This window comes from Carassius auratus, chromosome 20 (genome assembly GCF_003368295.1).
Source record: "Carassius auratus strain Wakin chromosome 20, ASM336829v1, whole genome shotgun sequence".
Classification (NCBI taxonomy): domain Eukaryota; kingdom Metazoa; phylum Chordata; class Actinopteri; order Cypriniformes; family Cyprinidae; genus Carassius; species Carassius auratus.
The window spans coordinates 9,722,266-9,783,213 of NC_039262.1; the positions used below are offsets into that span (position 1 = coordinate 9,722,266).

The window sequence follows — 60,948 nt, forward strand, 5'->3', positions numbered from 1 at the left end:
ACACTGTACTTATTGCTGCCAACATAACTGGCATTATCACACACACACACACACTGTATATACCGTATATAGGATCATTCAACAGATGCAGGTTTGCTTAAAAACACACTAGCCTATAGAAAACCATTATTTAGACAAACCACATGTACAACATCTAATCTTCATATTCCATTACTGTAATCCCTTTTTTTCTTTTCTGTGAGATGACTTCACTTTAAAAATGGTGGGTAAACAGAGTCTGCCCAGCTTTTCCATGCCTGCAGTGTGGATATTTTTATGGCAATGAATATTTAATGTAGATCAGTGTTGCCTGATATTGCAACACCTTTTCCAAGCGTTTAATACAGAAAGTGTGTGACAATACAAGAGACATGAGCTTGCATGCTCTTAGCTCCAATGTTTAGATGTATAATGTTAAACCTTTTCAAAAATCTCATATATAGTGTACCCTTTTTTATCTTTTGTATGAGATGATTTCTAATTAGCTCTAAATTTCTGCCACATTCCTTCTTTCTTTTTTATGTGCACTTCATAAGCTTGCGATGTACCTCAGTGTTTATCAAGCATGTATTAGTGTTTTTAGAATACAGTGTGACAGCATCAGTGATTTATTAAGCTCTTTAAGGCTTCTGAAGAAGTTTTGGGGTAAACTTTAGACCTCTTGCTGGTTGCGCTAAGCATTAGCTTGTTTTGTTGTTCTTGGCTAATGGAACTAAATTAGGCTGATGTGTCTTGATTATTCAATCTCAGCAGCAAATTCTTCCTTATTAACCTTTTCTAACCAGAACAGGGACATTCAAGGTGGTGAGCTGAAACAGAGACTATAGAAAAAGGAATGGGAGAAACCATATTAACTACAGGTATGGAAATCTATTATGCAAGACTATTATAACAGCAGCCTTGGGGCTGTTACCAAGATAGTCGCTGAGCTGTCTTGAAAGAAAATTTCTCCCAAAAATGAACATTTACTTACCCTCCATTCAAGATGCAGATGGATTTGTTTCTTCATGGAACAGATTCAGACAAAATAGTGTTACATTATTTGCACACTAATGTGTCGTCTGAAGTGAATGGGTGCCATCCGAATAGGAATCCAAACAGCTTATAAAAACATCAAAATAATCCACATGTAATCCATTTGACTCCAGTCCATCGAATATTTTCATGAGCTGTATATTTGTAAGAAACTATCTATCATTAAGGCATATTAACTTTCAACAGTTGCTTCTGGACAAAATACCATTATCCATAAAAACACATCCTCCAGTGTAAAAGTCCATCCCTGCTGCCTTCTCAGATCGTTTCTGCTTGCAAACAGTGCTTGATCTGTGCATATCTCTCTCCTGATTCAGATGAGATGGATAGAGGATTCATATTTTAGCTGGAAACAGTTTGAATGCAATTTGAAGTTAAAAAGGTCTTATTGATCAATTAGTTTCTTACAAACATGCAACTTTTCATTTCACAAGCCATTAATTGACGGACCGAAGGCATGTGGATTACTTGTGAATCATTGTGATGCTTTTATTTACTGTTTTGAAGAAACTCATCTACATCTTGTATGGCCTGGTAGAGAGTGGATTTCTTTAAAGGGACCTTGTCTGAAATTACTCTGTGGTGTTTCATATCATTCAGTGTCATTTTTGACAAATCAGATGCATAACCTTTATAAAATGACTATTATGTGAAATGGTACTTCAATAGCTCAGTTGGTAAAGCATGAGACTAACAAAACCAAGGAACCAGGGTTTGATTCCCAGAGAACACATGCTGACTTCTAACTGTATTATTCAGATAAAACAGTAAGATTCAGGCTCGGCTCATTCAGCACTGCTGTTCTTGTCCCACAATGCAGCTCTGTCAAGCGACAGTGAGGTTTAGCTTGAGACAATAATGAAAACCCACAGCGATTAGGGGTTTATTACTTTAATCAATTCAGCTAGCTACAAAATGTCAACCACTTCACAGACTGACAGGATACAGAGGGAGTTTTAATATTACATGCGTTGAGGACATCAATCTCACAGTTTAACCTATGTGTCATTCAGGTAAGGTATTTATTCGACTTATAATAATTATTCAACATCTTAGTGATTTGGTGTGCATAGCTCTAAGGACAGAAGCAACAAAAAAAACTTTTTTTTTTCTTTTTGTTATGGATTATTATAATTTTTTACCAATAACAAACCACACGGGGAAAGTAAACTAACAGGATACAGTCTTCTTATAAAAGTAAGGTCTCTCAGAAATATGCGCCTTTGCTTTACATTGTAAATGATTTATTTCTTTTTTCAGAGCGTCCAAAACCTATGATACAGTGAACAACCAGTCCCCAGCTTTCAGAACATCATTTTCTACACCAAACTGCAAATTCATTTTAGAAAACAAGTCATTTTTGCAGGACCACCCCACCAGCCTTGTTTCATTCCCATCACTTTTGCATTATTTTACAACAAAGGTCACAGTCTGTAAATATATATCGACTGAAATGGTGGCACTATTGCAAACTTGCAGTAATATGGAACGTTCCACTGTGTCCTAATACTGAGCATGCTTTTGTCAATTTTGCTACTGCCATGATTTTTTTTTCCCCCGTTTTTTTTTTTGTCATCTTTTTAAAACAAGTTTTATTTATAAGACGCTAAGATCTACCATTTGTCATGCATAACGCACAATTCACAACACTTGGAATGCAATGTTTTTACTACTACAGCTACAGAATCTAGTTGCACATTGTCTAAACAGTAACTGATTATGGTCGTGATGAGAGATATGAACCAAGGACATTGATTGTGAGTGCTTGATGTATTAATATCATTTGCAAAATCTTTTTTCCCATTCTTCATTGTCATGACAACATCAAAATAAGGAGCATGACAGTAGCTGAGTGGTGTGACACAGTTTAACCATGACGATACTGAGATATATTGAAAAGGAAAGACAGCTTGTATAGCATTCCTATATAATTCCTCCAGCAAAAATTTGTTTTATATATATATATACACATAGGCTATATGTATACACATAAAAGTGGATATATGTATACATACATGCATATATGTATACAGGCAATAAGGAGAATAAAAACTTCACAAGTGAGCAAGAGCCATCGAGTCAGCACTATATACAACCTTTGGAAAGAATGATACAGAGTATAAGAAATCATTTTACGAGGACAATCATTGAAAAAGCTGACAGACGATACATAGAACGACATTTACAATGAGGGCCGGGTGATATGTGCATGTGTGCAAACCTAGAAGGTAAATACCATGATAAGCGCATTGCCTTTTGACAAACTGCACGGCTGGTAAAAGCAGGCAGACCAGAGGCTTAGCCACTGCCGAGCATCTTTGTGGCCCTCTGGTTGGCTTCATCAATCCTGGTCTTGTTGGAATCAGCCTGAAATAGTTCAAACAGTGCTTTATTAGCGACACTGTTTTCATTACAATCAAGCTATTATATGGAGTTGCAATATATATATAGTTAAAAATGTATATCAGGGTTATTATAGTAAACTACAAAAATATTATATTAAACTACAAATAACAATTTGTTACTTATTGTCACTTACATATTTTATTTCAGCTAGTTAACAAGGCAACATTTCTCATTTTCATTTAGTTTAACTTGATGTACTAAACAAAAAAAATTAACAAGAACTACAATAGTATCTTGATAATATGAAAATAACATGCATGCATACAGTATGTAGTTTTATTTTTAAAGTCGACATGAATTCAAAACTGACTTTTAATTTATTAATGAACATTCTTATTATCGTTTCAAAGAATTCAAATCTTTGTCTTTTTATTCCTTTAATCAAAATAATATATTGTATAATTGATCAATTTAGTAATTACCATTTATTCATGTTTTGGAAGTGACTTCATTTTTGAAGTGACAATAAAATCAAATCAGCCCCCTGTTTAATTCATTAATGAACATTTTTATTATTGGTTCATGTTGTCTTCTTAATTAAAGTAATATATGTTTATATAAAAATGAATATTTGTATGATTTATAATATTTAGTAATATTAATAAATATCTATTCATTCCCAATGACTTATGTTATGAATTCAAATGGGTTGCAAACAGATATTCATTTCAACTCTTAATTTGTTGTTAATTGTTGTTAACAAGAGTTTCTTTCTTTCTTTTTTTTTCTTTTTTGTTTTTACAGGATTTAGGATTGTGTGATTTATCATTGGGAAATCCACCAGGGGAATCTGGCTTGAGATTCAGTCCATACCTTCTCCATGATCCTGTCGATCTGGCGGTTCTGGGTGTCAATCTCGTTGCCCATATCGAGGGCCATGTGGCGCAGGTTACCAATGATGCCTCCCACCTGCTCTAAGTTCTCATCCATCTCATTTTCCCTGGCGTCATCTGTTACCCTGCATGCCACAAGCACAGCACAACGTCAATTTCAATCCACAAACGCCAATAATTTCTCAAATCTGACTACTTACACATAGCCTATCTATACATTTGACCTCTTAAGCTTTTTATTTGAACGTATGTTTATTTAATCTTTTGGCTACACGATCAAACCTCTCTCTTATCCAGCTAACCCTCTGGACAGAGCGTCCTGGAATCCGGGGCCTCTCACCTGCGGATGAAGCCTCCGCTGATAGCCATCTGTTCGCGCTCATCCACCACACGGGCGGGCTGGCTTGCAACCACTCCGTCCTGGTTATTTCCCCAGGCCTTGCTGCCACCACTCTTCATTCTGCACAGAGTCGGGGGAAGCGTGAGTGCTAGGGTAACCGCACACTTCCATATCAGCAGCAGTGTGTTCACAGATCAACGACAAACATGGATTACCAGGCAAGCATAACAGGGATGGGCTCATTCTCAAGGGGCTTTTATAATTTAACATACATTTTGTAATATAACATACATGTACTTGATGCTGAGACACATAGCTTTCTAAAAATGGGGGATGTAAATACAGCCATTTCCAAGGCAAGAAAAATGGGACTCCGAGGTCACCTCTGGCCGCCCCATGGAACATGAGCTGTCACCCCTCTCAAATGATGACAAATAACAAAGAGCACAGGCCTTGGCAACAGACAACACAGAGTAACAGGACTGCCACATCAGTGGAGACAAGTGTAAATAACTTCAACAGAAAAGAAACTAGAGGAAGAGAACCACATCCTATCTTGCCCTTTCATTGGCCACCTCTCACCTTGTTTATGACTCTCAAATATGAATATTATCATGTAGGAAAGACAATGACAGACCTGTAATGCTCTGAGATTATTAACCCAGAACCACAAATGAATTAAACTATCAATTATTTGGTAATTATAGCCTCTTTTACACTGTAATTATCCAAAACATATGCAATCTTATCAAACATGGAAACAACCTATTATAGATTATTACTATTTATTGTTGTAGACATATCAGTGGGGTACTGTGATCATTTAGAGGCCAGGAGTGAGGTACAGAATAACACTAATGAAATGTAAGATTGAAAGCAACATTGTAATTGCCACTGCAAACAATTTTATTTAATAGTCTGTCAATATGCCAGCCTTGAATTCATTCTAATTGTGTCAGGAAAATCTTAAACCTAATTTATAAATGATAAAGACTGAATATTTAGCATGAGCAAGGCAGTTATTCATCAGCTGTTGTTCTGGCTGTGGGTTGCTGATATAGATTTTAGTTCTAATATTTCTTGATTTATCTAAAGAGAGATGGCCAAGCTTCCCACTGCAGTATTATTTATAGATGCGGACTAAAGCTACAATTCCCCCGGCTGCCTTGCCTCCATTCTCTCTCTAAACAGCATGTTGAGCTTTATCTAATGTGAAGGAGCAGTTAATACTCAAACTGGCAAACAATTCCTAAAATATTGAAAATTAGAACCTAGAATAGTTAAATTACTTTCCCTTTTCTTTCAGATAGTCAATAATCTACTGAAAATTACATTGATTTTAAAATAATAACTTTATATAAAAAAGTGACTGTAATTTTGTTAAAACTATTAACTAAGTTTAATGTGAAAACCTGACTGACCCAAAATTCAACCTCCCTAAGTGCATAGGTTAATTTGCGCCTCTGCATCAGTCTTGGATTTTATAACAGGCTGTAACACAAAAAACTGAATATCTGCACTCTATCTTTCTCTGTCTGACCTAGATCTCGTCTGCTCCCCTTGGGGAACCAGCAAAAGCATTGGCTCTCTCTACTGTACTGCGGCTATAGACTTGACTGTGTGTCCTGTTCTTTGCCAAACTATACCTGTCAACATGAATGAGACTATGTTAGAAAAATGTTAGATCATCTTGAAGGACTTTCAGTAGGAGTCGGTCATCAGTATTGTACTTTAACAAATAACAGCAATTAGCAAAAGATGCATGAGCATGCACTTGGCATTCAGGGACATGCTATTGCAGTCATACAGGCAGCATTGATGGATGTGCTTTCAAAGTTGTAAAAAATTTAAAAAAGCTAGCATAGGCCTATGCATGTACATTTTCAAGCAGATACATTTAAATATACATATATATATATATATATATATATATATATATATATATATATATATATATACATATATATATATATATATATATATATATATATATATATATATATATATATATATACACATATATATATATATATATATATATATATATATATATATATATATATATATATATATATATATATATATATATATATATATATATATTATCTTGTGTGTGTGAGTTGCTCTGTCATTTTGAGTCGTTTTGACCAAGAAACATTTTTTTGAGTTTTATGCGCTGAATTAAGCGTTTGATATAAATTGTTGACGATTTGTAATCATTCAAATGGTGGCTGTCATTACAAAAATTTCCTCTAGCTATTACAAAAAAATAAAAATGTTTTATTTAATTTAATTTTAATTATAAGATTTATACATCAAACACAAATTAAATTAAACACTTTTCGTTATTTTTTCTAGATATTAATCTAAAATCGTCTGAATTGTTTTTCTAAGGTAACGTCACGTGACATGTTTTTTGTTTTATTTATGTCTCTTCGTAGTTAAAACACAGATAGCATGACAGGTGGTGCATTTCAGTAAGCTTAACTATATCTTTTTATTGTATCCTATGATGTTCATTCATGTTTTCATCTTATAATTAGTATAATTCGTCTTATAATTAATGTTAGAATAAGAAGCTAAGCGTTTGCTCGTGCTGAGGCAGTTGCGATCTCACACGTTAATTAGCACCAAAACACCATTTATTATGTAAATTCGTTATAAAATTGGCATAATTTAAAGTCTTAATTTTAAAATTATGAGTCCGTCACGTATGAGTTATGTTCACTAATCTATTAAGTTATGGCTGGATAGTAACAATAATTTATCAAATAAAATACTTAAGTTGGTCAAAAATACATGTAGGCTATAACTGACTTTTCTTTAAGTTTTTTTAATGAACATGTATTGGACTACATTTAGTGACTTATCTCAACTTTGGCACATCCATGCAGTTTAAGTTGGTTTAACATTTATTAATAACTTGATTTTAAAAGAAGGGTGACGTTGGGTTGTGCAGCATGCCTTATATTCATATATTTCATAGATAAACTGTCTATCAAAAGCAATTTGGCTGCTGTACTTCTGTGAGCATGTCTTATGCTCACTTTCTGTGTTAAGGATCATGGGTAACGTTTGTGAACATGGCAAGCCACCCTGTGCATGCCTGACTATAGGGATACAGGCCCCTCAGTAAGATTTATTTTTAGACAGGCAGGCAGGAAGGCAGGCAGGCAAGCAGCACCTACTTGTTACATGGACAGGAACAAAGACCACAGAATTTTCCTAGATCGTTCAAATTCTTTTCTGCATCCTTCATGTCCTTATTGATTTGGTCCATTCCCTCCTCGATGCGTTCCAGTTGCTCTGATTAAACAACAAGTAATTTATCCCCCACAGAACGAGAGCAGGTGTCAGGAAAATAAAGGAGGGAGGAAAGAAAGAGGAAAGAGAGGACAAAGAAGAGAAGACAAAACTTCAGACAGTCACTGTGACAAAAGGAAACTTAAAAATAAGGGGGAAAAAAAAACGGACGCCACCACATACGTAAGAACCTTCTGCCACATGGTCAGTACCTACTTGTTACACGGACATATGAAAAGGCCACAGCATTTCCCTAAATCTTTTAAATTTTTCTCGGCCTCCTTCATGTCTTGGTTGATATGGTTCATGCCATCTTCAACACGATCGAGTTGTTCTGGTCAGGACAAAGGGATGACAGCAGTGGAATGAATTCACTGGCTCTTGTTTTACAGGAAAATATGAAAAATGAGCACTGATGAACTGGATGCGATATTGCTCAATGCATCTAGAGGGGACGCATGCATTAGAGTGAACCTACATACTGTATGCAAAAAAGAAAAAAGAGTTCAAATGGCAAGACTTCCTCCTTTATTTATTTAGAGATGCATCAAAGTCAACATGAAATCAAATTGGAACCGATTCACGTAATGCTTGTTTCTGGTCTCACTGTGAACGATTCACCTGTCCATGAATTAAAAAAAAAAAAAAAAAAAAAGTGTATTTTTAATAACTTTTAACTTCTGCTGACATCACTGAGGCCGCACAGGCTATTGAATAATGTTAACCAGTAATTTTGACGTTTTTAAATTGACATTTTTCAAATAATTTCTGGTATGTAGCGCCAATAAATAAAATCAAGCCCTGTGCAACATTTTTTCTCATTAATATCCTTTGTCAGTTAAAATCAATCACATCTTGCAAGTAAAATGAATTGCAAATAGCAATTCACATTGACTTTCACATTTAACACTTGGAAAACTTCATCAGGTGGATGAAGTCACAGTGGACACAGGCAGTTCTAGCTTGATTTTGGTCCTGGCGGCCAACAGCAGACAGATTCTCCCATAAGGGCCACTGCAGGAGTGCAACAGTGTCTCTTTAATTAGACCTTGGGGCAAAATAAAACACTGCCCTGATCTCTCTCAAGGCTTTGTGGCTGTAGTTCACCGACTCATTTGCTGGAAGCTGACAGCCTCTTTTTCCCCTCGGTACAATGGGAGAGGGTGCGGCTTATGGTTTGTTTGTCTCTGTGTGGTTCGAGGATGATATGACTGAGGTGCTGGGTGACCCGTTGTGATGCAGTCTGGCGTGTTTATTGTGCAGACAGGGTGTGTTCCATATTGTTAAGAGGTTTAGTGAAGGTATAAGTCAAGGGAAAGAGAGGCAAACAGGGAATGGTTCAAGAGGGAAACAAGCCTACCACATCAGTTACTTTTGTTTAATCCCTGGCTTTTCAAGGTCCTTCCATTTAGGCAAAGCAAATTAACCTAAAGACGATTAATGAAAATTCTATAAATTTTCATTTAAAACAAGGAATTGAACTTTTGGTATACCTCATTCCTTGATAACAGCCTAGCTTAGTGTCACCTCTGGGCTGAGAGATTCGTTTAAATAAGCTTTAGGCCTCAGTTTGAGGGGATGAGGGAGTGAGATCTCATTCCTCTTATGAAAAGACTAATTACTGGCTGCAGACAGGGGGGCCCTCACACACAAGAGCCAATCAGAGGGCTTATAAGAAGTTAATACTTAAAGCAAGGCCAATTATGTCATTTTTTTAATTACACTAAGCCAAACAAGCTAACGTGTGCTTTTAAAGTGGGAGCAAGCTGTTTAGAGCCTCGTCGATTTATATTTGATGGCCCACTTTAACTTTTTTATGTATTGAAATATATATTTTTTAATGATATTAGGATTGTGCCAGGGATTATACAAAAGAGTATTAGTGCAGTTTATGGGAAACAGTATCATTTGTCATTACCAGCTAAATCGATCGTTGCTTTATTTGTTTTCTTGAAAGTTTATTGTTACAAGCTGCTTACCTAAACAACGAATGTGATGGCAACTACTTTTTAAACTGAACAGTAAACTTGTTTTAAAAGCAAGCATTTAATGGACAGTTACAGTGGCCAGTCCTGTTTTTAGTAATACAGTAAATCGAGAGAGAGAAAAATTATAAAAGAGGAAACGTGTTAGTAAAAGGTGAAAGATTTAGAGTTACTTCAGAAACAGCAGAGGAAATCATAATGACATAACATGACTTTAATTGCTTTATGCATTAATCAGTGGAATTAACTGAAGAAGAAAAAAATCAGAGATGAAGCTAAAAATCAATTTATGATATGTACTATAGTTGCTTATTAATACAAAATTATTTTAAAACATTTTAATTTTACATGTAAAGCTAACAGACATATACAATATTATATTTTTTTATGTGCCAAGAATGCATGAAAATTCTCATCTAAAATACATCCACACTTACCTCCCTGCTCATCCAGCATAACCAAAGTCCTGATTCCAGCATCTTTACTCTATGCATCGAGAGCCATGGAGAAGAAGCGTGGAAAATAGGATGAAACACATGGAAAACAAAGTGGAGAATAAAGGACATAAAAAAAGAGGTGAGGTTCAGCACACAAAATACAAGGCTCATTCCAGAAGCAGTCTACAGGGAAACCTTCAGGCTGTACTGGTGACATTTTAAATTGCATAATGTTCTCCTCCTTTATCTTAGACTAAATAAGCAGACTCTAATTACTGTGGAGCATACAGCTCTGATCAATATCGTTTGTAAATGCACTCTCTGTGCTAATGTGAGACAGAATCTATCGAGAGCCTTTTCTGAACTTTCGTGGGTTGAGAATTCACATTTAAACAATAATAAAATCAATCAATGAAATTCTGCTGAAAAATGGCAACAATGAATTGAACCCACTTTTTTTGTTTAGAAGAATAAATGGGTGTTGGAGTACAGCCAAATATTTAGGCAATGCAACAAATATAGTGGGATCTCATTGAAGGTGCTATACAGAACAAGCGATGCGTTTTCATTTCTCAGATATTGAGAAATGATTTGGTTTGCCCATTAACATCACAACAAATCATCTCTCACCTCATTAAAGCTTGTGAAATGAATTACACTCATACAGAGGACATTTACTCCTCCCAAACCTCTGTAAAAAATTATTAGGGGACATTAGCACAAGGACGTAAAGGCCAGTACCGATGTGCTCCGAGATTCCAATTCATATTCTACTATAGATGTCATCCATGACGTGTTTATTATTTAATAGCGCCCTGAAAAGGTCTGCATTATAAATCAGCTCTCACTGTTCTAGTCTTCAGTAAGAAACGTCTTTGAGCAACGAATGTCTATTACAATTATTTGGTCACTGGCATCCTAGATCTCATCCACTTCTTACAAAACATGACTTTTCATAAACCTAATGATGAGCGAAGTAAATTTGCTGTGCTGTTTTCCTAGAGTTTGAAACATAACAGGCAGCAGTGACATATTTCAGGAAGTGCAGCTTCAGCACTTTGAGGGGAACGGGATATTGATATTTGGGATAATCGTAAGGCTCGGTGGTGCATAAATCAGCAGGACATGAAGCAGTACCCCGCTCATTCCGGATGGGATCACAATGTGCCCTAAATGGATCCGTGGGGATTAATTTGTTTGTGCCATAAACTGCTGAATTTTCACGCAGCAATAAAAGCCTGGAACAAACTCAATGCTTCTGTTATAAATAATGAATGTGATATACCTCCCTTTTGGCCTAACGCAGGAATACTGCTGATCGTCTATAAGTGCCGAGAACATTGGATTAGTCTAGCTACAACATGAAAAGGCTGGTATGGGCTGACATAAGTAGTATCTTAGATCGATTGTGTCAGCAGTGACAAATTACTCTTGATCTATGTTTACCCTCCCTTTCTAGTTTTCTTCTGTCCATCAGTCTGTCAGCCTTAGCCTCAGGCGACTTGTCTATTTTTTCAGCTCAGAGGCGACTATCACTTCCCTGATCTGCCAGTAATGGTCATGGGGAGGTGCTCTTTGCAGAGATATGGGCTGCGATTATCGATATGACCTTGAGATATTTTGAGACTTCATCACAGTTCTTCCACGCAGATATACACACCTCTCTTCTCTTTTTCTCTTTAACACCCGCAACCCGTCTAGCCTAGATTAGCCAGAAGTCCAGTTTGTGCTGTGCTCTGTCTGCAGACCAAAGCTCTCGAGATAGAATAAAATACAAGTATTGATATGTTGATTTATTGATCTATTTTTCTAGGGCTGTCAATTCAACATTAATTTAGTGAATTACATTTTTTGCTTTATATATATATATTTTTTTATTCTCATTGATGATACATTTATTTGATCAACTGTAATATTGTGAAATATTATTAGTATTTAAACTGTTTTCTATTTTATTATATTTTAAAATGTAATTTATTCCCTGTAATTGCAAAGCTGAATTTTCAGCAGCCATTTCTTCAGTCTTCAGTGTCACATAATGCTTCAGAAATCGGCAGAATTCAAATATGCTGATTCTGCACTCAATAAACATTTCTTATATTATCATTATTAAAAAATAATAATAGCTGCTTAATATTTATTCACTAATCTGATTAAATATATAATTAGCTTAATATTGAATACAATTTAAACCATGGTACTTTTTTTAGGATTCTTTGATGAAAATAAAGTTCAAAAGAACAACATTGATTTGAAATAGAAATATTTTATAATAATGTAAAAGTCTTTAATGTCAGGTTTTATCAATGTATTGCTTCCTCGCTGAATAAGCATGTTTATTTCTTTCAAAAAATATCTTATGACAGGCCATATATTAAACATTTGTGATCAGAAAGAAAGAACATATGCATACACTGAGAAATAATTTTAACACAAATATAATAAAGTGTCTCTTTACCTCTTCCACAAGCTGCAGCATGCGGCGGGTGCTCTCCAGTGACTGTTGGTGGGGGGGAGGAAAAAGATGTTAAAACCAGAATTCATTAGGAACTGACAGAGAGAAAAACCTCCACAAGCTGTGTAGTGTGTGGGAGGATTTTTAACACACTTTAATAGATAAATAATCAATGGATGTTCTTTACAGCACGAACATACCAAAATATTTAAGCCTCTACAGAAAAATGTACAAAAACAAACTGCATTAGGCATCAGAACATCATTCATTTCTCCTTTCAAACTTTAGATCTCAGGCCAGTATGACCACTTCATTTGTCTCTCACTGATGTGAAATGCCAAAAACGTTGGAGTTGAATAATGTCCTTCTTTCTTAACATTATGAATACCGAACACATTTCAACAGTATGCCATTTATATAAGTAGATCTACAGCTTTTTTTCACACAAATATCATAGAGTCATGAGAGTCTAGTTATTATAAATTCATATCTCTGTGGATCAGAAGGCTGGAGGCCATTTTTGCTATGTGGTGTGCTGTTTATGTTTTAATATTCTGCTCAGCTGTGAGAGTCATGAGGAGCTCCATCAGGCCGCAAACTCACAGACGCTCTCACACACACACAGCAAATGCTGCACCGTTATGTAAGGCAGAATGCAGGTAAACCCTACTGCCACATCACACACACACACACACACACATTCACATATGGACAGAATTTACAGCAATTTATCCAAGCCTCCATCAACAGAGCATGAAAATGTGAAATAATTAACTTATATCAGTGACCTGGATGAGAGCAAAATTAATTTCAATACTGATTCAACTAAACAGATAACTTAGCAAATAAAATAATTAATTGTTAATATTACATTGTTTATGTTGTGCTAATCAACAGTGGCAATAGTGGCACTGATGCAGCTGTAACCCCTCTCTCCTGGGTCCTCACCGCCACACCTTGTACTTGCTCTGAGTGGGCCTTGAACCCGGGTCTCAGGCATAGGACGCGGACCCACTAACAAGGAGGCTAAATGACTGCAGCCACTAGCGCGTCTCTTGAGATTAAAGCAGTGAGGTTTACCTGCACAGCACCTACTCGCTGGCCTCCATTACACTCACCCCCCTTAAACCTCACTCCCATCTGGGTCACGGCACCAGCGTAATCCCTCTCTCCCGGGTTCTCACCGCCACACCTCATACTTGCTCTGAGTGGGCCTTGAACCCGCGTCTCCGGCATAGGACGCAGACCCACTAACAAGGAGGCTAAATGACTGCAGCCACTAGCGCGTCTCTTGAGATCAAAGCAGTGAGGTTTACCTGCACAGCACCTACTCGCTGGCCTCCATTACACTCACCCCCCTAAACCTCACTCCCATCCGGGTCACGGCACCAATGTAACCCATCTCTCCCAGGTTCTCACCGCCACACCTCGTACTTGCTCTGAGTGGGCCTCGAACCCAGGTCTCTGGCCACTAACAAGGAGGCTAAATGACTGCAGCCACCAGAGTCGCCTCCATTACACAGCATTATGTAAAAAGGTTTTCAGTTGTAGAAGTGCGCTATTTAGAGTCAGCCATGATTCATTCATTAATCTTAAATGATAACAATTTCAAATAATTCATCAAATATGTTAAAATTATCATCAGTAGCAATATTATAATAACAATTGATACAAGTATTAATTAGTTATAAAAATAGAAATGCACTATTCATAGTAAGTAGCCATGGTTAATTAATCTAAAATACATCCATTCTTCACAAAGCTCCATTTTGGTTCCATAGTTGGTACTACATTTGTCTTTTGATTGCAACCAGTTCAAGTTTGAAGGTTGTTGTTCTTGTAAGTGTAGCATAATGAGAGGAAGCGAATGACCTTACCTCATCGGCCAGCTGGTCTGCACGTTGCTGCATGTCAGAGAGCTCATTGCGCATATCTGCATCTTCTGCCATGGCTGTTGGGTGTGCTAGGTGGAGCTGATCTCCAACTGGGAAGAGTGGGTCTTATTAGAAGTCTGGGGGAAGCTAAAAGAATAAGACAGAGAAAAGGAAAACATTAAATGATGGCGCTCACTTGAATAGTGAATTGTGTCATCCAAATTTAAGAATGAACAAAGACAATATATCCATGCTAAACCAGTACTGTTTTCCTTAGAGAAACAGCCAGATACGTTAAATTCATAGAGTCATACAGCTAATAAAATCATTTCATTTACACATGCTAATTAAATGTCATGAAATGGACAGTAGGCGCTGTCTGCTCTTAAGGAGCCCATCGCCTCTTCTCTTGGTGCCGAGGTGCTGGCTGCTGTGTTAAGCTGATTAAATTCTTCCCTGAGGTTCTGGGTGTACCAAGAGACATTTGTCCCTGCTCTGTCATGGAAACTGAGCTTGACAGATATATTCCTGAAAAGACTGGCTTGACAGTTAGCAAGATATCCCAAGGGGTCTAGAAAGAACAGCTTGCTGAATACTTGTGAGTGTGTGTTAAACTGCACAAGCATGTGAGCGATGATGCCATCCTGATTCAAAGTTAAAAGGAAAACATGTTTTTACAAACCCTCGTGCTCATATACAAGAACAGACATTTTTTTGCAATAAATAAATATATATTTTTTAACATTTTTGTTTTTAAGCTTGCTTTAAGCAGAAAAATAACTAAATTCTGTTTAAGAACAAGGAATATAAAAATACATGGATTTATATATCTTAACTTATTCTTTAACTCAACCATACACAAGTATGTGAAATAGCCAATGAATTTCAAGCAGGTATTAAAGAGCGATACTGCCTCCATTAATTGTTTAATTGTACTCAAGCGATTAAATTTAACATGCTTGCCTGACCTTTTACTGTGAAATACTCTAGAGACTCTAAAGGCTGCAATATTACACTCCCATCTCAACCAGTAAAATGAATGTCAGCTTTTGCTTTCAGGGAGCACCAATCTAAAATTGATTAACCCATCATCCAGGCTGTGTACTCATGCAGGCTCACACAGGGTAATAGAAACATATTTGTGATGAATTTGAGTGTGGTGCCATATGCCATGGTGCCCTATCTGGTGCCAGTGAACACACCAATACAGAAATGTCTCTCATGTCCTCGCTTAACCTCTAAAGAATGAACTCGTACAGATTCTGATGAGTGCTTAAAAATGTCAGGTCAGTGAACATCATAATGAATTCTTTGTGGCAGTATTTCTAAAATGAGCTAAAAGTTGAGAACAATTTGAGAGATCAGAGAAATAATGATGGACTAAAGCAAAGAGGTGTCTTGTTGTCTTCATTTTCTCATGCAAAACAATGTTGGAAAATTGTCTTAACTAGGCCAGTGAAACCTCAGGACTCGTGTTTTACTTCCTACGCTGTTCTTTACTACTAAAAAACAGTCTTTAAATTTGCTTCTCCCTCCACATTTTTTTAACCGAGCAAACATAATGTTATTTGCTGCATTATGAATATGAATGACACCATTAGCAGGCCTTTGCATGGTCGGTTAGCTAAACCTGCAGCAATGCAAAAAGCTAACATCAGTGCAAGCCTGAGAACTGAGCAAATGGGATCCTCAATTAGTGAACTGTTAACAGATGTTCTGTAAACAAAAGGTCAAAAGGTTAGGCTTTTATTTTATTTGTATTTTCAGTTTATTAATTTTGCAGTTCACTTCTGCTTTCAGGTTAAAATGAATGTAGCTCTTGCCTATATCCCAGGATTATTAATAATGCATTAGGGAGTGGTAACTATTCATATTATTTTTTCCAGTGCACTACCAGTCATTAAATATAGAAGAAAAATGATGCAAATATGAAAATGCTCTCCTTTCTGCTTAATTGATGACTCTTATTATTTCCTGCTTGTTGAATGATGGCAGATGAAGTGAGCTAGTTCTAAGGCACTCAAATTCAGACAATGAGACCTGTGAACATCTCTATAGAACATTAATACATAAAATATATATTTGAAAAAAACATCTAGACAGGGATTACAAAAAAATGAATACTGCTAAACAGGAAAAAACGTGTGAATAAAGTTTAAATTTAAATTTAAGATAGAACAATAATTGAACTCAATTACTGTCCTGGAATAAAAGTGTTACGATAATGGCTCTAAAAGCAGTAAACATAATGAGGCAAGTTTCTTTCTGAACTAGGCTCCACAGTATTACTTATTGACCATTAGGTTACTGTGTGATACTGGAAATTGTATGCAGCTGTATGTTTGTTTACAGAGACAATGAGAAGCTCGATGGTTCAAACACATGCTCTTTTAGAATTGCACGTGTGTGTGTGTGTGTGTGTGTGCGTGCTCACTCATCCTTCGACTCTGAGCCGGCTGCCATTTTGTTTTCTCTCTTGAAACATGCAGCCTCTTCCTTCACTGCAGCACTTCAGTTACTGCACAAAAACTGGCCTCCTCAAAAACTTAAAGCTTAAATACTGCACCAGTAACCATTCTGTTGCTGCTCTCACATGGTTTGCTAAACTCTAACTTCACTTGAAATGGAATGAACTTATCATGCCTGACCTCTAAATCTCTGAGTCAGGCAAAACAGATGTGTTTTACGAGATTACCTTTGAAATCGGGTTATGGTATTTCCCATCTACAGTGTTATGTACGTTGCAACAGATTGACTCTCGTAGAGCGAGTTATCAAGCTTGACATGTTTCAAAATCAGTTTTTAGAATCCTATTGCACCAATGCAAAGACAGAAAAAATACATTTTTGCAATATGTTATTCATGCCTGGCAAATTGGTGCACATCTGAGAATGCCATCAAACCATATACCACAATAAATCAACAGCATAGTTAGCATGGTTTTCTCATACCACCAGAAAGATGTACAAAAAAATATTTATAAAAATAAAAAATAAAAATATTTCAGTATTTCTACTTCAAAATTTCACATTTAAATCAATCTGTTACTTTTTTTTTCCATTATTATTTGTAACATTTACCAGCAGTTTCTGAGTAAACATTTTCCAGTGTAATAAATACACGTCAACAGTTGCAGTTACATTTACTTGAACAATTCTAAACAATATAAACTGCAGCAGGTTATGCATTTTTTAGAGAGGTCCCTGAGTTCATTAATGTTCCCATTTGTCTCCACCTTGTCCTTGATTGAAAACCATAGAGTAACAGAGGAAGCTGGCCTCCTGTAAACTAATTGCAATGGCTTATTATTCATAAGGCAATACAACCAGATGAGGACAGGTCTAAGCGTGTGGATTGAGTGGAGAGATTCCAGAGCTCTGCTAACACATGCCACTGTTCACACTCCTTGTACAAATCATGCATATAATATATAGAAATAGAAAAGTTTGTAGCAAAATTACTGAAATTCTGTTACCCAATAGGCCCAATGTTGTAATATTACAAGATTTCACTAAAAAAGTACTAAAATATAAAAAATGTTAAAACTCATTCATTTCTGTATTAGAGGCCTTCCACAACAGCATATAAATGGTGAAATGTTATTTTTAAATGTAGGTCTTACATGGATAATCATGTAGACCATGTGGAAAATTCATTATAAGATAAAAAAGTCCCCAGAATAGTATAGTTCAAATTTGATTATACTGCAGTGAATTAGAAATACTCCACCAGATATCTAAGGATTTGGGATTCATGGCTTCCATCTCATCTACAATGCAAAAATAAAATATTTAAAGAGTTCAGATGCAAAAATGTTCTTCTAAAATTAGCATTTTTATCAGGCTCCTATATTTATGTTGAGTTATTTCACATTAATTGCAAGAGTAAAATTACTGCACTTAAACATAGGATCCTGATAAAAATGCTCCAAAATGCATTTGATGGCACTTAGAGTCTTTTGCATCTGAACTCTTCATTTATTTCTAATCCTTGGAATTAAATAAATGTAAGATAATTTAACATCTAAAAAAAGATATTAAGATAAGAACACGTCTTGAATTTTTCTTACATCTATAGAACATTATTCTTCTTGTTTAGGTATACATTTTATTAAATTATGTTATATTTATGCTCAAATAAGGTATTGATTGTTTTAATGATGCTTTGAAACAGTAAATATAGAGAAAAGTGCTATTTCAAAAAATACTAAGATTATATTACAGATATATTAGATTAGATATTTACAGCAGGACCAACTTAAGGTCCTTTTTTAATATGTACATAGTGAATGCTGCAAAATAATCAACAGACCATAAACTCTCTAACAGAAAATCATTAGGCCTGTGATCTGTGACGGTCATTAGTACTGATCTAAATGATACATTCCAGTGTGAATGCGGCTGCATACAGAATATTCTTCCTTGCAGTTTCTGCACTACGCACTCATATTGCTGTTCCATAAACTAGAACGACTGCAGCGGTCTTAGAACCTAATCTATCTCCCCCGTTTACACTGGGTTGTAGGGTCTTTGATTTAGCGGGATCCAACAAACAATGCAATTGATTTGACAGAGTCCATTTCACAAGCCCATTTATGTTCAGCTCTTCAGCAACGGCATCAGGTCCTACTGCAGAGAGCCCTCCCTCCTCCCCGTCTGTAAACCTCAGAGTCAGACTCCCTCTCATGGGAAGCCCCAGGATGGATTTATAAACAACACGGCCATTAAAGCAGACACTGTGTTCCCCACCCGACACCCTGTTCCCTTTCGCCTCCCCATCTGTCTCCAAGGTTCTTGGCGAAATGATGAGTGATGAAGTGATGAGTTTGACAGGGCAAGGATTGGAGGGCTGGCTATGCAGTCTGTTTGAGTGTGACCTTTCCGTTTTATTGCAACTTGAAATGGTGATCAGAAAGCAGCAGAGGAAGCTAGAGCGATCCTTTTTTTTCTATAGAAACAGACCCACTAAAAACAACAACATTCAGACTTTCTCACACCTGCAGAAGATCTGTTTTTAACTGCATTCCTTTGACATTCTTTTTTGATTGGCATCCTTACGTTCTCATATTGCATTTCCACAACATGTCCCTTTAACAACAGACACTGCAGAAAAGGCAAAATGCATCAAAGGCGAATTGGGTTCCAGCAAAAGTAATTTATATGAAAATCTCATAAACTGCACTGATGGTATCATGTGGTTGTGACATTTGTTTTGTTGATCAGACAGGAGGGGTGGGAGGTAGAAAGAAAGCACAGAAAAATGACACCTGAATGGTAGCATCAGCAGGTGTTAAATATTTGAGGAGTCATAAACAACAGACATTAAAAAGCAATTAGGAAGCCCAAAATCCAGGAAGCAGACAAAAGCTTTTGCTCAATAGAAACATGATAAATGGACTTATATTATAGAGGTGCATTTAGCTAAAATAAATAAAGCTGTATTAAATAAACAATTAAATTAAATGATTAATTAAAAAAAATATTCTTGAAAGCACCAGTAGCTGATTGAACAGAATAGCTCATGAGTATTCTATTCATAAATTTAAGCTATCTAATCTGTTTTTCTTACTTCATTAGCACAATTTTTCTTGTATAAGCATAAATATTGTTAAACGTGCTCAAAATAAATAAATAAAATGGATATTAAAGGACCATCTAAATGGTCCATTTTCCATTTGTAGAATATGTATAATCAAAAACAGTGAATGCCACAAAATCATTTCTTGCATATAGTGCATTCATAACACATTTTTTTTCTGAATGAGAAACATCACTGATTGACAATCAAAGAGAGAAAATACATGCGTTACTACTTCAACTATAGCAAATTTGTCTTTCTCCATCCTATTGAATGACTTAAATGAGCCAGTGTGTATTGTTATCAAATGACTGTTTGACATCTCAAACATGGGTCAGCAGTCAAATAATCCTGAAAAGAAATATGCAAACATGAAGCAAAGGCTAATATTGCATTTCCAAGTAGTGTTTACTATAGCATGCTACTTAATACTGAAATACGATTCCACTGGAATCAGACTGCTTAATCTTTACATGTAAACTGAGAAAGAATGAATCATCTACATGATCTCATCTGTCTGTGCCATGCTGTAGAAAACTTCATTACATGAACTCTCAGTACTCTGAGAGAGCTACAATTCTAAAATGGCTTCAGACTGCAGCTATGAGCAAATGAACAGATGCCATAACATTCGTCCAAATTGCTCACACTTACAGCTTGCAAAAGTAGCCAAATGCAAAAATGTCCATCTGATAAGGCACAAACATTAAGATGGATAGCAAAGACAAATGGCGCAGGTTAGAAAAGTCATTTTCATCATGCATTAAACCAGACATATTTTAAACAACTGCATTACTCGGGATAGCATATTATTTCCATATTGTAACAACCACAAAAATAAGGTCTTATATTAACATTTTCATGAACTAGATGTCAAATGCAGTACACACCACATTGCTTCAGTTCTTTCAGTATTATGTGACAAGTACAAACTACAGTAAATTACATCAGCTAGCTCTAAATCCTTTGCTTAATCTCATTTTTATTCATTAAGTTTAAGACTGCACTTATTAACCACTGTGACTTCTCAAAAATTGTGTTCTCAGAGAGAGGACAGCGTCAGTCCTTATGCTGATTTATGATGCTTCTCTTTCCGCCCTCAGAAACCTCCAGCACTATTGATATTTGCAGATTGTGGAGGGGAAACCCACCTGTGTGGGCAGAGCTTACAGGCTGAGATGTTTGCCATGAGGGGGCTTCTTTCTGCAGTCATTATGCATCATACAAGCTAATTCTTGGAGGTATCTTGTCTTTTCTCCCCTCATTCTCAGCCGCCCTCTTCTGACGTCTGTTATCTGCCTATTTTTCTTCTCTACCAACATTGCTCATCTTTTCATCCATTGCTGTCTTTGCCTTTTATGCTCTTGTGACGCATTTGACCATATTTTCAATCTGTGAGTGTTCAACCAAGTGCACTTGTGCAGGACTGTCGCAGAGATATCCGGAAGCCATTTTGTACTTCGGCCCATGTTATTGGAAGCTAGATTCAAGACTGGCCTCTCTTTTTAATTTTGCAAATCAGCTCTCATATTTGACCCAGCTGGTTCTTTAATCTAAAACAATTTTGTGTTAAAAGGCTACATGTAATTGGGAATATGAAATCAAGCACTTTACGGTGATAGTTGTATGTGTTACTGACAACAACATTGCAGTTTCCCGTAACAGGTTATTGGTAAAGCTTTGGGTTTTCTTTTTTCATTATATCTATCACAACATTTCATTGATGGAGTGATTAATTAAGACATTGAAGCAACCATAATAAAGCACTTCGCTGTCTCTGTGTCGAGATTTGATGAAACAATTTCCAGATGACACATTAATTGGTTTGCAGGATTTGTTTAAGTGAATGATCCCGACTGAGTTCAGCCATTTGTTAAAACTGGAATCTGTGAACATTTGCTGCTCAAAAATACATATAATAAACCTGAACCTATAATTTAGACTTTGGGTACAATTGTTTATCCTTGCATGAACAAGCCATGTAACAATCTACAAGTAGGCTATATTGATAAATCACTACATCTTTTATGAAAAATGTATGGACTACTAAATTGTATTTACATTACATGTTATAAATTATATAATTTATTAAGATCAGGTATGTTTATAATATTAAGTAGCAATGGGAATCAATAAATCAGGATGAATCGTGTCGTCTTGTATCGCGTGAGTCACCACTTATTCAGGGAACATCCTTGCCGCCCTGCGCTCCTGCAGTCAAGCCATAATAATCCGCATTAAACCATCAGATTCAACAACAGAAGCGTGCCAACCTGTCTCTCACAACCGCCGCGAGACAAATACAGACCGGAACAGCGAAACCCAATGCTCCGCTCATTGTAGTAAAGTATCATTTTCGTTGCTCGTATATGCTCAGGAACAGCATGCGCATTTACTAACCTTACAACAACAGAAGGATGGTCAAAAACAGTCGTGATGAGAAACAATGCCGTGGCTTTAGAGCAGGTGCAAGATGAAGGCACGTGACAGAAAAAAAGGAGCTCTTCTGCAGTATCTTAACATGCCCAAGTCACAGTGCACTAACTGGATGATTAGATGATATTTCGGGTTGTAACGGACATCCGGCTAATGTAGGGATTTTACGCGATAATACTATTGTGTAATCGGAACATTCTGTCAGCCAGAATGTGTTTTACACGTGAGGATGTGTCATAAGGCAAAAATGGTTTTGGGTTTGGGAGCGAAGTTGATTCTGCATCGCACAGGGTTTGGAACGAAAAAGCCGTTCGATTTTTATTTTCGACACATTCTGTTCCGTTAACGGCTTTTAGACGCCAGTGTGGTTATAAAACTAAAATGCTATGTTATTCAACCCTGCTGTTGAATGTAGAGCGATTACGAATGACTTTTGTGAGCCGGTTCTTTTTAGCGAATCAAAAACGTACAAGTGTAGATCGATTCCCAAACCAATACGAGTCGATTCTTTTTAGTGATTCAATTATATACAGCGCGACGAGTGTAGATCGATTCCAGATCTAACGATTCATGTGAGTCGGTTCTTTTTAGTGGCTCAACAATATACAGCGCGACATGTCTGACTCTCATGAGTCAGTTTACCAATACAATCAGTTGAAGCAGTTTCTGAACAGGAAGTTATTACTTTCGTCATGTTACTGTGTTATGTTGTTATGTTTAGTCTCGTGAGACTTAAATCAGTATAGGCCTGTTACTGACTTGTTGTTCATACGACAACGTGTAACTCAGTTTAGTTGTAGTCTGTGGTATTTTATAGCCTATGTAAAACAAATAATAATAATACAAAAATAGATGAATGAATGAAATATGTTAAGAGAAATTGTATAATTAAGGACAATTATTGTATTACCCTGCCTGTCTTTAAAAATCTAAAATGATCTAATTATTTGGCAACACACGCCTTTTTTTCCCCAAAAAAGTCTTCCTCAGTACTTAAAAAAACCTTTTATGGAACCGTGCAATTTCTCATTGTCAGTGAGGGTATCTCCAGCATTCGCCCCCGCTCTCTGCTCAAGCCCCCGCCCATCGTCCACCACCAGGAAGACACGCATTGATCATTACCGCTACCTCATCACCTACATACGCCAAGGTTGAGATGATTTGGTCCTAAAAAACATCTGCAGACAACGAATATAGCGGTTCAGTTAAATAAGTTTCAACCCATCTGACTTTCCCCACACTGATTTCTCTGCAACACACACATTAATTATTGACCACTCTGTCGCAGTTTACCATATTGACCTCCCCCACTATCAATCGCTGATCGCTTTAGGTAAATCCTCACCCGATGCCATCGAACCATTATTATTTAGCCTATATTCAGAGACATTTTTATATATATATAATAATCGGACAGGCAAAGCAACAAGAGCCGATCTGGTTATAAAATCCTGCTGCAAAATAAAACAACTAGGCGTTAGTTTTCGCTGTCATTTCAGTGATTAATGGCCTGATGCTGTAACGTCAACAGGGTCTTTTGTAAAAACCTGTCCGCGTCTCTTAAACATCTGGTCAAATCAACCATTATTTAGACGGCGCCTCTGCGTAAAACTTTGCCAGACATATAATGGTAATTCAGCTGCAGGGGCTGGATGTGAATTCAGGACAGAAACGCAGTGGAGCAAATGCAGTCTCTGTCCATGGTGCTGAAACGCGGAAACCGCCCACATCGTACCGCATCCAACACACGAGAACCACACAAGATTGTCCTTAAACCTGACATCCTCCAAAAAGCGAATCAAGGTTATATTCAAACGGACATTCAAAATGAAAGGTTAAGGATTTCTTTTAATTATCCAGTTTTCGCACTTCATTTTGACAAAAAAAATCCACTGTATCTCTTGCCCGCGCTGCGACTTCAAGGCAACCACTTTTTTGTCAAAACAAATTTAAAAGAAAGACAACAAACAATCGCATCAAATCCTTTCCTCATCTCCTTCTTGAAATAAAGCTTACCTGATCCCGTAGTCGGTGGACGACCGTCAGTAATGATGTGTCTCTCTGCGAATTTCAACAGCGAAGCACCATCTACCCCCTTCTGTAGGGACTGAACTGCTGCAACGGCAATGCGCGTGTGTTCTTCCTCAATGGAGAGCTGCTCTGCCCTCGACAAAGATGGCGTCCGCTTTGACGTCAGCGACGTTTAATAGAAATCTGTTGGGGAGGAGAGGCTCAAATCAAATTTAGCACCTGCCATGAAACATTGTTTGGCTGCAGCTTGCGAATGTTGAGATGACAAGAATAACAAAACCCGTCCAATCTAATTTGGTCTGAGTATTCCAGAACTTTTTTGTCTGTTGGGAAAAGCAAACATGAAAGTGAAACAATTGTTTGATGATGTACAGAGGGAACATACTATATCTTTTCAGTTTGTGGCATTTTCTCTCACATAGAGTAGAGAAGGTGCATTTTTATTTTAAATTAAATTTAGCTTTGTTTATTTAAGATTTATTCGTTAACTCAATCAGAATGTAAATATTATTAAAAATCCTAAATATGTTTTTTTAAGATTAAAATATTGCACATTACACTGCATGTCACCACTGCAAGCACCAGAGAATGAGGATACTCTCAGCCATTAGCCAAATGGCAGAACTTGCAAGCCAATCAGAAAAGGAATTTTCACACTTATACTCTTAAAAATAAAAGTGCTTCATGATGCCATAAATAACTTTTTCGTCTAAATGGTTCCATAAAGAAACTTTATTAACATCTGAAGAATCTGGTTCTTCAGATTATAAAAAGGTAAGAAAGAGATGGTTCTCTAAAGAACCTTTGACTGAATGGCTCTTTGTGGGACCAAAAATGGTTCTTCTATGGCATTCGCTGAGAAGAACCTTTTGAAGCACCTTTTTTGTCTAGAGTGTATCCTTATTTTACTCAGTTCAGAGAGTAACGTGCAATTTGGTAAAAACTATTTTACTTAACCTCACAATGAGGTTAACCTTACTTGTTATGTCAGGAAGCCATGTGACAATGACTAAACACGCTTATCAGAAAAACCCCTCTGGAGATCAAAATAAAATAAAAATAAAAAACCTGCAAAACCATCAGGACACACTGCTACAGCAAGGACACCTAAAAACTGGATGAATGACTTGCAAAAGCTAAACTAGTTGCTCCTGCAATAAAAGGCCGGTCACACTACACTTGTCTTTCCATTGACTGCCATTCATATGTATACTGTGGAGAGTGTAACATTATATTATGGCATTTCAATGTGCATAGAAATTTTGTTTGCAGCTTAAAAGTCAGTTTGCATATTTTTAGTGTTCATGATTCATTAAAATTACATTTTATGTGTATGCCACCATGCATGTTTCATGCACATTCCATGAGGCCTAAAGATATAAGATATATTTAGCATGTTTAATGAATAAACTCAGCTATATAACTTTAGTTTTATTTGATACACCACTTTTTTAGCCATAGATTCCATAAATATGCTATTAGTGATGGAGTGGGAAAGTATTAGTACCATAAATAATGTTTTGTGATGATTTAGTGATAAATTTGAGAAGAAAAAAATATTAGTATTATTATTCATAATTGAATCTGTGATTTTCTGTGATCTGTGAAGTAGCTCGCAACAAATCTTGAGTTATTTTCTCTTAAAATATATTTATAGTGAACATCACAGTTGCTTGTCATGAAATTTCACTTAACTTGAAACGTAGCAGTTCATGCAGATTTCTTTCCCTCTCAGTTGCCTCTTTTTTGTAATGTTGAGATTAAAGTGAAGCTTTAAAAAAACTCAGTGAATCTTTGAAGCCTTTTTCTTTTCATCTGTAGCATTTGACTTTGCTGCTGCTGTTTTTGCACCTTTGGAACAGAGGCAGCGGGAGAGAATTAGTAGTTGCATTATCAACTCTCTTTGTGACTAGACTATGCTCTCTGACACGTCACTCACAGACTCATTTCCCCCTTAATTAAACCAGAGAGAGGAGAGTGAAAGAGAGCAAGAGAGAGCACAGAGGAAACTGGGCAGGGGGTGCTGACAGAGATAAAGAGACAGAAAAAGTTGGGGCGGGAGTGTGTGGGTGTAGATGGGAATGGAAAAGAGGGGGATGGAGGGAGTGAACACATTCCAGAGAGAAGAAGAAAGTGAGAGAGTGAGGAGGAGGGCTATTGAAGGGAGGGGATGCACGATTCTGCAATGGATTCGAACGGTGACTCAGCAGTCTCCTAAAACATGTTTATGCTCTGCTGCTACAAAGGAATCCTTATAACATGCTCTAAAATATAACTATAAGAGACTCAGCATTGATACAGCGTCTGCAGTTATATGACTTATTTAAGATTATCCAACTTTTTTATCTCTTATTTGGATCTGATGTTCAGTCAGTCAGCTCTGTCTTACAATATGCAACGTAATACACTGATCTTTGATAAAAAATAAATTAACTAAAAATTAATTTAATCCATTGTTAACAAGCAATATGAGCAAGACATTTTCTTAGAGTGAGTGAAAAATATTTACCTAAATAAATAAATAAATAGACATGAAATATGAATTAGATTTTTGAACTGAGAAGAGACTGCAAAGTGATACAAAAAGTGAATCACTAGCACTATTTATGAACTAGATGTGATACTAGTGGACATTATACAAAAATACTGGATTGCAGGATGCTGCCATCCACCAACCAGAATCAATTATTCTAGAGAGCAGCATTATTTATAAAAAGGATGAAAATCCATGAAGTAGTAACAGGCTTAACTTGTTCACCGTATCAGTTTTATATTGCCTTGCATTTTCTTGTATAAGTCTCATTTCAACTATTATGTAATACTGATCCTTTATAGGTGCACCCAAAAATAAAAATTCACTGAAAATGTACTCTCCCTCAGGCCAAGATATTGATGAGTTTGTTTCTTCATTAGAACAGATCTGGAGAAAGCAATATTATGGATAATGGTTTGAAATTGAAAAATATCTTAATGATTGATTTGTTTCCTATAAACATGTAGCTTTTCACTTCACAAGGCATTGACTGATGGACTGGAGTTGTGTGAACTACTTGTGTATTATTGTGATGTTTTTATCAGTTGTTTGAACTCTCATTCTGATGGTACCCATTCACTAGAGAATATCCAATGTTGAGCAACAGTTGTAGTGCTAAATTTCTCAAAATCTGTTCAATCAAGAAACAGACTCATTTACATCTCAGATTGCCTGAAGGCGTGTACATTTCCATTTTTGGGTGAACTATTCCTTTATATAATGTAGTAATATTAATTAAGTATAATTCTTACTCTTATTGTCAGTTGCTACTGAGAAAATCTATCTTTTATACTGCACAGTTTGAAAACCCCTGCATAATATAAGCACAAGACTGAATTGTTTTAGATCTTCTGTTTTACAATTACTCATCACTACTTTTATTTGTTTCTCATGCATATTCTATTCTGGTGACTTTAATCCTGCTGTTTTCATTTAGCATTTACACAAATGTTTGCTTTGGCTGCCTTGTCACTCCAGCAGACGATATTGTTCTAGCTGCTCATTACATCCTGTCTCCTTTGTCCTAGACGTGCATGACCTATTTTTCACAGAGGTTCATTCAGATTTCTCTGTAGTAGCTCCACTGAGCCTATTGAGTGAAAATGCCAGACTGCAAGCTTGATAATTTGGGAAAGTGATATTCAGTCTGATAATTGATGAGCAGCTAGATTTGAGATGGGTGGAAATGTTGATAAGTGTGTGACCAAGGCTCTTAAATGCTCTAGTGCAGATATATGGCAGAAGAAATATTGATCCATATTGATCTGAGTCTCTTTATACAGGGCTGTAAATTCATCTCACACCCTTTCATTCAATTCAAACAAAATATAATGATTAATAAAAATAATAATAAGAAAATGCAAGTTTAATATAGAAAATATGTATGAATATGTTTGGAAAATTACCAAAATGCACAGGATCATGCACTAGCATCACCAGTATCAAAGCACTTAAATGTATGCCTGCTGCGAAGTGTTATGGGGACTGGAAAGGGTTAAACTGGTCATGCCTGTGTGCATTAGGCTGGAATGTGATATTCCTTCTAGATAATTAACAAGACGTCTAATACTTTTGAATGTGTACTGTACTTTCACTCTCTACATGCATGTGCACGTATAGTAGTGATAATTGTGTGCATTGTACAATCTTGACATTATATTTTAAACATAAACATTCATAATTATTTTTTTAAAAATGAAACTTTTTTTTTTGAAAACATCGTAACAAGTTTAATAAATTGTCATTTGAATTAATATTAGTGGAAGAAGACTTACACCATGGTCTACGAAATCAATTTGACAGACAGATCGAATTCATTTGTCCAGAAATAAAAGTTATAAAAAATTCTTCAAATTTCTTTTTTTTCATTCAAATTGCAATTCCACTTCTTGTTTCAAGTTCAGATTTTGTCTTGAAATAAAACTTAGTTATATACATTTATTTGAATTGCAATTCTGTCTACTATTTTCTACCTCAATTCAACTTCAGAAATGTAATTTGAAAAAATATGTATTAAATTCTAAATGGTGCACAACACTGCTTCTCATGTAAATTAATCTTTTTCCAAAGATGTTTACATTTTTACTGGAAAATGGCAAAGATACCAATTAAGACAATGATTTTTGCAGTGATGCATCATCTGCTCATTTGCATCATGGGAAGAACCGTGGAACAGATGAGTTGTTCTTACTGCATGACTACATCTGATGTGTCCAGTGAGCAGACGTAATGGCCGCACTTTCAAAATAAGGACATCAGGCCTTATAAAACAAAACAAAAACAAAAACTAGTGTTAGAATGTGCAGATTTGCATCTTTCTACAGCATGAAAGTTTTCAGCTGATTGCATTTTGTTTTAACATCTGTGTGTTCATGTTTGGAATGGGGTAGATTGCAGCATGTCGCAAAAGCTATCAGTCTTTCAGGGCTCATACACAGGGCAATAAATGCTGTGTCTCTCGCTCAGTCTTTTCTTCTCCCCCTCTGCTGTGAGTAGTGCAGCGTTCTGTTTGGCGAGTCAAACGTGACTGCTTGTGATCATTATCATTTTGGGATTAGGTGGAGACATCAGTAGAAAACAAGTTATTGAGTGTGTGTGATGGATTTAAGCGAAGACTACTGTAACAATGCTTAAGCTTCATAGATCGAACACCAGATTAGTCCTCGATGCCTTCACCTGCACGTTGCCATGGAAACATGGGGGTTCTCTCTCTTCATGCGTCACCTGCAGCTTCGTTTTTTTTCACTGGGATGCTCACGTTCAAGTAGAAAACGTATGAAGAGGTAAAAACGGATTTCCTCAAGCCACATTGTGTCATAATGCACACACATTTGATGAATTATACTCTGATTCATTTGCTTTGATATGTTTCTGTAGGGCAGTGTTTCCCAACCAAGGGTGCTTAAGCAGGTTCCTGGTGGTACTTTTTTCTTAGTTAAACCTGTAAAATAGAAAGTTAAGAAAAAATATTAAGTATTTGAAATGAATGTCATTATTTTTGTAGTGAATATCTTAACACATTTCAGTTCCTTTATAATGAAACCTAATATACAATCCAATAAAGAATTCATTACTTTTTTTTCAGAAGAGTAGGGCACTATTATGATATATGGTATGAACAACAATATGGACTAGTCAGTGTCTGTGAATATTACAATGCAAAAATACTTTATTTAAATATGAAGCCCATGTATGGTGTGTCTCAGTGTGAATGTGTGGCGCAGAATATAAAACAAAAAAACTAAGATAATTTTTAACTTTTAATAATTAGTTGTTAATGTTTCATTATTTCAGTTAATTGCACATACTTTCTGATAAACTAAAGTTGAATTTAAAGCTTTCTGATGCTCCATAGACAGCAACACAACTGCAATGTTACCAGGTCCAGAAACATAGTGAAGATATCGTTAAAATAGTCCATGGGACATCACAATGCTTTAATCCTAATTTTTTAAAGCTACAAGAATTTTTATGTGCAAAGAAAACAAAAATAAAGATGAACGAAGTTCTTTCATGTGGAATAACAAGAGGGTGAGTAATTAATGACAGAATTTTCTTTTTTGGGGGAACTATCCCTTTAACATTTACATTTAAATTTAGTCATTTAGCAGACGCTTTTATCCACAGCGAATTACAAATGAGGACAATGGAAGTAAATCAAAAACAACAAAAGAGCAATGATATATAAGTGCTATAACAAGTCTCAGTTAGCTTTAATGCTGTACACATAGCAAGAAAATAGATAAAATAAGAAAGATAAGTATGAAAAGTAGTTAGACTTTTTTTAAAAGAATTAAATCAGAATAGAGAATGGTAAAGTTAACATTTAAAATGGATTAAAAATATTGGGAGGATATGGGAGGGAAATAAAGCATTCCATATAAGGCCTTAAAAGAGGTTTTGTTCCTAGTTCATTATGGCTTTGTAGTGATTGTATTTATGCCATATAAATTTCACTCTATTTTCTGTAAGAATATTTCGACCTGTTCGTTAAAACACAGTGAAATATTGAAATATTGTTCAAATATGCACCTACTTTACAGTTTTACCACCAAATTTCAGTCTCAAGAACCTAAAGTGTGTATCACAGGACACACAGTACACAGATTCACTGTTTATTTAAATCTTATATAACAAAAAAAATTTGCTGTAAGCTATGAATTCACTCTGAGAGTCAATTCAGAGTAACAGTTCTGAATGATTCAGTGACCATTAACTCAAACCATTAACAAGTTATTTCAAGATGGTTCTGCTTCAGTAAAAAGAGCTGCTTCATAAGAGTCACAATGGCTTGTACTATAAATTGAATAACATTCAACACACTGAATATTGTGATTGTATATTGCATTTCCTGTCATGTGACATTGAACAGATGCAATGGCGCCTCGATTTCCAATTATTAGCAAGAATGCTTGTTTTACATATTTGTGTGCTTGAGTAGTATATATGGAATGATGAGGAAACTCTGCTCTAGAGCACCAACCTGGACCCAGACAGTCTTGTCTGATGCCTGCCATTCATACAGTATCTCCTGCAGAGCTGATGCAGCATTTTTATGTTTCCAGGGTGTTACTGGCAGATCTTACCCTTAAGGGCTGCTCAGAGGGAACTAGTACCTCTGTGCCTTCTGCAGCTTAATGAACTGCAGCTTCCAACTATGCAAGACTGTGTGCGTGTGTGTTTAGAACAGCAGGCGCCTCCACTGCAGTGAAAATGAAGCTGCCTTGTGCTGAAACCATGACCCACTCCAGCTCGACCAGATCGATGGAGTGCAGAGCAGATCTCTGCCAGCTTCACCCTGCTGGCTCCGAAGTGCTCAGCTCCATGCTCTCAGCTCAACGCTCTCAGCCTCTGAACCCTGTCACTGATATATGGGCACTTACTTCAACACTGCATGCCGCTCAACCCCAGTGCATTAGACCAGACTACAGCACAGTCATACATTAGTGATATTATAAAAAATTGCTTTTTCACAGACTGCTGGGAAAGGCAACAAAACAATATAATTTATTTCCTCTCAGCATCTGGTTGTGAGATTAAACATTAAAGTCTGCCATCCTCAACAGCGCTCTTGCATATGCCTGATTCAAATGCTAAATGACCATTGTGGTGATTACATTACTCACTGTGTTACTGAATCTTCAGTGGAATTAGTTTTGAGACTATTTCTTGTCAATTTTAAAACTAATGGAAGAATCCTGGAAACGTTTTTTTGTGTCTGCATTTGTTGTTTTATCAAGTTTCCCTGGGTGGGTATGAAAATAAACTAAGGGCAGCAAGAAAAAAAAGTGTTCAGTGGGCAAAAAGACCATGCTACAAAGAATAGATGCCAAATGCAAAGTCTAATTGCAGAAAAATGCTCAACAGCAAGGTACTTGAATTTCTGCCATCGTATTATATCGACTGAAATTGTACACTTCTCCTTGGGAGGAGAACTTGAGTAAGGCAATCAAACCAAAACAATCCCTTACTCTTCTTAAAGCTGCTGTTAGGAAAATCTCTCTGTGAAAACCAGAACTGTTTTTGGTACTTGAAAGATTATTATTTTTAGAGACACCACTGTGCCTAATCTTTGATCTGAGTTGAAATTCAATTGATGTCGCAGGAATATATATATGGTGGGCTGTTATCGGCATTAACGTGCTGCGTTAACGTGAGACTCTTATCGGGCGAAAAATAATTTATCGCCATTAATCTATTCTCAAAGTTAGGTTGGGAGCTGGGTCTATACCACGCGAGCTATGATGACTTTCACCTTGATATTTTAGCGCGGATGTATACCTAGCCGAATCTGTAGGGGGCGAGAATGTCATTATGTCATATTGAGTTAGATCTTTCGGACTGTGCCATCTAGAATTTCATGACAGAACTTTGTGTGTGTGTGTATATATATATATATATATATATATATATATATATATATATATATATATATATATATATATATATAATGCTGTAAATAACTAAAGTATATTTAAAAAGATAAAAAGTTAATTTAAATGGTATTTATATTTCACAATGTTTTTACTATATTTTTATCAAATAAATGCAGCCTGTGTGTCCAGTTTTAATTAATGCTTTAATTAATGTTAATGTTTTTTTCCATATTAGCAGTATTTTAAGTGCTGCTTCACAGGTTGTAAACATCTCCACGTTCCTTCACCTTACAAGAATGAACCTAATAAACCAGTAATCACCTGTATTATTGCGAATGACAGACTGTACCCTTCACCAGTTATGTGTAAGAAAGTTGCAGTATACAAGCATCCGGGGACTTATTACGATAAAACAGTCAGAGCGTATTCGGCAGACCTAATAAAACTTTAATTCACAGTCCCTGTGATATTGTAACAGCACTAATAACTATGTTTATATCACTTTTCTGTGCCTAGTTAAGTGCATGCAGATTCTCAGTCCCTGAACTGAGAATTAGTGGTCTGCAAGAGAATCTTAACTCTGAGTCAGGACAGACCCAGTCGGCTATGTTCAGAACAGTGGCCTCTGGCAGTGGGGCAGAGCTGTGACAGGCACTAAATAAACCACAAACACAGTGCAGGCCAAGCCTGGCCAGAGCTCTGTGTCTCCCCTTGGTCCCAGGAGGAAGTAGAATGCTGAGTAAGCTCGGTGTGGGGGTGTGTATGAGTAGAAGCACTGCAGTGCTGCAAGGAAGACTTTCAACCCAGAAAACAAGTGGACGGGGCAGGCATATATATAATATATATATATATATATATATATACGGTACATGGGTTTTCAGTTCGTGCGCAATACAAACTTAATGATTCGATTCGTTGGACTAATCCTATTACATTTGGAAAATCAAACAGCTTAAAGTGTGTGAAATATGATGTCCTCAGAGTGACTGCGCTCAGCAAGGCAGACCAAATGACGTAACAGGCAATGTACTGTCTGCCCTGCGATAACCTCCCCTTTCTGGGTGCGTCACAAGATGATCTTTTACCGACAATAGCCAGAGATATTGTCAAAAACATCAATTGTTGGCAATATTAAGATATTTGGCATTTCCAATTAATTTATGCCTGTTAAATACTTATTTTTATCAGGCCTATTATTATTATTATTATTATTATGAAGTTACTTTTATTAGGCCTATTAAATGAAAATTACAATTAATTTCCCCCGCAATAATGACCAAATAACTGATGTGCTGCCAGGATAACAAAAGATTAAGTTATATATATTCTCATCAATTAAGAAGGTTTTTTTTTTTTAGTTATTTTAATTCAGGACTATTACACAATGATTTACATGCAGTCAGCAATAAAAATAAATGAAATAAAAAGTTTTTTTTTCTAGCACCAACTTTCAAAAACAACCTGTTTAACATAAAATATGTTTCTTATAATTTTTTTTTTTTTTACTATGCAATATTAGAAATATTATGGGAATAAATTAAGAGTTAGCTATATACCATTATCAGCATATGTTGAAGAAGATTCATCTCGTCGTCTCCGAGAGAATATGCGGCATCAGATGCTGAAAGCTCTGACACTACTCTGTCATTTTGTTTTTAATTTTTGTGTAGTAAATTGACTTATATTAAGACGTTTACAGGCATAACTCTTGCTTAAAGTTTGCACGTTGCTTGTGTGAGATATCCATTGGCTCGCCTTCATGGTTTAAAACAGAAACATTGTGACGTAAGCAATTCCCCCTGTAACGAACCGAACCATGAACTACTGTGCCATATTGAACCGAACCGTGAATTTTGTGTGTGTGTGTGTATATATATTTAAATTATTCCTGAATCTTTCAGAATCATTCCAATATGCTGAGAAGATCAGCACTTGTAGAGTTTTATCCCTCTATTTGATGTGAGCATAAATATTGGAACAGTTGCCTCACAGGTCTTTCTAAGTGATCAGCTGTGTTATGTTGCATTCAGATATTAAAAGCAGGGAATGTGTTGTATCAGTTATATCCATTGCTTCTGCATTCAAGTCTTGCATTTGATGACGACCCACACAAACCAGGATGAAGACAAGGGAGCTGACTTTAAGAGAAAAGCAAGCAATTTGGATGCTAAAAGAAAAGAGCAAATCAATTAGAGCTATTGAAAAAAAAAGGACATGTAGAAATCAAGAGTTTGGAAACCATCGGCACCATCAGCAACCAACAATGGCCTGATCAGCTGAGAAAAACAACAGCAGTTGATGACAAACAAATCATAAAAGAAAGCTGGGGTGATGCTCTGTCAATCTACAGTACGCAGGAGAATTTGACACAGAATTACAGAAGCTACACAGCAAGATGCAAACATCTGATCAGCACCAAAAATAGAAAGGCTAGAGTGATTAGAGTGTGCAAAAGCCAGTAGAGTTTTGGAACAGAGATTTATGGACAGATGAGACAAAGATGAACCTTATTAAGTGAATGGAAAGCAAAAGTGTGGAGAAAAAAGGGAACTGCAAATTATCCTAATCATACAGGTGCATCTGTAAAGCTTGGTGGAGGTGGTGTCATTGCATGGGCATGCATGGCTGTCTTTGGAACAGGCCCTCTCAATTTTAATGATGACTTAATGTATGATGACAGTAGCAGGATGAATTTGGAAGGGCCGTCTAATGGCAGAAACTCCCCAAAACATGCAACAGTTGGAAATGGATGCATTAAGTGCTGGAAAAAAGCATTTCAAAGCATAAGACCAAGAGTCTGATGATGTCCATCAGTCACAGACTCACTGCTCTGATTGCACGCAAGGGATCTGCAACAAAATAATAGCTTTTAATCTTTAACATCTGCCATAAATTCAACTGTCCCAGTACTTACTGTATGCTCACATCAAATAATGGGCTGAACTCTGAAAGTGCTGTCCTTTTATTGGTAAACATATGTATTAAAACAGCTAATAATAAAATGTGACATTCTGTAGTTTTGTCTTATATTCATCTTTTAATCATATTTGCAAATGTCTTGACTACACGTTGAACAAAGCAATTTGGTCACTGCTAATACCAACACTTATGGAAGGCAATGTATCTAACTTTTTTCTATTTTGACCAACAGTGTATATTAATTGTAGTCATTACAAAGCCTATTAAATTCAACAATGTACACTAGTATTATGATGAAAAATAACATCAATGGAGTTTAATTGACATTCATGCATAAATGCAGACACTTCTGCACATGAAAACACAATTAGCATGTGCATGCTCATCACTCTTGAAAGATCTTGTTTACACTGAAGCTGAGAGCATTGATTTTATTAAAAATTCACTCCTCCATTTCCATCCCTGTCTCACCCCACACTGCTCTGTGTCGTTACCCACATCTACAGGGATGAATGTCATCGACGGATTCACACTCACGCTATTGCTTTCATTCGCCCTGTCCTTCTTGCTCTCTGACGTACTAACTCTCCAAGGCGCCCCCCATCTATCTCTCTCTACCACTCTCATGTTTGCTCTTTTGTTGTCTCTTTCTCAGCCTCTGTAAACAAACAGTCAAAAATTTTGATTTAGATAAACATGCATTAACAAAAATCCATATATATATCTCACAGTTGCTAGTAACAGTCTCTGATAAGCGACATAAATTCTCTATAATCTGATTGGATACCAAATGGATATGTGTAAACCCCATAGTTTCAGTAGCCTTGATTTATAGCTGTTGGTTTTGACCATTTATTTTGTTATGTAACCATCCCCAACAGACCTTGAAGGCAAAGCAATCTAATGATCTAATTCAGTGGTAAAAGCTGGTATCAGCAGACATGGGCGCATTTAATCAGATCCACGTTGTACAAATACAAAACACCTTATCTCTGTTTTTCAGACGCCACTGTTGACATTTTAAACAGAGCTTACTGATTCTGCGGTTACAGTAAATGCGTTGTTACGTTGGTTTATTGTGCATATTTATTTCTATACCACAAGAACATTTCTATTGATTTTTTAACAGAATACATGAGGGAATAAATCAGAGAGACTGTTTATGGAAAAAGACTTTCAATGGCAGCTACGATTCATAACACATACAATCTGTACCTGTAAATTTTGAATGAAACTTATGATATTTTAAGAGAGTTCAAAATTCGACTCTACACAATCACAGATGTTTGGGCTGCCATTTTGCAGTACTGTGCTGAGATGTAACACCAGAGTCCCTGAGGATCTTAGAACAGCCATCCGAAACAGACACTGTTCGTATGTAAACACTGTTGCGCCATCTGATGGCCAAACAGAGAACCGTGCAATAAAAAGGTGCAAAAAGTGGTGCATTTCCTTGTAGCAGAAAGAATCTAGAATCTGCTCTGAGGCCATCAATAACTGGTGCACTTCACTTCAGTCTGTGAAGCATAGAAAATAAAAACAGATTTAACTGCAAGTCTTTCTACTAGTCGGTTTCAATCACACATATCTACTATAACTATTCCAGACATTGTTAATCAGCAGTTAATGTATCCGATTCTTGTTAAAGCATGTGGATAGAATCGCTGGGTTTTCTGAGATAAACAACATGAGGGGTTTTGCACAGCATTGCCTGTGGTGAAAGGCCTGTACTCAGCATGCCTGACAGATGCTGAGACATGGAGGAGACAAACTGCATGCCAGCACGTAGGCAGCAGCTCTCATCTCTGCCTCGTATAATCAGTCTTACTTAACGTACCTCCCTCTCTTAGATGAAAGAGAAACAGCCATGAGACATGTGGTACTAATCCCAGAGTAACTACAGCATAAAACACACTGTATGTTAGATTGTTACCTAAACTAAAGTGCTGATGCCCATGGAAATTTTTGAAGCTATGATTCTAAGGCATTTTGGAAGGTTGCCAGAGTGTTGCTATCAGGTTGCCAAGATGTTCTGAGTGATTGCCAGCTGACCTCATATCTGTATTAGAATTTGGGGCAGGATTCACAAAACATTAAATTAAATAAAATCTTTTGCAACTCTTATTTTCTCCTTATTTTTTAACTTAAGAATACGTTAAGAATATTTTGCATCCCCATAAACCTTTTGTTTGAAAAATATTCTTATCTTGATTGTTCTAAAGGCAAATTTTAGAAGAATTAGAGTTACTGAAAAGAATATACTTAAAAAATGTAAATAACCTCATTAAGTAAGATTGAACTTAAACTTAAATGTCTTAAATCCCCAAAGTGTTTATTGGGTTGTTTAAATTAAGCATAACATTAGCTACTTGTAATGCATATTACTTTTACAAAGGATGTGCACAAGTACTCTGAAGTGACAAAAATAATTGATAATGTAAACACTGATTAGGTATTATCATGTGTGTATTGACTTTTTGCTAAATTTTAAAACAGTAACAACTGCAAAGTTGACTTAAATAGGGACCTAGTTTTTAATTTTATGATTACAACATTATTGTCATTAGAATTCAGCGCAAAATAACTACTGTATATAAAATGCCATGTGCTCATCTGAGAAGATCTTAAGAAGATATTTAAGAACTTCTTACCAATTTTTCAAGAATTTCACTTACATCCTTACAAACTTTTTAAAATTGGTCTAAATACATTTCTTGACTTCATAAGAAAATTGTTGAGAATCTGACCCATGGTGTCTAGATGGCTCAGGTCCCTGTTTTTATGGGATTTCCTGTCCATTTTATTATCTGCCAGGTGGAAATTGTTTGTGTGATCTCTTAATAAAAAGTAATGGGACATGCCAAAGTTCATTTCTTCTGTTCTGTGGTGTCTGTGCAAATCCGTAATCCAAAAATGTGCAATAATAATAACAGTGTTTGCCATAGCAAGCAATGATTTTTCTACATTTTGATTTCAAACAAGACAAGGTCTTTACCTTTCAGTCAGTGAGCTCAAACTCCGCTGACTTTTTCTGAATGTTTTTATTGAATGGCATCTTGAAGTCATCAAAGTCCACATCAAAACTGAAACGCTGCCTTCTCCTTGCTTTCCTATCCATCAGCTCAGTGGTGGTCAGCTGATTTTGCCACGTCTACAACAAATATCAAGAACAACGGATATCATAGCCCAATGAAAATAAATTTGCTCATCTGCACAGATAGACAGACAGACAGATAGAAAAATTGTGACACTGTACATATTGAGTAAAAAAGGAATGGAATAGTTTACAAATCTCATAAACATATATTTTATTCACAATAGAATATACAGTAGATAGCATATCAAATGTTGAAAGTGAGACATTTTGAAATGCCCTGCCAAATATTGGCTCATTTTGGATTTCATGAGAGCTACACATTCCAAAAAAAGTTGGGACAGGTAGCAATAAGAGTGCGGAAAAGTTAAATGTACATATAAGGAACAGCTGAAGGACCAATATGCAATTTATTGGGTCAATTGGCAACATGATTGGGTATAAAAAGAGCCTCTCAGAGTGGCAGTGTCTCTCAGAAGTCAAGATGGGCAGAGGATCGCCAATTCCCCCAATGCTGCGGCAAAAAGTAGTGGAGCAATATCAGAAAGGAGTATCTCTGAGAAAAATTGCAAAGAGTTTGAAGTTATCATCATCTACAGTGCGTAATATCATCTGAAGATTCAGAGAATCTGGAACAACCTCTGTGCGTAAGGGTCAGGGCCGGAAAACCATACTGGATGCCCGTGATCATCAGGCCCTTAGACGGCACTGCATCACATACAGGAATGCTACTGTAATGGAAATCACAACATGGGCTCAGGAATACTTCCAGAAAACATTGTCGGTGAACACAATTAGACGTTGCTGGCTTTTAAAAGAAAAAAGAAGCCATATCTAAACATGATCCAGAAACGCAGACGTTTTCTCTGGGCCAGGGCTCATTTAAAATGGACTGTGGAAAACTGTTCTGTGGTCAGACGAATCAAAATTTGAAGTTCTTTTTGGAAAACTGGGATGCTATGTCATCCAGACTAAAGAGGACTAGGACAACCCAAGTTGTTATCAGCGCTCAGTTCAGAAGCCTGCATCTCTGATGGTATGGGGTTGCATGAGTGCATGTGGCATGGGCAGCTTAAACATCTGGGAAGGCACCATCAATGCTGAAAGGTATATCCAAGTTCTAGAACAACATATTCCATCCAGACATCGTCTCTTTCAGGGAAGACCTTGCATTTCCAACATGACAATGCCAGACACATACTGCATCAATTACAACATCATGGCTGCATAGAAGAAGGATCCGGGTACTGAAATGGCCAGCCTGCAGTCCAGATCTTTCACCCATAGAAAACATTTGGTGCATCATAAAGAGGGAGATCAGACACAGAAAACCCAAGACAGTTGATCAACTAGAAGCCTGTATTAGACAAGAATGGGACAACATTCCTATTCCTAAACTTGAGCAACTTGTCTCCTCAGTCCCCAGACGTTTGCAGACTGTTATAAAAAGAAGAGGGGATGCCACACAGTGGCAAACTTGGCCTTTTCCCAACTTTTTTTTTGATGTGTTGATGCCATGAAATTTAAAATCAACTTATTTTCCCCTTAAAATTATACATTTTCTCAGTTTAAACATTTGATATGTCATCTATGTTGTATTCTGAATAAGATATTAAAATTTTAAACTTCCACATCATTGCATTCTGTTTTTAATCACAATTTGTACAATGTCCCAAATCTTTTGGAATCGGGTTTGTAGATAGATAAATAGGTAGATAGATAGGTTCTGCATAAAATGCATCTGAAAATGTGTAATATGTAATTTGCTTGTAATGTGTTGTTTGTGTACAGCCCTAATACGGAGACATAACTACTGTATGTTGATTCATTAAATGATCAGTAAAATAAGAGCATGACATCTATGTGAACACTGTTTTGTCCTTAAAAACATCTTTTATTATTAGTTCATGAGGCAAATTTCTCTGTGTTTATACTTATGAATGGTGTCCGGCTTACCGTTCTTGGCACAAAACTGATGTCCAATTTGTTGAGCTTGCCGGTAGTGATCTGAGCGCTGTGCACGATAACACTGTCCTTCTTCATTGCTTTCTTGACTGCTGAGTTCGAGGAGGCTGTAGGAGTGGGAACGGTGCCCTGCTGAGAAGATAAAGCACCAACACCGTAATCAAGATACAGTGGACGTGATGACACATTGACAATGGTGTGACTTTCAACAAATGTTCAGCGGGGTTTCCCTGTCCACACTAACGAGTCACAAAGTCGCCAAGGCCTTGTTGGGGGGGTAATGTGACACGTCTGGATTCATTTACTTACTCTTTGCTTGGGTTTTCATTTGCTGTGTCATCCCATTTCCCATACCAGATGGTTTTGATCACAGCTCACAGTATGCTGTTCCAATTTTATATTTGAAATGACACAGCAATTTTAAAATTAGAATTACTGTGAATAGTACTTGACAAATATGTAGTGAAAAATATTAATAATATATTTTTTTTTCATAGGCACCATTCTAAAACCCAAGGTCACATTACAGACAGATGTGGGGAACAATGAAAAAACACCAATGTAAAAAACATATTTCTACATAAGGAAGAATTTTGATTTTGCATCAATAATCCCACTCTGAAATACTTCTGTTGGCAGGATAAATTTATCATGGATAAAAATTAATGAATAGCACATTTACATAATAGCATCATTGATGCTGTTTATCCATGCCATTGGTGTCAGTATAAAATCCCGGACTACTGTAGTACTGAATCAAACCAAAAAAAACCTATGAAAAAAATCTTATGAAAGGGGAAATAATATTTATATATGTTCTCATGTTATTGTTTAAGTTTTAATTCAATACTTAATACATAGCTGAGTAAAATAGCTTCTTGATGAAGAAAAAATAAAGGACTTGGGCTTGATTTTGTCAGGAAGTGATTGGATTGTGGATATGCCAAATAAATATGTTGAGTCACATACAGTACACTTGTTCTACCTTTTCTTTTAAAGATCCAGGGGTTGAGGCTGGTGTTAGTTTGCGGAGGACTCTGACAGGCTGGGGCTTCTTATTCTCCTTAGGTCTGGGTAGCGTATTAATCTTAGCCTGGATCAAATCCACCACCCTGAAGTCTGCATAAGCGTGGGCAACATCCAAGCAGTTTTGCTCTGCAATTAAAAGATTAAAAGTTCCTGACTCAAATGACAGCAGAGCCAAAGTTGATCAGTCTCAGAGGTTTAATGCACTGTAAATCAGGGTGTTCATAAAGAGTCCTCCAGCAAAACTGATGTGGCATTGTGGGAATTATGAAAAAACTGTGTCTGCACTAAGATGGTTGTGGAATAGAAAAAGGTGTTCACAGGTTGCACACTTAAATAGATGTGTGATCTATCAGATGTTGAAGTTGTATTATAAGAGTTCTTTTCTAGAAAGGGAACTGTACCTGTCTTATTTGCTGCATTGACCTTGGCTCCAGCTTTGATGAGGTACTCTACACAGGACGGTCTACAGCTCTCAATGGCTCTCATTAGGGGAGTGGCTCCATTGAGGGCAGGCGGGTCCACAGAAGCTCCCGCCTCCAGCAGCAACTGTATGATGTCCAGCTGTCCTGCATGACAGGCGTGATGGAGAGGTGTCCAACTGAACTGATCACATGCATTCACATCAGCCCTGCGGTGAGATTATCATTTGGATATCATTTTTTACGTGTATACATATGCCAATGTAAATGTGCTTTAATTGATTAATTTAGAAGGATAGTCATTACTTCATAATTTACTCCCTCTCATGACATTCCAAACCTGTATGACCTTCTGTCCTCTGTAGAACATGAAAGAAGATCATTTAAAGAATGTTGGTAACCAAACAGTTTCGATTCCCATTGACTTCTATTGTATTTCTCATTGATTTCTAAGTCAATGGGAACCACAACTGTTTGGTTACCAACATTCTTCAAAATATCTTTAACGTTCTGCAGAAGAAGAAAAAAATCATACAGATTTGGAATGACAATAGGTGAGTAAATCACCATTTTGGGTGAACTTGATATTCTATTAAGTCAATTATTTTAAGTACATTAAACTTAATTAAACTTACCCATTATCAAGAAGGAACTTTGCCACTTCGTAGTTCCCACTTGCGCATGCAGCCATAAGTGGTGTCTTGTAGAAGCGATCTTTCACATCTACAGGAATCTTTTGGCTGAGTGCCAACCTGAGAGACTCAATATCTCCTGTTTTAACACAGTAGTTCATATTTATGTATATCTTTTCGGGCTCATCGATGTACCATGCTGTATCATCTTCGATAGGGTGCCCTGGTCGATGGTCCCGGTCATATCTGTGGGTATCTGTGGCATGCTGGTAGCTTTCAATCATAAAATGTGGTGGTCCACCATCTTCACGCCGATGAATGAAATCAGGCGGGACAGTGCAGATGGGCATAGGTGCATTGAATTTAGCCTTTTTGGTCTTTCCTGCCTTGGTTGCCTTCTTCTTCTTAGGCCCATAAGAAGCCATAACATATGTCTTTGGAAGATATTTGAGACCTTTTAGAAAATCACTTATATTTATAAAGCCTTCTCTTCTCTTATCGAGAGCAAGCAGAAGAGCATGAATTTGTTTATCATCTAGATGAGTGTGAAGGTCCTGAAGGACAGACACAAATGTCATTCTGGACACCATTTCTATTCCCATGTAGCCATCTGATGCTGACTCAAAAGCACTTCTCAGTGCACTCTCATTTTCATGAGACCAGTCGTGAAGCGTCAGAGCCCATGGTTCATTTGTGCCACCTGCTCCTTTTGAGAACTTTCCATGCAGTCGTTCAGCCTTCTTTAGCTCTTTGACGGTGGCTTTGTGACCACAGTCCTTAGCAATCTGACGGGGAAGCAGACCTTCTTGATTCTTCAGTTTGGGATTGCATCCTAAAGTAGGAATTTGAATCTTTAAGGCATCAAATATAATATTTCAATTCAAGTTCAGCTTGCTCCATATCAAAAAGCATGACTGCATTTATGGTAGGGCTGCAGGATTTGGGAAAAATCGAATTGTGATTTTTTTAATAAATATTGCCCTCTTAATTTTTGGGAGGGTTGCACATTTTTAATTATTATAATTATTACTAAATATTTTTTAAACAAAACAAGAAATACTATAATATTATAAAATCAATTAATTTAAGAAAAATAATATAATAACAATGTAAAATTACTTAATTTCTTAATTTTCAGAGGAAACCCCAAGTGGGACCTTAAAGCTTCTCTTTTGTTGACAATAGCCAGGTTTATGTGAATAAATATGGTGCATGTAATAAAAGGAAAATAATCTTTCTTAAAAAAATGACTAACTAAAGTAAATGTACAAAAATAAAAATAAAAAATATAAAAAACACAGAGAATTATACCTTATTGTGTTGTTTTCAGGTATGGTCAGTTGTTTTACTATTGATATCATTTTTTCATTGAGAATTTACAGCAATCTGCTCAGAAAAATAGTAAGCAGCCATTCTCCCCCGTTTAAATGATTCTGTTTGACTTAAAATAAATTGATTTACCTCTTTGAGCTAAAAACCTGCAGCAATCTGTGTAGCCCCCAGAAGCACCGAAGTGCAGAGGTGTATCCCCCTCTGATGTTACCGCTCCAAAGTCTGCTGCATATCCAGACAACACCGTAATGATCTGGAAAACAGCAGTAATGAGAGATTATTAGAGAAATAAGTAGGCGTACAGCTAAATGCTAGGAAAGTTTCATTCAATAACAACAAATCTCATCACTCTTTTATATAATTGTTAAACAACAACAGAAGTGATGCTTACTTCAAAGAAGCCTCTTTCAGCGGCAAAGTGAGCTGCATGGAATTGCTTCTTATCCAAGGCATTAACATTTCCTCCTTTCTTGAGAATGGCTCTCACAAGATCTATTGCTCCTGCTCTGGTGGCCTCCATCAGAGCTGTCCGACCAGTATCCTGGGATATCATACACACAGACTCAATAATGCAAACACCGACCCATCAGCAATTTTGAGCTTGTGTGTGTGTGTACGAATATATTCACATACACTTCAAATATACAAGATCTGAAGTACTCTGCAAGTACACATTCAATTAATTTTGGAGTCCATTTCTCAATTATACAATGTTTTCAAACCTGATTTTTAGCATTGGGGTCTGCACCTCTTTCTAGGATACTGAGACACATTCCTTCACAGTCCTGAGCTTGTTCGCAGGCCAGCAGGAACACTGGCATCCCAGTGTCTGAAACATTGTTGACATCTGCATTGCCGTTAAGGGCCACCTGGAGGCAGCGCATGTGTCTTTTGGTAGGGTGGATGCAGTAGAAAAGCAAGCCTGGGAGGGAAGCCAAAGTACGGATTACTCAGATCGGTTTACACACTAGTTTGACTGGATGTGCCCTGATCTGTAATTAGATCTGCATACAGTAAATCTCCAAAATGGCAGGATACTGCCAGCCATTGATGATCCCTGTTGACTATGTGGTTGCTGTCAAATTGTCTTATGAAGAATAACTGTTGGTAAGGTATAAAATACAGGAAGCCTTAATATCTAAACCTAGAGAGAAAGAGAAATATTGTATATTGATAAATAAAATTAAGTATTTACAGATAAAGTCTATACAGTATATTGATATTGGACCTGGCACTGACAGATAATTATAGCAGTTGCATGCATGTTTATATAGACAGCAATTGATAAAAAGTGGCAGTTAAATTATATAATAAATTAAAATAATAAAAAATTACCTTTCCCCTCTTTGTCTACAAGTTTCATGTCTGCGTTGTTTTTGGCCAGTAGAGACACGATTCCATCATATCCGAGCTCTGCGGCCAGCATCAGGGGTGTCCTCCCCCTCCTGTCCTGAATGTCTGGACGGGCACCTTGAGCTATGAGGAACTCCAGCATGTCGGGTTTGTTGCCCACCGATGCCAGGTGCAGGACACCGTTCCCCTCATGTGGCTCAGTGAGATTTATGAGATCCCGAACACCCATGCTGATTAATTTCTCTATGTACAGCTTATCTCCATCCTGGACGCACTGCAGTAGCCGATAGATCTGCAAAACTTCAAGCCTGCCCTTGGCCAGGGTGCATGACATGATGAACCTGAAAAACTAAAATTAACAATGGTAGCATTTGTAGACCCCCACCCCCTATTTTTCTTTGAATGCATTTCACTTGAGATTTAATCAATGTTAAGGTGTAATAGTAGGGCACAACATGGCTGAAATTAGGTTCCTTTAGAAAGGAAAATTTAAAATAAATAAAAGAACATTATATGAAACAGTAAACTGTGAATAATTTAGTTCCATTGTGTATGTAATAATGTAATGCATAAAAAGCAACTGTAATCAGATTTTAATATTTACATGATTTTTCATTACAAACACATTTCTTTTTATGCAAATAATGTTCCTCCAAGAATATTCGATAAAAAAACAACTTTGTGTGATAATTTGGGGACCCGATTTAACTAAGGGGTATTTTTTGCACCTTCATTTGGAGATTTTTAAGTTGGTAACAATATAGCTTTTATCTAGTAAACACGTTTTACAAGACTACATTCGATGTCAAAAAACAATCGGACTTCCTTACCTGTTTCTGCGTTCTGAAATCCACAGTTATGTTCAGTACGTTACATTGTTTCCAAGCGTTCGTCTCTCTGTTCTCGTTGTGTGTCTCTATGGCAACAGCACGCCGTAAACTCTTAAAAAGCTTCTTCAAGAAGTAAATTCCTCCTCATTGTCCCCGCCTCTTTTTTATTAGAAGCGGCCTAAAATAGAATTACCGCAGTTTTACGTGATCACTTGACCTGGGTTGAGTAGCTGACGAGAAACGGCGTATCAGTTTTCATGGCAATGTCTTCAAGCGTGTGAGTAACTTTTTGTATGAGTGACAGTAAGTGACATCTATCACAAAGAGAGGCTTCCTCGCGCCCTGCTCACATTGGATATGGTTCTCTCGCCATTAAGTCGAAGTCATGCATAATTTAATGTTATCACTTTAGCTCGCGCTCAATCATTCTCAGGAATGGGGGCCGGTTCAATAAGAAAATGTGGCAAAGATTTCAAATCCTCCACTAGAGGGCGCGAATTCACTATAAGTACAATGGCCTCGCGCTTGTTTTTAGCCAATGAGAGATCACAATCTGCATTTTATGTTTTGAGATTGGCTAGAGTGTATTTTGAGGGCGGGGCATTAGAGTGTAGAGAGCGTGGTTAAAGAGAAGGTTAGCAATTGCATAAAAACACGCTTAAAGTCATGAAAAAAAACTTAACACAACAAGAAATTTGTGAAAAATGTTTTAATTAACAGCTAGCATTGCAAATATTATCTAGATTCAATATATAGCATTCAGCTTTGAAGAAGTTATGATTATGAAAACATTTTGTGCTGAAAATAATATGAGGATTGTTTGGATTGCAAGGCAGTCAGACTTTATTTGCATAATTATAATACTGTTGCGTAATGCCTGAAGTGAGATTAAACATAAAAATATAAGATTTGAATATCTGGTTCAGGTTATGCCTGGACAGCTGATATAATCTATAAATTGACCAAATCAGCTGTTTTACCGCAAAATGAAGCATTCTGAAGTAACATATATGAAGACCTTTTAAGGAATTCCCCTCTTCTGAGGGTTAAACTGGACTGAATGGTCAATATTTGATCTCGCAGTAGGCTACTCAGTGCAAAGTCCTTTGAAATCCCTTTGTATTAAAGAAAATATTAGGCATAGATCACCAAGACAGCTAAGGTTGCACAAATACATGTCTGGTAAAGGTAACAGCTGATAGATTTGGAGAACATCTGCAGTCCAAAGAGAGAAAAAAAATCCATTGACAAAAAGATCAGATTAAAACCTTTTTGCATCTAGCACAAACAGCTTTGATAGTTTTCTTTGGAAGAGTCACTAGAGCATGGGTTACAGAAATGTACTGATCTGTAGCCTCTGGCATGTCTAAAAATGTTCCTCTCTGCACAGCCTGCTTTATTTGAATTCATCCTTTCACAGTTACTTTTCCAAATTTGGAGATTAAGTGAAAAAATGTGCCGCCCAAAAATATTAAAGAATAACACAGTGAGGAAATGGGAAATAATAGAACATATAATGTGTAATATTTATTGTATCCATCTTTAAAAAACCTGAATGGAACCTTTAAGGGAAAAACATCTTACCTCGTTTTAAACTGAAACCTCACCAACAGTACACAATTCCATTTTCTCATTTGCAAGGTTTGTTTTTATACTATTGTAGGTAAAGACCCACCTCATCAAGTGCTCTTTTGTGTTGTACTTTTCATTTGAGAAATGCTGTATATGATTCAGTGTATGAGTGAACTGTCTGAATGAATCAAAAACAAATTCAGACCTTTTTGCAAAACCATTTGGCCGGTTAGCTCAAGAGTGCTTAATTTCTGAATATGATTGTAAATAGCTGATAGAATGATGATGATTGTGATGTTGATGATTGCTGAACTATTCCGTCAAAATGATTTTCATGTCAGTAAATGGTAATCAATATTCTCAGTATTTATCAGTAATGTTTACTGGGGCATATGGGCATTTCAAGGGTCTAGGTTAATTATGTAAAATATTCTACTTGAGTCCGATCCCAGTTTGACAGTCACTCATTCTCACATGATCTTTGCTGTTCTCAGTTACATTTTAATATAAGCAAACATGGCAGCTCACATAAAGTATATGAAAATATATGATTTGCCATTCAAGAATAAATGTAAAAAAAACTTAACCATATAAAAAAAATCTCAGTCCATTTTTCTGATAATGGAGAAAAAATATATCCATCTTGTGTTTCCTTATGGACTGTTATAAATGAAACCTGCATTTGTATTATAAACCTTATTCAACACTGAATATGTAGAACTGTTCTTCAAAAAAGTTATGTCCAGATACAAATTTTTACATCTGACATTGTCCACAGATGGGTCTTACAATCTGTCATCTTCCTCATAGAGCAATGTCCCACTGAAGATCGTAAGGGGCTCCACGGAGTGGGCAAGTTTACCTGTGACCAGGTCAATGCAGACAGTATCTCCCTTCTCCAGAGGTAGTATGATGTTGAAGATGACCAGGGATCCAGGAGTGAGCCGTGCCTCTGCCATGGGTTTCTCAAGACCCTCAGGCTGATACCCTGCTGAATCTCCGCGGACAATTCCATAATTGGATTTAGACAAGACTGCCTCGATCTTGACATTCTTGTGACCTGTCAGGACTGCACTGAAGAAGTATCGCCCCTTCACAGGTGCAGTGAACATACCTGTCAAAATACATTTAGTGAGAGAATTTATGATTATGACAGACCTTAATTCACACACTATATGCTTGTCTCTAGCATACATACCTGTCTTTGGATTGTAGGCCTTTCTTTCATTGACAAAGATCTTGTTGAAGATGATAGTGCCTGCATTGGGTTGCGGTCGTGTGAGTGCTGCTGAGAATGACAGTCTTGGGACATTTGCATCCTCTCCAGGAGGTCCTGGTAAGCAAGAAAATAATTATTTTAAAAATTATTTAGAAAAAATTATTAGTAGACCATTTTATTATTAGTTGTAACAGTAGTAATAGTAAGAACACACTGACCATGTTCACCTCTGAGACCTAAATAAGAGAAAAATTTGAAAATATACAGAAAAATATAAGTAATTTGACCATATAAAATCCTGTTCTGGTGATTTTGTGAAATATATATATTTATAGAATATTAGGGGTGGCACGGTTCGCTGAAAAATAAAACCGAACCATTCGGTTCACCACACACGGTTTGGACAAATTCAGACAAAAATTATGTCAAAAGGCTGAATGTAGGCCACTGTATCAGTACATTCTCTTTAAGTGACAGTCTTTATATTAATCGAACAGCAACAACAAAGAAATCACTCACTGCTCTTGATTAAACTTTTGTAACTTTAATAAATAATAATCTCTAATTTATACAGTCCAGTATGCAATGCTGTTTTACATTTGATTACTTTATTCAATTTCTGTACCTTAAAACTTGCTAGAGCTACCAAAAAAAAAAAAAAAAAAATTCACTGTTTATTGTATTATTTGTGCTGTTGCTTGTAGTTGGATATAATATTCTTCTTTTTTTTATTAGAAAGTATAGTTTTTCCATAAACATAGCACAAACCGAACTGTACCGAAACCGTGACTCTAAAACCGTGAAACAAATAAAACCGTGAAAAAGTTGAACCGTGCCACCCCTAATATATATACATACACACATATTTATTTAGTTATTTTTTTCATCTCTTTTATTTACCTGGGGGTCCTTTTGGTCCTGCTTTCCCTTGTGGTCCTTCTCTGCCTGGAGGTCCTTGAGGCCCAGCTGGTCCTTTGGATCCTTTCTCTCCCTGAGGACCAGGTGGTCCAGGAGGTCCTGAGGATTGGCCCAAAAGAAATTGCTTGGTTTTTCACATTCAAAAACAACAAAAAAACGAATAGTTGAGATATATACTGTGTCCAATTGCTCTAAATTCGTAACACAAATTATAAAATTTGTTTTCGCCTTGAGATATGTAACATACCAATGAAGTCCTCTTCAGTGAAGCTCTGGAACTCCTTGAGAACATGCAGTATGGAAGAGTTGAGGTTGTTCATTTTGCCATGAATGTTCTCTAAGTGAACATTCTGAATGCTGTTGATGGCCTCACCGTGAGAGATAACTGTGGAGTTTAGGTCATTAACACATGTCCAAAGCCCAGAAACGTGTTTGTTCAGGCCATCTTTGATTATCTGAAGGTTTATTGAAAAGGAATCCAGTCTACCGCAGACATCCTCCATCTTCGAGAGCCTCTTATCCAGCCCTTCTCGAGAAAGTTTGCATTCTCCCATTTCAATCATCAAATTGCTGTTAAAGCTACTGATGCCATTAAAACGCAATTTACTGTCTGCTTTGTGCTTGTTCAAATCATCCTGAATCTGATCTAATTCAGAGTTAATTCTTTCCTTAGACGAGTCCAGATCGAAAATATAGTTTTCATGCCCCTGTATGGTGTTCCTGAGGCCTTTCAGAGTGTCATTGATGGAGCTGAACGTTTGGATTACCCCTGTGATATCACCCTGAATGGACTTGAGGTCTTTGCCAAGCTTGCGAGTTATGGTATTTTGATTATCCATGTTCCTCTGATGGTTAGCCATGCTGATAACGCATTGGCCTGTGCATTTCTCAACCTCCTCTTTCAGTGTGCCCACTTCCTCCTGGAGGTTTGAGCATACCAGCGAGCAAGCATACTCATCTGTATCTACTTTTCTGCGTAAATCTGTAAGTTCTCTCTGGAATGTGTTAAAGGTATGGTTGGTTATGTTTTTTATTGTACTAAGTTCTTCCTTTATCGTATTGCATATGTCACAATCACGTAACATATTCTCCACATCGGTGACAACTTGGTTAAAGTGCTCTCCGTTATGTCCTGTCAGATCCTTCATTTTTTGAACATCTTGGCTGATATCTATAATACGGTCCAATAAGGAGTCACCAGACACACTTAAATCTTTTAGTTTGGTGTCAAACTTCTTAATGTCCTCCTCATTGGCAACAACCTTCCATTCCAGGCTTTTCACAGTATCTGCTGTCTCACTCCCTTTTGAAACGCACGTCTCTGTGCACAAATTAATCGCTGACTTGAGCCCACTGTCGAGATCATTTGTTTTGTTCCCTAACCTTTCCAGATCATTTTTGTGGTTGTTAATGAAACGCTTCAAATCTTCGACATCAATCTCCACAGTAGATATTCTATTACCATGATCATCGTTTCGACTGAGGACAGAGTTTTTTATCTGGCCGATCTCTCGGTGGACAAACTCCTTCATACTTGTCTCAGTATGGGAGCATTTTTGCTCGGTTTTTCGAACCGTCCCATTCAGTCTTCTCTCCAGTTCTCTAAGACGGCTGTTGAGTTTTTCATCAAGTGCTTTTAACCGTCCACCATTGCCATTGCCTGATCCTTTCAACTCTTTCTCAAGACGTCCTCTAAGAACATCATATGTTTCTGCAGTCGAACTGACCTTCCTCTCAATGGCACCAAGCCTCCTGTCCAGATCACTCAGGGAATCACAGCAACTCTGATAGTGGGATAGTTCCTTCTTGAGCAAATCTGCAGTTTGTTGGTGGTGCTGCTCCATCACACTGATGTGCTTCTCCAGAGCTCGGATCCTCTCTCTGTCTTCCTGCTGCTGCCTTTGAATGCTCTCCACTCCAGTTTGGCATGACGAGCAAGACAGTGTCACCCGCCTTTCCAGCTCCCTGAGAATCTCCTCTTTAAGTGTGCCATAGCGACTGTCCAACTCATTTCTGATTCCATTGCCGCCCACAAGGTGGTTGTTGATGCTGGTGAGGGTTCTATCATGGACCTGTGTCATATTGTCCAGTATGTCCAGCTTGGTCTGGATGCTGTGAATAGTGTCCCTCATCCCTGGTTGGGCTGCATCGGCCAGATTGTTGCCACCACTGATGCCTTCCCTTCGAGATTCCTCCTGTAATTTCTTATTCATGTTGTATAAGGTAGACTGGAGATTTTGAATTTGGTCCTCAAGCTGTTTAATCTTTTCGCTGTCACTTCTCCCTATTGAGGGACATTGATTGCACAAGTAATTATCCCTGAAGTTATTTGACATTTACTAATTCAAACTGAGATCACCACCAGAGTTTGGTCACATCTATTTTAATAATTCAGATATGTCCAAAGCATTTCTATAAAGAGACCTATGAAGCTATTTTTTTAAAGAAGACAAAATATTATAATAAAAAAACAGAATACTGCTTATTGAAAATATTGTATGAAAATGTCAGATCAACTTGACTCACTTAATGAGTTCTAGGGTTAAAATTCGGTAACACCATACCTTCTTCACCAGTAGTTCTGTCCCTGCCTTCACTGCAGTCCTCTCCTGAGTACCCATAACAGCACTTCCATTCCATCTCTGTGACCATTTTATAGGCAACCTTGTACCGTGGTTTTCTATAGGTCCGATACCTGTGGTGAGAGATATTTCATCATATACAGCTCTAGCAGGAACTGTGAATATGATCTCTTTGTGTAGTATTTTTGCTGTAATAAAATAAGCTTTTACATATGTGTACTTCTGTGACATTTCTGAAACTCGCCACTTAAAGTTGTCAAGTTTAATTTAAACATCTTTCAAGACTTTAACCTCAGCCTCTAATGGAACTTCTCAAGTAGGCAAATAGAAAATATTTCTTTTCCGTTAATATCCTTGGCTACGTATCACTTTTTGAAAGGCCACATCAGTACAATAAAGGCCTGTTCTTCTTTTTCTTTGAGCTGTTGTTTCTGGGCATCCTTTTGTTATTTTATTCAGTCGAAGCTTTCAATACATCATTAAAATCTTTGAAAGTGTTTGCTTTGCTCTGGCAGGCCTCTTGTGTGTCTACTGAACTTTCAAGTGCAATTGTTCTATTATTAGAACAATGTTTATACTCTATTCATACTTGGGATGTGACTTCTGTATTTTATAGGGGACTAGTATGGCTTTCTTTGAAGATTTTGGATAAAACCGACGTTTATTGAGACCTAAGAAAAAGGTCTACTTGACCTTGTACTTATGACTGAATGTGTTCTCTAAAAGAAATGAGTAAAATAACAACATTACAAGTAACTTTCTGGTACATTAGCAGTTTCATCTGAGACAGATTTATGTCTCAACTCTCCCATCTCCATTCCATGCATAGTTCTGGTGGACATTACAATTGAGTGAGGGACACGGTCCAAACCTTTCCCGCTTGACACTGTCATAACAGTAAGTGGTAAGCAAGATTAAATGAAATGCAATTTGGCTGTTTTTTTCTCATGAATACTTACAAAACCACATGGGAACACTGGCCCCAAGCACAACGCTGGTATTCAGGTTTCACATACGTCTCCACTCCATCTTCCATTACACAGCTTACAGTCTTTGTTACTACGTAGGCACACCAGTTCCTGTTTGTGTACAAAGCATATGCAAATTATAATTATTAAGGCTTCAGTTCAAATGGTTGAGGACTGCCATCTTCATTTTAGACAGAGCTAAATTAAAAATGTACCCTGTAATTAAAGTACAAATAATTGCCCTTCAAAACCAAAACTTTCTTCTTGTGACACCCACAAAACCAAAACTTTCCTCCAATGACGCCCACAAAGCGTCACAAAAGTTAGCAAATTCATGGCAGCATTAGGCTTCTGTTCTGAGCATGTGCATTCTCCCTTCAATTTGGATGGAATACCCTACAAAAATAATCGGAGAAAGTTTCTTTTTATTCAATCAACAATATACAGCGCTGCCAATTAATGTAGTCCAGGTCCCGAACTAATGATTCTAATGATCAGGTCTTTGTAGTGAATGAAACATACACATCATTATGTTAGGCTTTGATGGACTTAGTCTATGAATAATTTGAATGATTCTGTGAATTCAATGTGCTTTGCAGTAAATGCTGCTCCAACTCTGCAATTGCTGTTGGGCCACTTGTGACATGCATTTGAAATTGCAACATTCAATTTTTATTCAATTGTAATACAATAATGTGATGTGGAGGAGAAGAATTGTTGAACAAAGTCATAATTTTAGTTTTCTTTTTGCACCAAATGTATTCTTGTAGCTTCATAAAATTATGGTTGAACCGCTGATTTCACATGGACTATATTAATGATGCCCTTATGTTTCTGGGAATATTTCAGTTGTATTGCTGTCTATGCAGGGTCAGAAAGCTCTCTATTTCATAAAAAATATCTTAATTTGTGTTCTAAAGAGGAACAAAGGTCTTACGGGTTTGAAACGACATGAGGGTGAGTAATTAATGACTTTTATGGTCCCTTTAATGATTTTTCATGACTACCATAAAGATAAGCATAAAAAATAAGAGGTTGTGTTTTTTTTCAGACTATTGTTTGTCACTTGGGGTTATTTGATGTTTATTTCTTAAATGTCCGCCCATCCTGTAAGTGAATGAGGGAAGGGATATCCCCATCCTGCTCAGCGATATACATCTACTCTGGGCACACAATAGACTTAAGTACATTCATATAAAACCTAAGTTTACGATAGGTGTGGGAAGAGGGGTTGAAGAAGTTGAAGGAATTGCTGGAGCATACACAGATGGCGGGTCATAATAAAAATAAGTGGAATTCTAGTGTGTCTCCATATTATAAAGATTAGTGAGTTTATTATTAGTATAATTTCTCTCTCTCTCTCTCATACACTTTCTATCTGTCCGTTTTTGTTGTTGTTGTTTGTTTTGTTACCTTCTATTATGTTTGCTGTCATATTCTTCCTTTTATTGTCTTCTATAATATTTTTTCAACAAAAAGAAGAAGAAGAAGAAGAAATTGAAAGTTTAGAGAGACCTTGGAGTGCTATATGATTTAAAAACAAATTTTCTGATTAAAGTGATAAATTATGCTGTTTTCTCAGGGAGGTTGTTTAGATGGGATTGAAACCAGGCTAAAATCCAGTGCTTCTGGTTCATCACAATAACTCACTGAGCCTGGTTAATCATTCATTATCATGAGACAGGAATGTCTCGATGCATCAGCTGCAAGTGCTCTCACACATACAAACAAATGAGGCCCAGACACTGAGAGTACACAAGTTCAACACGGACATCTTCACCACAGACAACCATGCTTTTCAAATTCTACACCCACTCAATCTTTGATTAGTCACGGTGCATCTATTTGTATATGTCTAAATGCTGAATAAAGTCTTACTTTTGATCATCATTATGAATACAGAATGTTGTGTTGGTTTGTAAAATAATGTGGAAGATTTATGAGTGCAAATTGAGATTAAGGATGTGATGAGAGAGAATTAAACTTTAATTGTGCAAAGTTCTGGATGGATTCATGAAAAATAGAATGTGCATAGAAGCATTAAATAGGACATATAGATTGTGGTTGGGAGTATGCAACTAAAAGTGTGATGGTGAATAGAACACTGTTCCATTGTTTCAGCTTTATTCTGTGGGGGAGGTAAAAAAAAACTAAGGACAAAGGACTGGGTCCATGTATACCAATGGGAAAAGAGGAAACAGTGGTTCTCGGCTTTATCAAATTTGAGAGTGGAAAAGTAAACAAAAACTTTTGACTCACAATGGGCTCTTTGTTTCATATGTACACAAATCCATTTTGATTTTGTACAAGATCACTCTTAAGAATGGGTTCCAATGTCCAGCATTCTTGTACCATTTTGCTCTTGGTTTAATTACCACACAATGTTTTTTTTTTCAGGATTGGATCAGTATTCTTTTTTTAACTCTTTCTGTAAACACTTTCAATCACCTAATTATTTTTTACAACACACACTGCAACTGTCAGCACTTCACTGCTTAATCATATAAACAAGAAGACTAGACGCCAGTGTCAAGCCTGTGCCACTCCAACTCAAGAACATGCAGCTTAAGGCGGCTGAATATAAACACGTTCCCTTGACAGGATAAAATCCACAGAACCCATTTTGGCAAGGAATGAAGTATCACTTCAGCATCTCAAGCAGAAACAGAATTTGGACAGAAATAATAGTGCACACAGAGTACACAGCAACAGTAGACCAATGTATTGCTATGCTCAAAAGAGAAACAGTGGTTAGGTCATCAGGGTAATTGAGTTATCCATACAAACAAAGATCAAATATATAAGTAAGCTTTCTAAAGATTAGTAGAAGGTTTTCTTGGTGTTTTATGCCAACAGAGAAAATACGTCCAATCTGAAGTCTACAGGCTACATCTGAAGATCTGCTCTCATGGTCTTCTTCCACTAGCCTTATTTGCACACTTTTTCACATTGAGTGAGGCAAAACATCATTAACTCTTTAAAGCCTATATATAACAAAAGCCATATATGATGTCTCGTAAAGCCATATATGTGACCCTGGACCACAAAACCAGTCATAAGTTCCACGGTTATATTTGTAGTAATAGCCAACAATACATGGTATGGGTCAAAATGATCAATTTTTCTTTTAATCCAAAACTCATTAGGATATTATTTAAAGATAATGTTTCATGAAGATATTTTGTAAATTTCCTGCCATAAATATATCAAAACTTCATTTTGATTAGTAATCTGCATTGCTAGGGACTTCATTTGGACAAAAGGCTAATTTCTTTTACCCTCAGATTCCAGATTTTTTAATAGTTGTATCTCAGCCAATTATTGTACTATCCTATCAAACCATCCATCAATGGAAAGCTAATTTATTATAGTTGATGTATAAATACATTTACCTTTATGATTGGTTTTGTGGTCCAGGGTCACATGTGTGTATTATAATGCCATATATAATGCCACTAAATTATCGACATGGTCAAAACTGTGTACAGAATCTATATATAATCTAATATTTGCCTTCTGTCATCTGACTGATATTTTATACCTTAATCTTTACAGAGTTTTATATTGTTATATTGTTTATAGGGTTACTTTATTATCCATACATAATTTTTAGAAAATAAATAATATAAATATGATACATCAGGCATTTGAGAAATGGCATTTAAGTAACTGTTCCATTTAAAAAACAATATTGATCTCTGACTATTATTTGATATAGAAGGCTGTACAGGGTTAGTGTCAGAACCACAGGAATATATATCCAAAATACACTTTTACACAGTTTAAACACCATCCAAAACATCTCCACACAAGGATATTAACATTGGCTTGGTCAGTGTCCCTACATTGCTTCCGTATCATATTTACTTGTTATATCCAGTATCACAAATGTTTGCAGTTATGGTTTAGATGTAAGAAAGTGTGTATTTCCTATTTGAAATCTAAATGATTTAGATAAAAGCTGAGCTCAGCAAGCTGTTTGCGAAATGCTTACACATACTCCCAAGCAAACATAGTGTGCACGTTTGCTGAGAACACTTACAAACATGTATACACTTTACACTTTACATCAAAGATGAAACTAACAAAGTTTCTGGAACATCATAAGTTTTGTCATAGCAGGAACTACTTGTTTATGACTCCAGGCAATGCATCACAGTGAAAGATAAGCATTTGGAACAACAAATTTGTTAAAAGGTAAGTAATGACGTTGCTATATATATTAAACAATTTATGATATTTAAATGCATGTCATATTTCGGACTTTGTTTTGTACAGAAAAGTCTGTAAGTAAAATTCATGTTGAGGAGGGAGTACAGTTAATGTCTCTTTCAGTTTTCTCGCATCTGTTTTGGAGAAATAGTTTCGCAAAATATACATCAGCAAAAAAAGATACATTTACTGGCAAGTAAAGAATCTGTGCAAACCAGCTGTTTATAAGGCATAATCTGGACTGCAAGTCACAACACAACTCAATCAAAAAGTAGAAGAACAGCGAGATCATTCAAGATGTTGAACAGACAGGAAACGGGGCACACTGTGAAGGAGGATTCAGCTACCACAAGTTGTCTTATATTTCATACATCTGTAAAAACATAGCAGAGTTCAAACAGTGGTGCCAGCAGGGACCAACACATTCTTTCCCAAACTAGTGCAGAGCAGAACCTCTTTACTCCACTGGGCTGTGCTAGTGCCAGGATAAGTGCACTTAAGGTCTTCACTGTTTGGCCTCCGTCCCATTGCACATGCACTGATGTCTCTCAGTAAAGCCAAAAAAGGGCAGACCTGTCCAACAGTAGCTCACTCACCCAGAGCCTGCAGTTTCATACTAGATTTATTGACTATAACCTAATAAACTCAGTACAGTTTGACCTTATATTTGCAATATCAGCCAGCTCAGACAGGTGTGACACATGCCACATGCCATGGTCCTAAAAACTCAGCTTGAATGTTTGTAAGCAAGGCTACATGACTTAATTAAGTGCTGTGACAGCTGACCAGAAATGGTATATTAATATTTCACACTTTTTTACTTAGTTATGAATCTTTTAATAAAATAAATGCCACAAAGTTAGTAAGTCTCTACAGAATAACCCAAAACAGCCCTATACATAACTGATCATTTAGATCACAAAACAAAAGAATTCAATGGTATAAATATTTAAGAATAATAATGAAATCATTTTAAATACATTTTTTGTAGACATTCTACTTCACATGACAACATTTGTTCAGTGTTAAAAAATATGAATCGATCAACTCTGAGGCGTGTTGCTAAAATGAAAAGTTACCTGTGTCTGCTGGCAACCTTAGATCCACTCTGTGCAGCTGATTCAGACCGACTCTCATCCACATTTTGAGTGTTTCGTGACGCGTACGTTCCTGCTCCACAAATATCTCCAGGCAAAATCAGCGCCAGTAGAGTCAATAGGTAAACAAAATATAGTGCCATGGCTTCCAAGTAAAACAGATTTGTAAAATAAAAAAAAAAACGATCGTTACATCCAACAGCTTCGGCTTAGAAAATGCGCTTTGTGCGCATCGAGTGCAGTCCGACAGCCCCAGCTAACTCTCCACTGATGTACTTCATAAAGTTCTGTGTAAGTGCTGTCTAAGTTTATCTACCTTTGTCATCATTTCGCAAAGTGTCCATTAATCTTAGAAGATGTCGTCAGTTCACCCTTGACACACGGTTCGCATTCAAACACTAATGAGAAGTGTCCGGTTTTTTTCTTCATCGCATGTGCAGTCATAATGTGAAACGTGCTTTGAAATGATGCGGATCCAAAACTCCTTCCAAGCCCCCCTCTCCACCTCCCCCTCCCTCTCCCTCTCCCTCTCCATGCTCTGCTTTTAAATTTTAGGTCCCTCCTGGATTTTTACTCTAGTATCAGTACATAGAATTTTTTTTTTTTTTTAAATAATGAAATACTTAAAATAGGATTTTCTTTTTTTTTTTCTTTTTTTTTTTGTAACCAGACTTATATTTGATTATTTGATTTTATTAAGAATTTACAATAACTGTGCAAACAAAAAGAAAAGCATGTATTTTTATATTTATGTATTTTTGTCAGTAGTGTTTTGTTTATAGCAAGTTTTTTTCTGAATGTGTTGATGCCCCCCAGACCTGCCCAATATGCTAATCTCTTAAAAAACTAAAATATACAGACAGCTTTGATTTTTTTGTATAAAAAAACTATATATATATATATATATATATATATATATATATATATATATATATATATATATATATATATATATATATATATATTTAATTATAGTTATAAATACTTCATGATAAAGCGATGGCCCTATAACTATATATATATATATATATATATATATATATATATATATATATATATATATATATATATATATATATATACACACACACAATTATAAATGTTCTGCCCCTGGTTTGAAATCCCTCTGAAATACACAAAAGGAAAAGCTGTCTCTGATCTGGTCTGGACTTCACTGGACAGTTTTCTCAGATCTCAAGGTTGCTGAGATAGCATTGCATATAATTGCTGTGATCTCAAAGCAATGCTGAAGGGAGGATCCAGGCTGCTAAGAGACATGACCTAACCTAACCTACCCTAACAATCAAAGACTTTTTTCGGTCTACTGGACCAGAATAACAGCCTCAGCAAATTTTCATCTTTAGGATCAGTCCAAGTCAGGGTTTGTCTGGAGAGTCACGTTAGATGTCAGCATTGAGGAGGACTATGACCACTTGTAGATGTTTCAGTTATGATGGTGCTAATGTAAGAACCCATGCAGACAGCAGTTCAAGGTTTTGAGTGAGGTCTTTCTTCTTGGCCAGACATGAGGAAAAAGTGTGTCAATGTATGCGTGGTGTGTTTTTTGAACTCCCTTCAACAGTTTGATCTCTGTACTTTGTAAAATTAAAAAACAATCTGATAGATTTAAATCTCCCTTTATCCATGTCTGTCTATACCAAAAACTGAAATTTGATCTTTTTCTCT

The 60,948-nt window shown here is 36.6% G+C and overlaps 3 protein-coding genes across 7 annotated transcripts; all 3 read right to left on the bottom strand.

Annotated features, from left to right (window-relative positions):
* Positions 1-1,937: 1,937 nt before the first annotated feature.
* On the bottom strand, positions 1,938-24,853 carry snap25a (synaptosome associated protein 25a). 2 transcript variants are annotated; one of them, XM_026290924.1, is made up of 8 exons: positions 24,698-24,853; positions 14,672-14,815; positions 12,798-12,839; positions 10,340-10,388; positions 7,803-7,920; positions 4,615-4,734; positions 4,255-4,399; positions 1,938-3,402 (listed from the first exon to the last, which is right to left on the bottom strand). In XM_026290924.1, exons 2-8 carry the CDS (start codon positions 14,741-14,743, stop codon positions 3,334-3,336), a joined length of 615 nt encoding a protein of 204 aa, XP_026146709.1. In that variant the 5' UTR covers positions 14,744-14,815; positions 24,698-24,853; the 3' UTR covers positions 1,938-3,333. The 2 variants fall into 2 exon arrangements, with proteins under 2 accessions (XP_026146709.1, XP_026146710.1); XM_026290925.1 differs by lacking the exon at positions 24,698-24,853 and adding an exon at positions 22,646-22,746.
* Positions 24,854-29,048: 4,195 nt separating this feature from the next.
* Positions 29,049-46,965, bottom strand: ankef1a (ankyrin repeat and EF-hand domain containing 1a). Of its 4 annotated transcripts, none has more exons than XM_026290892.1 (11): positions 46,695-46,965; positions 45,847-46,205; positions 45,234-45,433; positions 44,903-45,052; positions 44,641-44,764; positions 43,183-44,011; positions 42,530-42,756; positions 42,085-42,254; positions 41,091-41,231; positions 39,036-39,191; positions 29,049-30,186 (listed from the first exon to the last, which is right to left on the bottom strand). In XM_026290892.1, exons 2-10 carry the CDS (start codon positions 46,196-46,198, stop codon positions 39,039-39,041), a joined length of 2,346 nt encoding a protein of 781 aa, XP_026146677.1. In that variant the 5' UTR covers positions 46,199-46,205; positions 46,695-46,965; the 3' UTR covers positions 29,049-30,186; positions 39,036-39,038. The 4 variants fall into 4 exon arrangements, with proteins under 4 accessions (XP_026146677.1, XP_026146676.1, XP_026146678.1 ...); XM_026290891.1 differs by having other exon boundaries at positions 45,847-46,213; XM_026290893.1 differs by lacking the exon at positions 29,049-30,186 and adding an exon at positions 36,021-36,698 and having other exon boundaries at positions 45,847-46,213.
* A 548-nt stretch (positions 46,966-47,513) lies between these two features.
* On the bottom strand, positions 47,514-59,748 carry LOC113120817 (EMILIN-1-like). The gene is made up of 8 exons (XM_026290888.1): positions 59,245-59,748; positions 53,945-54,064; positions 52,968-53,098; positions 50,651-52,687; positions 50,386-50,502; positions 49,704-49,721; positions 49,465-49,599; positions 47,514-49,380 (listed from the first exon to the last, which is right to left on the bottom strand). Exons 1-8 carry the CDS (start codon positions 59,403-59,405, stop codon positions 49,052-49,054), a joined length of 3,048 nt encoding a protein of 1,015 aa, XP_026146673.1. The 5' UTR covers positions 59,406-59,748; the 3' UTR covers positions 47,514-49,051.
* Positions 59,749-60,948: the final 1,200 nt, after the last annotated feature.

Bases quoted from the DNA above. Each gene is read 5' to 3' on its own strand.
- snap25a (XM_026290924.1), bottom strand. From the start codon at position 14,743: ATGGCAGAAGATGCAGATATGCGCAATGAGCTCTCTGACATGCAGCAA. The intron at 12,840-14,671 runs GTAAGGTCATTC...CCCCACCAACAG, and splicing joins CAGACCAGCTGGCCGATGAG to TCACTGGAGAGCACCCGCCG. The intron at 4,400-4,614 runs GTGAGAGGCCCC...TGTGGCATGCAG, and splicing joins AGCGGAGGCTTCATCCGCAG to GGTAACAGATGACGCCAGGG.
- ankef1a (XM_026290892.1), bottom strand. From the start codon at position 46,198: ATGTCATGCACCCTGGCCAAGGGCAGGCTTGAAGTTTTGCAGATCTAT. The intron at 45,434-45,846 runs GTAATTTTTTAT...CTTCCCTCCCAG, and splicing joins TGTAGACAAAGAGGGGAAAG to GCTTGCTTTTCTACTGCATC. The intron at 41,232-42,084 runs GTAGAACAAGTG...TTATCTTCTCAG, and splicing joins CTGGATCTTTAAAAGAAAAG to CAGGGCACCGTTCCCACTCC.
- LOC113120817 (XM_026290888.1), bottom strand. From the start codon at position 59,405: ATGGCACTATATTTTGTTTACCTATTGACTCTACTGGCGCTGATTTTG. The intron at 54,065-59,244 runs GTAACTTTTCAT...GTACACAAACAG, and splicing joins AAGGTTGCCAGCAGACACAG to GAACTGGTGTGCCTACGTAG. The intron at 50,503-50,650 runs GTATGTTACATA...GCCAATCCTCAG, and splicing joins CACTGAAGAGGACTTCATTG to GACCTCCTGGACCACCTGGT.